Source organism: Mustela nivalis (genome assembly GCF_964662115.1).
Source record: "Mustela nivalis genome assembly, chromosome: 5".
NCBI classification, from domain to species: domain Eukaryota; kingdom Metazoa; phylum Chordata; class Mammalia; order Carnivora; family Mustelidae; genus Mustela; species Mustela nivalis.
This window is the reverse complement of record NC_139024.1, coordinates 127,794,800-127,866,322: the sequence shown is the minus strand read 5'-3', so window position 1 is coordinate 127,866,322 and position 71,523 is coordinate 127,794,800. Positions and strand designations below refer to the sequence as shown.

Here is a 71,523-nt window from a genome sequence, read left to right as displayed (position 1 = left end):
TATTGGTTTAAAGTCCACATTCGGGTCAGCGACAGGGTTATGTAGTGGTCAGTGTTAGGGTCATGGTTAGGTTTAGGCTCAGGGCCAGGGTCATGTATAGGGTCAGTGTCTGGTATTGGCAAAGTTCAGGGTTAGGGTTATCATCATAGTCAGGTATAGGGTCAGGGTTATTGTTAAAGTTAGGGTTAGTGTTAGGGTTAGCGTTTGGTTGACGTTTAGGGTTAGAGCTTGTTAGGATCAGGGTCTGTGGTAGGCTTAGTGATTAGTGTTAGGGTTGGGACCAGCGATAGGATTCGGGGGAGGGTCCGTGTTAGTGTCAGGGTCAGGGTTACATTTAGGGTTAGTGTTAGGGTCAGGCTCACAGTCAGGGTCAGGTTTAGTGTTCAGGTCAGGGTCGGCATCACTGTTAGCGTCAGGGTTAGATTTATGGTCATGGTCTGGGTGAGGGTCATGGTGAAGTTTAGTGCCAGTGTCAGGTTTAGGGTCAGGTATAGGTATTGGTTTAAAGTCCACATTCGGGTCAGGGACAGGATTGTGTAGTGGTCAGTGTTAGTGTCATGGTTAGGATAAGGGTCAGGGTCAGGGTCAGGTGAAGGTCAGGGCCAGCGTCAGGTTTAGGGTCAGGCTTTGGTTTAGGGTCAATGTTTGGTTCAGTGTCACAGTTAGGTTTGTCGGTAGCGTTTGGGATTGGGGTTAGAGTTAGAGTTAGAAGTAGGGTTATGGTTAGGGTTAGGGTTAGACAGCGTAAGGTCAGGGTTAGGGTTTGGTTTAGGGTCGGGGTGAGTGTTAGGGTAAGGGTCAGCGTTAGGTTTAGGTTCAGGGTCCGTATCAGGGTCATGGTTAGAGATACCTTTAGGTTTAGGGTTAGGGTCAGGCTCACAGTCACGGTCATGTGTAGGGTTAGGGTCAGGGTTATGTCAGCGTCAGGGTTAGGAATAGGGTCATGGTCAGGGTCATGGTTAGTTATGAGTCTTGGTTACAGTAATATCAATGTTAGGTTTAGGTTCAGGGTCCACATCAGGGTCAGTGTCAGGCTTAGGTTTAGGTTTAGGGTTCCGGTCAGGATCACAGATAGGGTCAGGGTCAGGGTCAAGGTTTGGGTTAGGGTTTGGGGCAGGCTCACAGTCAGTGTCAGGGTCAGGATTAGTGGTTACTGTTAGGGTTAGCCCCGCTCCTGGGTCATGGACCCATCCGTTCAGGGTCTCAGGATAAACCCTGGGCAGAAGGGTGTAGACCCTCCACCCGATCCCCCTTAACCAGCCTTAAACCGGGGTGTGAACATAACTTGCCCACCAGACATCTAACCCCTCATCAGCCTGATCCTGCTTGGGGCATCTCCACCCACGATGGCATGGCATGGCCAGGTCCTCTTTACACACAGACACACGGACACCCAGAGGCACACACACACACACACACACACACACACAGACGGGGAGGAGACCTAGGGCTACACTGGTTGATCAGAAGGTGTGGGACTCTCTGTCTCTGAGCCCCCTGGTGTCACCTTTTGAGTTTATTATCCAAAGGGCCTTGGGCGTTGGCGAAACCTGATATGACCTGCCATGGAGGGGATGTGTCTGGCAGGCGAGCTCTCTTCTCCCTGTATCCTCTCGGCTTCAGTACAGCAGAAGAACATGTCGCTTCCTTTAGGATTTGCTTTGAAATGAGCTTGGATGGGGGGTTTTCTCTGTAATGGGGTGCCTGGATACAAAGGTTCCAATTCCGTTGGGTTCTGTCATCAGGGAAATGAGGTCGCCACTGCCTGGGGGCTCCTTACCAAAATTCCTGCTGCACCAGAGCTCCCTGAGCCACCGGTCCCCAAGCTGCTCAAGGCTCACCCTCCACTTAATGCAGTGCCAATCCAATGACCCCATACAGCCTCCCATAAGCTCCTGGGAGACCTGGGTGCAGCTGTTGTCCTCGCTGGAGAGAACAGAGCTGGGTATAGACTAGGTTAGTGTTAGGGTTAGGGTTAAGAAAGACTTAGGGTCAGGGTTAGGGTTAGACGTCATTGGGGTCAGGGTTAGCGTAAGGCTTAGGGTAGGGGTCAGGGTTAGGGTTAGGTTCATGGTTAGGTTTAGGGTCAGGCTCACAGTAGGGTCAGGGTTAGCGTTAACGGTCACAGTCAGGGTCAGGCTCAGTGTTAGGGTGACGGTTAGGTTTAGGGTCAGGTTCAGGGTCATGGTCAGATTTAGGGTCAGGTTCCAGTTTAGGTTTGGGGGCAAGGTTCATGTCAGGGTCAGGGTTAGGTTTGAGACAGGTTTAGTGTCAGGGTTAGGTTCAGGTTCAGGGTTAGGTTTATGGTTATGGTAAGGTCAGCTTTATGTTTAGGTTCTGCTTTACGTGTAGGTTCAGGATCAGGGTTAGCTTTAGTGTTATGATTCTGTCAGGATCACGGATTGGGTGAGAGTTAGGTTTACAGTCAGGGTTAGGGTCAGTGTTAAGGTCAAAGCCAGGGTCAGGTTTAAGGTTAAGGTCTGACATAGGCAAAGTTCAGAGTTAGGGTTATGATCAGGTTCAGGGAGATGGTCAGGATTATTGTTAAAGTGGGGTTAGGGTTAGGGTTAGAGGTAGGTTGAGGGTTAGGGTTAGACCGGGTTAGGGTCAGGGCCAGTGAAAATTTTAGGGGTTAGTTTTAGGGTTAGGTTCAGCGTTAGGTTTTGGGTCAGGGCCCGTGTTAGTGTCAGGGCCAGGGTTATGTTTAGGGTTAGAGTTAGGGTCAGGCTCACAGTCAGGGTCAGGTTCAGTGTTCAGGTCAGGGTCGGGTCACTGTTAGGGTCAGGGTAAGATTTATGGTCATGGTCTGGGTCAGGGTCAGGGTGAAGTCTTGGGCCAGTGTCAGGGTTACAGTCAGGATCAGGTATTGGTTTAAAGTCCACATTCGGGTCAGCGACAGGGTTATGTAGTGGTCAGTGTTAGGGTCATGGTTAGGTTTAGGCTCAGGGCCAGGGTCACGTATAGGGTCAGGGTCTGGTATAGGCAAAGTTCAGGGTTAGGGTTATGATCATAGTCAGGTATAGGGTCAGGGTTATTGTTAAAGTTAGGGTTAGTGTTAGGGTTAGCGTTTGGTTGACGTTTAGGGTTAGAGCTTGTTAGGATCAGGGTCTGTGGTAGGGTTAGTGGTTAGTGTTAGGGTTGGGTTCAGTGATAGGATTCGGGGGAGGGCCCGTGTTAGTGTCAGGGTCAGGGTCACATTTAGGGTTAGTGTTAGGGTCAGGCTCACAGTCAGGGTCAGGTTTGTTGTTCAGGTCAGGGTCGGGGACACTGTAAGAGTCAGGGTTAGGTTTATGATCATGGTCTGTGTCAGGGTCAGAGTGAAGTTTAGTGCCAGTGTCAGGTTTAGGGTCAGGTTCAGGTATTGGTTTAAAGTCTACATTCGGGTCAGGGACAGGATTATGTAGTGGTCAGTGTTAGTGTCATGGTTAGGATTAGGGTCAGGGTCTGCGTCAGGTGAAGGTCAGGGACAGGGTCTGGTTTAGGTTCAGTCTTTCGTTTAGGGTCAATGTTCGGTTCAGTGTCACAGTTAGGTTTGTTGGTAGGGTTTGGGATTGGGGTTAGGGTTAGAGTTAGAAGTAGGGTTATGGTTAGGGTTAGGGTTAGACAGCGTAAGGTCAGGGTTAGGGTTTGGTTTAGGGTCCGGGTTAGTGTTAGGGTCAGGGTCAGTGTTAGGTTTAGGTTCAGGGTCCGTATTAGGGTCATGGTTAGAGTTACCTTTAGGTTTGGGGTAAGGTTCAGGCTCACAGTCACGGTCATGAGTCGGCTTAGGGTCAGAGTTAGGTCAGCATCAGGGTTAGTATTAGGGTCAGGGTCAGGGTCATGGTTACATATGAGTCTTAGTTACAGTAATATAGCGTTAGGTTTAAGTTCAGGGACCAATTCAGGGTCAGTGTCAGGCTTAGGTTTAGGTTTAGGGTTCAGGTCAGGATCACAGACAGGGTCAGGGTCAGGGTTATTGGTTACTTTTGGGGTTAGACCCGCTCCTGTGTATGGACCCTACCCTTCAGGGTCTCAGGATAAACCCTGGGCAGAAGGATGTAGATCCTCCACCCAACCCACTTAACCAGCCTTAAACTAGGGTAAGATCATGACTTGCCCACCAGACATCTAACCCCTCATCAGCCTGATCATGCCTGGGGCATCTCCACCCACGATGGCATGGCCAGCTCTTCTTTACACACACCCTCACAAACACCCAGAGGCACACACGCGCACACACACACACACACACACATACACACAGAGACGGGGAGGAGAACTAGGGCTACACCCGTGGATCAGAAGGTGTGGGACTCTCTGACTCTGAGCTCCCTGGTGTCACCTTTTGATTTTATTAGCTAAAGGGCCTGAGGCACTGGGGAAACCTGACATGACCTGCCAGGGAGGGGACGTGTCTAGCTGGTGAGCTCTCTTCTCCCTGCATCCTCTCGGTTTCAGTACAGGAGAAGAACATGTCGCTTCCTTTAGGATGTGCCTAGAAATGAGCTGGGCAGGGGGATTTTCTCTGTAAAGGGGTGCCTGGATACATGGGTTCCTATTCCATTGGGCTCTGTCGTCAGGGAAGCCAAATCACCATGTCCGGTGCGCTCCTTACCGACCTTCCTGCTCCACCAGAGCTCCCTGAGTCCCCGGGCCCTGAGCTGCTCAAGGCTCACACTCCACTCAATGCAGTGCCCATACAGTGACCCCCATACAGCCTCCCCCCAACCCTGGGAGGCCTGGGTGCAGCTGTTGTCCCCGCTGGAGGGAACAGAGCTGGGTTTAGATCAGGTTAGTGTTAGGATTAGGCTTAGAAAGCCTTAGTGTCAGGGTTAGGGTTAGATGTCATTGGGGTCAGGGTTAGCATAAGGCTTAGGGTAGGGGTCAGGGTTAAGGTTAGGTTCATGGTTAAGTTTAGGGTCAGGCTCACAGTAGGGTCAGGGTTAGCGTTACGGTCACAGTCAGGGTCAGGCTCAGTGTTAGGGTGACGGTTAGGTTTAGGGTCAGGTTCAGGGTCATGGTCAGATTTAGTAGGGTCAGGTTCAAGTTTTTGTTTGGGGGCAAGATTCATGTAAGGGTCAGGGATAGATTTGGGACAGTTTTAGTGTCAGGGTTAGGGTCAGGGTCAGGGTTCGTTTCATGGTCAGCTTTATGTTTAGGTTCTGTTTTATGAGTAGGTTCTGGATCAGGCTTAGTTTTAGGTTTACGATTCTGTTCAGGATCACGGATTGGGTCAGAGTTAGGGTTATGATATGGGTCAGGGAGAGGGTCAGGATTATTGTTAAAGTGGGGTTAGGGTTAGGGTTAGAGGTAAGTTGAGGGTTAGGGTTAGACCGGGTTAGGATCAGTGTCAGGGACAAGGTTAGGTTGTTAGTTTTAGGGTTAGGTTCAGCGTTAGGTTTAGGTTCAGGGTCCGTATTAGGGTCATGGTTAGAGTTACCTTTAGTTTTAGGGTTAGAGTCAGGCTCACAGTCACGGTCTAAGTTAGGGTTAGGGTCAGGGTTAGGTCAGCGTCAGGGTTAGGATTAGAGTCAGGGTCTGTGTCATGATTAGGTTTGAGTCATGGTTACGGTAAGGTCAGTTTTAAGTTTAAGTTAAAGGTCCACATCAGGGTGAGTGTCAGGCTTAGGTTTAGGTTTAGGGTTCAGGTCAGGATCACAGTCAGGGTCAGATCAAGGCTTGGGTTAGGGTTTGGTGTAGGCTCACAGTCAGTGTCAGGGTCAGGGTTAGTGGTTACTGTTTGGGTTAGCCCCGCTCCTGGGTATGGACCCATCTCTTCAAGGTCTCAGGATAAACCCTGGGCAGAAGGGTGTAGACCCTCCACCCGATCCCACTTAACCAGCCTTAAACTGGGGTGTGAACATGACTTGCCCACCAGACATCTAACACCTCATCAGCCTGATCCTGCTTGGGGCATCTCCACCCATGATGCCATGGCCAGGTCCTCTATACAACACAAAGACACAGACACTCAGAGGCGCGCGCACACACACACACACACACACACACACACACACACAGTGAGAGAGACTGCGAAGAGACCTAGGGCTACACCAGTGGATCAGAAGGTGTGGGACTCTCGGACTCTGAGCCCCCTTGTGTCACCTTTTGATTTTATTAGCCAAAGGGCCTGAGGTGCTGGGGAAACCTGATATGACCTGCCAGGGAGGGGACGTGTCAGGCAGCGAGCTCTCTTCTCCCTGCATCCTCTCAGCTTCAGTACAGCAGAAGAACATGTCGCTTCCTTTAGGATGTGCCTAGAAATGAGCTGGGCAGGAGTGTTTTCTCTGTAAAGGGTTGCCTGGATACGTGGGTTCCAATTCCGTTGGGCTCTGTCGTCAGGGAATTGAGGTCTCCACTGCCTGGGGGCCTCTTACGAACTCCAGGGAGGGTTAGGTTTAGGGTTAGAGTTAGGGTCAGGCTCACATTCAGTGTCAGGGTTAGTGTTAGGGTCAGGGTCAGGGTCACTTTTAGGTTCAGGGTTAGGTTTCTGGTGTTTGCCTGAGTCAGGGTCAGGGTGAAGTCTAGGGCCAGTGTCAGGTTTACAGTCAGGATCAGGTATTGTTTTAAAGTCCACATTAGTGTCAACGACAGGGTTATGTAGTAGTCAGTGTTAGAGTAATGGATTGGATTAGGGTCAGGGTCCGGGTCAGGTGAAGCTCAGGGCCAAGCTCAAGTTTAGGGCCAGGCTTTGGTTTAGGGTCAATGTTCGGTTCAGTGTCACAGTTAGGTTTGAGCGGTAGGGTTTGGGATTGGGGTTAGGGTTAGAGTTAGAAGTAGGGTATGGTTAGGGTTAGGGTTAGACAGTGTAAGGTCAGGGTTAGGATTTGGTTTAGGGTAGGGTCTAGTGTTAGGGTCAGGGTCAGCATGAGGTGTACGTTCAGGGTTCGTATTAGGGTCAGGGTTAGAGTTACCATTACTTTTAAGGTTATGGTAGGCTCACAGTCATGATCAAGGTAATGGTTAGGGTCAGTGTTAGGTCAGCATCAGGGTTAGGATTAGGGTCAGGGTCAGGTCAATGTTAGGTATGAGTCATGTTTACGGTAATGTCAGAGTTAGGTTTAGGTTCAAGGTCCACATCAGGGTCAGTTTCAGGCTTAGATTTAGGTTTAGGGTTCAGGTCAGGATAAAATCAAGGTCAGGGTCAGGGTCATGTTCATGACTTGGTTTAGGGTTTAGGGCAGTTTCACAGTCAATGTCAGGGTCACGGTTAGTGGTTACTCTTAGGGTTAGCCCCGCTCCTTGGTCATGGACCCATTCCTTCAGGGTCTCAGGATAAACCCTGTGCAGAAGGGTGTAGACCCTACACCCGATCCCTCTTAACCAGACTAAACTGGGGTGTGAACATGACTTGCCCACCAGACACCTAAACCCTCATCAGCCTGATCCTTCTTGGGGCATCTCCACTCATGATGGCATGGTCGGGTCCTCTTTTACACACAAACACACACAGACACCCAGAGGCACACACGCACACACACACACACACACACACACATACACACACAGACGGGGAGGAGACCTAGGGCTACACCCGTGTTGATCAGAAGGTGTGGGACTCTATGACTCTGAGCCCCCTGGTGTCACCTTTTGAGTTTATTAGCCAAAGGGCCTGAGGCGTTGGGGAAACCTGATATTACCTGCCAGGGAGGGGACGTGTCAGGCAGCGAGCTCTCTTCTCCCTGCATCCTCTCGGCTTCAGTACAGCAGAAGAACATGTCGCTTCCTTTAGGATGTGCCTAGAAATGAGCTGGGCAGGAGTGTTTTCTCTGTAAAGGGTTGCCTGGATACGTGGGTTCCAATTCCGTTGGGCTCTGTCGTCAGGGAATTGAGGTCTCCACTGCCTGGGGGCCTCTTACGAACTTCCTGCTGCACCAGAGCTCCCTGAGCCGCCGATCCCCAAGCTGCTCAAGACTCACAGTCCACTCAATGCAGTGCCCATCCAGTGACCCCCATACAGCCTCCCCCAAGCCCTGGGAGGCCTGGCTGCAGCTGTTGTCCCAGCTGGAGGGAACAGAGCTGGGTTTAGACTAGGTTAGTGTTAGGGTTAGGGTTAAGAAAGACTTAGGGTCAGGGTTAGGGTTAGACGTCATTGGGGCCAGGGTTGGTGTAAGGCTTAGGGAAGGTTTCAGGGTTAGGTTTAGGTTCATGGTTAGGTTTAGGGTCAGGCTCACAGTAGGGTCAGGGTTAGCGTTATGGTCTGAGTCAGGGTCAGGGTCAGTGTTAGGGTGACGTTAAGGTTTAGGGTCAGGTTCAGGGTCATGGTCAGATTTAGATTCAGGTTCAAGTTTAGGTTTGGGGGCAAGGTTCATGTCAGGGTCAGGGTTAGGTTTGGGACAGGTTTAGTGTCAGGGTTAGGGTCCGGGTCTGGGTTAGGTTCATGGTTATGGTAAGGTCAGCTTTATGTTTAGGTTCTGTTTTATGCGTAGGTTAAGGATCAGGGTTAGCTTTTGGTTTACGATTCTGTTCAGGATCATGGATTGGGTCAGAGTTAGGTTTACAGTCAGGGTTAGGGTCAGTGTTAAGGTCAAAGCCAGGGTCAGGTTTAAGGTTAAGGTCTGACATAGGCAAAGTTCAGAGTTAGGGTTTGATCAGGGTCAGGGAGAGGGTCAGGATTATTGTTAACGTGGGGTTAGGGTTAGGGTTAGAGGTAGGTGTATGGTTAGTGTTAGACCGGGTTAGGATCAGTGTCAGGGATAATGTTATGGGTTAGTTTTAGGGTTAGGTTCAGCGTTAGGTTTCCGGTCAGGGCCCGTGTTAGTGTCAGGGTCAGGGTTACGTTTAGGGTTAGAGTTAGGGTCAGGCTTACATTCAGTGTCAGGGTTAGTGTTAGGGTCAGGGTTAGGTTTCTGGTCTTGCCTGGGTCAGGGTCAGGGTGAAGATTAGGGCCAGTGTCAGGTTTATTGTCAGGATCAGGTATTGGTCTAAAGTCCACATTCGGTTCAGCGACAGGGTTATGTAGTGGTCATTGTTAGGGTCATGGTTAGGCTTAGGGTCTGGGCCAGGGTCAGGTTTAGGGTCACGGTCTGGTATAGGCAAAGTTCAGGGTTATGTTAGGGTTATGAGCATAATCAGCTAGAGGTTCAGGGTTATTGTTAAAATTTAGGGTTAGTGTTAGGGTTAGAGTTAGGTTGAGGATTAGGGTTAGACCTGGTTAGGGTCAGGGTCCGTGGTAGGTTTAGGGTATAGTATTAGGGTTAGGTTCAGCAATAGGATTCGGCGGAGGGCCTGTGTTTTTGTCAGGGTCAGGGTTACATTTAGGGGTAGAGTTAGGGTCAGGCTCACATTCAGTATCAGGTTTAGTGTTAGGTTCTGGGTCAGGGTCACTGTTAGGGTCTAGGTTAGGTTTATGGTCATGGCCTGGGTCAGGGTCAGGGTGAAGATTAGGGCCAGTGTCAGGTTTATTGTCAGGATCAGGTATTGGTCTAAAGTCCACATTCGGGTCAGGGACATGGTTATGTAGTGGTCAGTGTTAGGGTCATGGTTAGGTTTAGGGTCAGGGCCAGGGTCAGGTTTAGGGTCAGGGTCTGGTATAGGCAAAGTTCAGGGTTATGGTTATGTTCATAGTCAGGTATAGGGTCATGGTTATTGTTAAAGTTTAGGGTTAGTGTTAGGGTTAGAGTTAGTTTGAGGGTTAGGGTTAGAACTGGTTAGGGTCAGGGTCTGAGGTAGGGTTAGGGGTTAGTGCTAGGGTTAGGTTCAGCGATAGGAATCGGGAGAGGGCCCGTGTTATAGTTAGGGTCAGGGTTACGTTTAGGGTTACAGTAAGGGTCAGGCTCACAGTCAGGTTCTGGTTTAGTGTTCAGGTTTGGGTCGGGGTCACTGTTAGGGTCAGGGTTAGGTTGATGGTCTTTGCCTGGGTCAGGTCAGGGTGAAGGCTTGGGCCAGTGTCAGGTTTACGGTCAGGATCAGGTATTGGTTTAAAGTCCACATTCGGGTCAGCGACAGGGTTATTTAGTGGTCAGTGTTAGGGTCATGGTTAGGTTTGGGCTCAGGGCCAGGGTCAGGTATATATGCTCAGGTTCTGGTATAGGCAAAGTTCAGGGTTAGGGTTATGATCATAGTGAGGTATAGGGTAGGGTTATTGTTAAAGTTTAGGTTTAATGTTAAAGTTAGCGTTTGGTTGATGGTTAGGGTTAGAACTTGTTAGGATCAGGGTCCGTGGTAGGGTTAGGGGTTAGTGTTAGGGTTAGGTTCAGTGATAGGATTCGGGGTAGGGTCCGTGTTAGTGTCAGGGTCAGGTCTACATTTAGGGTTAGAGTTAGGGTCAGGTTTAGTGTCAGGTCAGGGTCGGGGTCACTGTTAGGGTCAGGGTTAGGTTTATGGTCATGGTCTGGGTCAGGGTCAGGGTGAAGTTTAGCGCCAGTGTCCGGTTTAGGGTCAGGTTCAGGTATTGGTTTAAAGTTCACATTCGGGTCTGGGACAGGATTATGTAGTGGTCAGTATAGTGTCATGGTTAGGATTAGGGCAGGGTCAGGGTCAGGTGAAGGTCATGGACAGGGTCAGGTTCAGCGTCAGGCTTTGGTTTAGGGTCAATGTTCTGTTCAGTGTCACAGTTAGGTTTTGGTGGTAGGGATGGGATTTGGGTTAGGGTTAGAGTTAGAAGTAGGGTTATTTTTAGGGTTAGGGTTAGACAGCGTAAGGTCAGGGTTAGGGTTTGGTTTAGGGTCGGGGTTAGTGTTAGGGTCAGGGTCAGCATTAGGTTTATGTTCAGGGTTCGTATTAGGGTCATGGTTAGAGTTACCTTTAGGTTTAGGGTTAGGGTTAGGCTCACAGTTACGGTCAGGGTTAGGGTTAGGTCAGTGTTAGGTCAGCGTCAGGTTTAGGATTAGGGTCAGGGTCAGGGTCATGGGTAGGTATGAGTCATGGTTACAGTAATGTCAGAGTTAGGTTTAGGTTCAGGGTCCACATCAGGGTCAGTGTCAGGCTTAGGTTTAGGTTTAGGTTTCAGGTCAGGATCACAGTCAGGGTCAGGGTCGGGTCAGGGCTTGAGTTAGCTTTTGGGGCAGGCTCACAGTCAGTGTCAGGGTCAGGGTAGTTCTTACTGTTATTGTTAGCCCCACTCTGGGTATGTACCCATCCATTTCGGGTCTCAGGATAAACCCTGGGCAGAAGGGTGTAGATCCTCCACCCGATCCCACGTAACCAGCCTTAAACTGGGTTGTGAACATGACTTGCCCACCAGACATCTAACCCCCATCAGCCTGATCCTGCTTGTGGCATCTCCACCCACGATGGCATGGCCAGGTCCTCTTTACACAGAGAAACACAGACACACAGAGGTGCACACACACACACACACACACACACACACACACACACACACACAGGAATACTATGCAGCCATCAAAAATGAAATCTTGCCTTTTGCAATGACTTGGATTTAACTAGAGGGTATTATGCTAAGTAAAGTAAGTCAATCAGAGAAAGGCAATTATCATATGATCTGTCTGATATGAGGAATTTGAAAGGTGGGGTAGGTGGTCATGGTAGGTAGGGAGGGAAAAAATGAAACAAGATGGGATTGGGAGAGAGACAAACCATAACAGACTTAATCTCACAAAACAAACTGAGGTTTGCGGGGATGGAGGGTGTATGGAGAGGGTGGCTGGGTTATGAACATTGGGGAGGTTATGTGATACGGTGAGTTCTGTGAAATGTGTAACACAGATGAATCACAGACCTGCACCCTTGGGGCAAATAATACATTATATGTTAATTTAAGAAAATTTACCTGTGCTTTATGCTGTCTGGAGGAGGATGGGCACACATATAAACCCATATAGTGACTAGTCCACCTGACACCAATAGGACCAATCAGAGTCTCCCTGGGATTGATATGTAAATGACAGGAAGACGAGGCTCTCTCTTTAGGCGAGTGACTGGCCTTGCTGGATGGGATTCAGGAGCTGGCCATGGCTATCTTCCTGGACACTTGAAGAGTCTGACCAGAGAAGAAAGCAGCCATATGGAGACGAGTAAACATGAGACATGGAGAAATAGAAAACTGTTTTGCTGGTTTCCAGTCCCTGTTCTTGATTCTGAAATTTTTGTTCTGCAGCTCTTCTTTTGATTTTTTAAAAAGATTTTTTTTAATTTATCTGACAGAGATCACAAGTAGGCAGAGAGGCAAGCAGAGAGAGAGGAGGAAGCAGGCTCCCTGCAGAGCAGAGAGCCCGATGTGGGGCTCGATCCCAGGACCCTGGGATCATGACCTGAGCCAAAGGCAGAGGCTTAACCCACTGAGCCACCCAGGTGCCCCATCTTCTTTTGGATTTTTATGAACTTCTGTGGTATCCATCCGTACAGGAACCTGGACATTCCTTTGTTTTTTGTTTGTTTGCTTGCTTTTCCCTTTTGGTTCCTCCAGTTTTCTTTGGATTGCTGCCACTTTCAAGCAAAGGGTCTTGTAAAAATACCACACCAAGGAAATTCACACGTCCTTAGGAGCTATTGAGTAAGTTCCTGTAGGGGAAGGACACAGTGAGATGCACATTTTAGAGTGATCATCTTAGAATAAGTTTAGAGGATGAATTGGTGTGAGGAGGGGAGGGAAAGGGGCATATTCCTGAAAATGAGATGACAGGTTGGAAGGCCGTTATGGTCATTCTGGCAAAGTATGGTGAGTGCCTGAAACAGAAGAGAAAAGGGGGCCGAGGAAAGATTAAACTTACACAAGGTGAGAAGACTAATGAGACTTTATGAAATCTGAGTTTGTGAAATCGGATATTGTTAGGCTTTTAGCACACTAACTTTGGGATCTAATCTTCAAAAATATTTAAATATCTCTGGTGGTGACAACACCATCGTCTCTCCAGTGATTAAGAACTCTGAAATCTTAATCTGGCCTGGGCTGTAGAATGTCAGCTGTGGCTTGAGCACAATGACAAGCCGTTGAAGGGTTTTACACTGGTGGGTGGAGGGTGGTCATGGGATTCCTTTTGCATTTTTAAAATGTCATTTTTGGCTGCTGTGTAAAGAATGGATAGAGAAAAGGCAAAAATAGTAACAAATTATTCTCTAATATTTACGGAACATCTACTATGTGTCAGGTACTGTTCTAAACCCTAAAGACAGAATAGTTAACAAGAGACAAAATAAATTTGATGTCCTCTTGGAGTTTTCATTTTAGTTGTTGAGTGAGAAATGAAGCAAATAAATATACATACATATCAGGGGTTGATGTGTGGTAGGAAGGAAACTAAGCTGAGTGAGTGGACATGGCGTGTGGGGTTTAGGGGAGCAGGTTGGTATTTTCTATGGGACTGTGTCAGGGAAGTCTCCCTCATTTGAGGAATGACTTGGAGGAAATTAAGGAACAAGCAGTTGTGCTGTTTGGAGAAGAGCATCCCATACAAAGCAAACAGTAAGCCCAAGGTGGGAGCACATCTGGTGTGTTTAAAGAACGACACGGCGACCAATAATGCTGGGCAAAAAATGAGCAAGACGGCAAGTGGTAGTGAAAGACCCTGGAGCCGCACCCAAGAATCAAACAGCACGCCTCCACTGGATGCAAATTGCAAGAGGTTTATTGGTTACACAGGCGCCTGCGGATGCATCAGCCTTTGTGGGCTGAGCGTGCCGGGCTAAGTTGGGGAGCAGATTATATAGGGCAGGGTTGGGGTGGCGGGAAGCAAGCTTACAGAAGCAGATGCATGGTTACAGGGATCTGATTGGTTAATTAGTCAGGCGTTGGGTTTAAGGCAAGGACACAGCTGTTTGTTCTGGCGGGCCTTGCCTCAGCACTCTGGAAAGTCCCAGGTACACTCTATTCCTCATTTGTCTTTTCTTTTGACAGACCGGGTGATCACAGACAATAGACATCCTGGTATGTGTTGCCATCCGGCTATGGGGACAATCAAGCCTTCAGCAAGGGGAGAGGGGGTGCTGTGGGGACATCAGGTTACTTAAACAAGCCTTTAGCAAGGGGAGAGGGGCCTTTCAGTAGGAGGTAGGTAAGGAAGGTAGTGGGGTCAGATCACATAAAGTATTCAAGGCCATTGTAAAGATTTGCCTTTAACTTTGTGCCAGATGAGAAGAGCTTGGATGGTTTTGAAGAGGCTTGACTTGATTTAGATTAGAAAAGGATTGGGGCGCCTGGGTGGCTCAGTGGGTTAAGCCTCTGCCTTCAGCTCAGGTCATGGTCTCGGGGTCCTGGCATCGAGCCCCGCATTGGGCTCTTTGCTCATCAGGGAGCCTTATTCTCCCTTTCCCACTGCCTGCCTCTCTGCCTACATGGATCTCTCACTCTGTCAAATCAATAAATAAAATCTTAAAGAGAAAAGAAAAGAATCACTCAGGCTGCTGTGTGCAGAACGGACTTGTGGGGTTGTGGGGTGGGGATGCTACTTGCATTAATGTAGACTGAGATTTCTATACTGCTGACATTTGGGGCCACATTAATTTTTGTTATGGGGAGCTGTCCTGTGCACTGACCACTAGATCGCAGGAGCGCCCTTTCCCACTCTCAAGTTGTGACAACGAAAAGTGTGTCCAGACCCTGTCAAAATCCCCTGGGGGGGAGCAGGTACACAAAACTCTCCTGGTTGAGGACCACTGATTTGGGTGAGAAGGGGTATTGGCCCAGACCAGAGCAGTAGATGCAGGGGTGGGGAGAAGGGGGGAGATTCTGGGTGTATATTGAAGACAAAACATGCAGGATTTGTAAACATATTAAGTGTGGAGTGTGCAGAAAAGACAAGAGTTGGGATGATTTTACAATTTTGGGGGCCCGAGGCCCTGGAACAGTGACGTTACCACTTGCTAAGATGGGAAAGACGACGGGAGAAGCAAGTTTGATGGGCAACAGGTGTTTGGTTCTGGAGATGGTGGCTGAATCCACATGGGGATGCCCAACCAGCAGCTGAACACACGAGTCTGGCATTCATGGGTGAGGTCCAGGCTGGAGGCACAAATATGAGCACCGTTAGGACATAGGGTTCAAGCTCTGAGAAGAAGTGGGCTTACCTACGCAGTCAGTATGGACAGAGGTGTGTTTGGCAACATGATAAGGCAGCTTCATGATATCTGTCCCCTGGTATTTGTCCTGTGAGTATGGATGGGAGTGTGTATGGGACTTAGGACTTGCTTTTAACCAGTAGAATTTGGCAAGGTAAGAAGATGTCACTATTATGATCTCATTATATTAAATCAGACTGTTTTACGGATTGGAGTGAGAGGCTGTCCTGGACTTGAAGAAGCAAAGAGCCAAGTTCAGAATCACCTGTGGAGAGAGTTATATGGCAGGAAACCGCAAGCAGACTCTGGGGGCTGAGGATGGTTTCCAGTTAACAGCCTGGAGAATCTCCCTGGCCCGCCCCAGCATGGGCTGCCCCCCAAATCACACAGCTACAAGGAAATGAGTTCTTCCAACAACCCGAGTGAGTTTGGAAGCAGAGCCTTCCCTAGTGGAACCTGCAGGTGAGAACACAGCTTGGTGGGTGCCTTTTCTCCTCCTTTGAGTGAGACCCAGAGCCGAGGACCCTGGTTAAGCTGTGTCTGGCCTCCTGACAGCTAGAGATGGTAGGATAGTAAACTGAGCTGTTTAAAGTTACTAAACTTGTTATTATTTGTTATGAAGTAACTATTAAAAACAAAACAAGAGGCCCAAAATTGAGTTGCTTATGCTAAGCCCCATGTCCCTGAAACCAGACTTAATTATGATTTCAGCTGTCCCAGAAATTGAATCTGAGCCCAGGCAAGCAGACACCACCTGATCCCCACTCCCTCGGACCCCTGCCATCCCCATAAGCCAAGTCACCTGGCCATAACCAACCTGCCTTGTTTGCCTGACGTGACTTCCTTGCTCCTCCTCTCTTCTGCCTATAAAAGTCTTTCATTTTGTACTGCTCCTCCGAGCTCCTTTCAGTCTGCAAGCAGGATGCTGCCCATTTCGTGAATCATTGAATAAAGCCAATAGGTTCTTTAAAATCTACTCAGCTGAATTTTTTTTTTTTAACACAACAGAAAACTCAAGCAGAAGGTCCGAGTCCCAGAGCACAGGACTGATGTCTAAAGGTCAGGAAGCTCAACAAAACCCAGCCAGGAAAGGAGCCATCATCACTGACCAGTGTGGAAGAGGAAGGGAGAGCCAACATCACGATGAAAAAGATAGAATATTTCCAGAGAAGTGGAGGGAGTTCTATGTCTATAGGACTGACAGGTTGAGTCATTTGGATCTGAAAGTTAATCATTGGATTTGGCAACTTGGCGGTGATTAGCGATCTTGTAAAATATCTGTGTAGGTGTAGTCGTGGCTGTTAACAGTGTCTGAAGTGCAAAAAAAATTCAGGGTTTGGATTCAAATGGGAGCAGTGGATATAAAGAGCAGTGAGCAAGTCTGACTTCTGTTTTGGAGGTCAAATCAGTTGGTTTTGCTGATGGATTAGATACGAGAAAAGGGAAAGGGGGAATTTATCCTAGGGGCTGAGGCTTTAGCCAGTAGGAGGTGGGGATGCTGTTTACTAAGATGGGGAGACTGGGACAGGAGCAGGTTGAGGAGGGAGCAGGATAGAAATCATGGTGAAAATAAGACTCCTGTTACATATTCATGGAGAAATATGCTGCATGTGAATCTCAGCTCCAAGGGCGGGTTAGGATTAAAGACGTTAACTTCAGAGCCTTCAGCTTCTACAGAGAACTTAAATCAATGATGCTGAATGGAATCGGCCAATGCAGTGGTTTTAAAACTGGGGCTGGGAGGCAAGGAGTTTTGCTCCCAGGGCCGATTGAACAATATCTGGCGACATTTTTGATGCTCACCACTTGGGGGGGGTGCTGCTGGCATCTAGTGGCTAGAGACCAGAGATGCTGCTAACTGTCCTGCATGGCACAGGACAGCCCCACAGCAGAGAATCACCCACCAGGTATCAATAGTGCTAGGTTGCGAAAGCCTGATGGAGGGAGAGAGAGAGAGAGAGAACGCATAGCTACAGAAGACCCAGAATCAAGCTCTTCAAAGGGGCAGAGATGAAATAGAGAAGCAAATTGAGAATACAGGTCCAGGATGGTAGGAAGAGGAACCATGTGATTAAGAGGGCACTAAGGAAGCGGGAACCTAGAGACACCGAGTACATCCACGTTTGCTAGTGATAGGCGTGTTCGGTGCATGGACCACCTATGAGAATTCACACACCTTGCACATTTTTAAGTTGACATCTGAAACTTTTTAATCATAAACTTTTCATCACAATATATGTATATTTTATTAACTAGGTGTTGAAAATATTAAACATTTAAAAAATGAGATAGAGGGCACCTGGGTGGCTCAGTCACTAAGCAGCTGCCTTTGGCTCAGGTCATGATCCCAGGGGCCTGGGATGAAGGCCCACATTCCTGATCAGTAGGAAGCCTGCTTCTCCCTCCCCCGCTCTCCCTACTTGTGTTCTCTGTGTGTGTGTGTCTCCCAAATAAATAAATAAATCTTTAAAAAGAAAATGAGATAGGAAAGGATCGACTTCATTGGAATAACATTTGCCTGCTACAAGTTGTATTTTTTTTTTTAAAGCAGAACAGTCTCATTTTCTGTTATTTTATTTCCCAAACCACACTGGAATGGAATGAAACCATTAAAATCCTTACTTGTGCTTTTCCCTATTATGTCCCTAAAAATATGTAGTTTAATTTAAATATGAAGGAATGAGTGTCACTAACCAAAACTGATTGTTATTCTGATGTCAGAGCACTTCCAACTTCTGCCCTAATCCCCTTTCCGATGTTAACCTTTACCCTTAATAAGGAGAGGAAGCTCTAAAGGTGGAGCCCCAGGACTGCCCACAGAAGGGCATTATTTGAAACAAAACTGGTATTTCAACTTTGGTATCAGCCCAAGTCCTACACTCTAATAAGATCTGAGAGGAGTGTCTTGATCTTCCAGGAAGTAGAGGAGTATCCTGATATCAGACCCAAGAATGGGCATATCACCTATCCTACAGAGCACACATGGAGTTTGGATCTGGAAATGGACTCCCTTAAAATGATCTGCACATAAGGATTCTTTATAGAGATTTTTCAGCTACCCTTGGGGACACGGTACCTTACACCCACAGGTGTAGACAAATATTTTACAAGCTATGCTGGGAATGAGGTGGGGAGAGAAATATGGAGGTTGTTATAGGAAGGTAGAAGGTTAAAGGAAGTCTTTGTTTTGGGCTTTTTCCTTTTGTTTTTAAGAAAAAGGTCATTTGTCTTCTGACTGGAAGGATCCATTGGGACAAGAACTTGATATTGACCCTGGGAGTGGAGTCCTGGAGAGGGTTGGAGGGAACAAATCCCAGGCACAAGGAAGAACAAACCCCAGCTGGGGATGTCTGCTCTTCTCAATAAACCTGCTCTGTCTTCAACTCTTTCTGTGTTTCTTGTACATTTCTCCAATTACCATGTAAATTCCATGATGCCAGGGACTTTTCTGTGTCTTTCGCCACAGATTTACAAACACTCAGGGCAGTGTATAGCACACAGTAGGTACCGACTAAATATTTGTTGAGTAAATGTCTAAAAACAAATTAAAAATGGATACAAATGTAGGTATAGATTTGATTGGGTGGTGGTAAGATAAGAGAATTCCTGCACAAGGGGCTTTTATTTTCTTGAAGTGTGACACTAGTGATGAAGTTTTGGAACACAGGTGAGGTTTGGTGGGGTGAGGTCCAGAGCCGATGACCAAGAAAGGATTCTTGAGACGTCTTAGGTGCAAATGGTGGTTTTATTAAAACACAGGGACAGGACCCAGGGTCAGAAAGAGCTGCTCAGACAGAGGCATGGTTGACTGGGAGCTGAGGAAGGTGAGTACAAAGGGGGTGTCCAGAAGGACTGTCATATGCTAAAGAAGAATTTCAGGATAAGGGAGACCTGGTTATTGTCAAGTCAAGGCTGTTTTTGCCTCTAATGAGGGAAAGCATGAAGACAGCTGGGAGTTTCCTGGAGATATGTTACATTCCTCTTATCACACATCCTTGTCAGTGGGCTTTGGGCTTAGAAGAAATTCAGTTTTATTACACTTCCCTCCCCCTTAGCCTCCCTCAATTTTATGGAGGGGAGGGTGATGTTAGGGCTTCCAGAAACTGAGGTATGGGTGTCTGGATGTCAGGCTATTGATGAGAAAGCGTCTTCCTTCCTTGTAAGTTGCTAGGACATTTGTAGATGGAGGGAAACTCCTGTCCTGCAAGACTGGGATCTCTATCAGTTAAGAATCGTTTTTCCTTTAGGGCAGCCGGGAGTGCATGAGGAATGTTACACATATGGCATGGGGAGAGGGTGTAGGGCGCCAGCTTCTGCTTTGTCCTCAGCTTGCCTTCTGCTCCCTCATCCTTAGGACAGGAGCTGGGAGTGAGGTGACATAGTTCAGAAAAGGTAGGGGTAGGGATTGTTGAGGCAAGTCTTGAAGGTGTGAAACGGTCATCCATTAGAGGGAAAGCAAACTCACCAAAGAGACAAGGGAGTTTGAAGCCAGAGTTGAGTATCCACTGGAGAATTGTGGTCAAGTGTTTTAAAGTACAGCAGGTTGGCTCAGCTATATGATTCCTTCCTGGTTCTGGTGCATGCCGCTGGCATTGGTAGAATCATTTCTAAAGAAACAAAACAAAAGAGGATAAGCCGTTCTTTCAGAAATGACGATGAATCAAGTTTTGAACATGCTGGGTTTTGAGGCACAGGTGGGATATCAGTGAAATAGCATGAGTAGGTAGTCAGTTACACGGGCCTGGTGGGTAGGAAAGAAACAGATGGTCATGTATCAGTGGGAGAGATGTTGGCTAGGGAATGGGAGCTGAAACCAAGGGCACAGTTGATATCACTACAAGAGAGGGTAGCTTGGAAGAGAAAGGTTAACTGAACCCCCGGGGAAACCCTGATGGGAAAGTCACATGCATTTCTCAGGCATGCCAATGTTGACACATATTATTGTAACTTCTGGAGGCCAGAAGCCATGGCTTTGAGACTCATTCATTCTCTGCCTCTGGCATAGCATGGGCCACATTAAAGGTAATTCTAAAATTCATTCCGATTTGATTTCATTGCACTTCTCATTTACTAGAATCTTGTCATGGTTTGCTAGTGTATCATTTTCTCGAAAAGATTAAATAAGGACCATTTTACAAATATGAGATAAATGCCTGAAGGGATTTTGTTTAATTCATTCATTAGCTCGGGAACCACTAAGATGTTACCACCATTTCAAGCAAAAATCTCCAGGCAGACACATATACAATCAGTAATACTTAAACGAATTTGCTTTGATAGATGCAAATAGATATGCAAATAGAATGCAAATGGATGCAAAACTGCCTTCTACCAAAGGAAAAGGGGTCAACTGTACTTCCAGTGGACAAAATTCATTTACATATAGCTAGACAAGATCATCTGCATCCACATCAATTATGTACAATCTATAGAGTTGCAAAATAGCTCAAAGACAAGAAAGGCACAGAATATCCCATAGAATTGGTCATCCCAGAAGGTTACATGAGACAACACGTGTTTTCCCTTGGAAGACACTATAATCTTTTAGGTTCATTTCAATGTCTTTCGTGATTTTGCCTATGCTTTAAAAAAAAAAAGTTACCCTTATTCTTATTAGTTTGAAAAAAACCTAATAAAATACTAGTCTGTTATAAAATACACATGGAAGAATGTTCTGGCACTATCATACCCAATTTGGGGTACTAACTGATTAGGAAGATGAGGCAGAATTTGGGAGCCCCTAGAATGAGTCTGTTTCCGGTTGGAATGGGAAATATTTAAGAATCAAATTAAATGATCTCAAATCCACTCTGGAATGAAACAGGTTATAAGGAAAATACAGAAGATGTTGAAATGGACCTGTTGGCTCATTGTGAGCTTTCCTGGTCGAATGGAGACCTCTACCATGATGCTTGTCCTCCATGTCCCACCTGTCCCATACCTGCTATCCTGGCACCAAAGGGCCATCAGACTTTAGGCTCAGTCTGCAGTTCCAAATGGAAACCCTCTGTTCCCACAGTAGTGGACAGGATGACTCTGGTTGCTGGTGGAAGCGTCAGCTGCTTTAGTCCAACAGTTCAAGAGAGGATCAGAAGAGCATAAGGACGATATTGGAAAAAAATACTCGGACGAATTTCCAGAACACAATATTTCTCTTTGCAATTTTTGAGTGTTCTGTAGCCAACCTGCCAAAAAAATGTGAAAACTATAAATAGAGAGGAGTGGGAAGGAGAAATGAGGACCTGTCACAGTGCCAGCGAAAATAGGGAACTGAGAATCTTCCAGAGATTCAGAGTCAAAGGGGGTTAATATTTACTTAGAAAAGAAGTCGTGGGCACAAGTTCTAGGATGAAATGAAGGCAAGAGAGGGAAGTTAGGGAATCGAGAGAGAGAGAGACTTGAAGATAAAAAAAAGTCAACTTAAAGTCTCATTCCTCGTTAAGGAAAGTACGTATCAGAGAAGAGGGGAGAGACTGGGATATAGTTGATCGCCGATTGTGTCTGGCTCTGATTAGAAGCTTTGTATCCACTTTTAAATTTAATCTTCCAGCCTATTTCCTGGATTCCAGCTTCTATTTCCTATGAAATAGGTACCATCACCAAAGACGAGAGTCAAACAAGTAACAGTAGTCAAATCTTTAACAGCGCGGACAACTAACCAACCAAAAGCTGGCCCGGGGAACCCTGCAGAGTCAAGTGTTACACGCCCAGTGCCTGGATCACGAGGCCAAGGTAGGGATCTTGGGAAGGGTTTAGGGTAGGGAGACACACAGCAGGTTCTGGCCAGAGGCTAGTCACCAAACTTTGTGTGGCTGAAGGGGTGTGTACCAGCTGAATGGCAGCTCCCAGACGAAACTGAGGGAAATGTACTTTGGGAAGATTTCCGCTGACTCTCTGCCTTTCCTTCATCCTCCCCAGGGTGTTCCATTAGCATTTGGGGTCTGGGGTCTTGCCTGTTGCTCCTGGCTTTGGTGGGCCACGCCACTGCCACAGCCAGGGCTCCAAGTGGCAGTGCACTGTATGGGCTCTTGACTGTTCCCTCCTTACTCTCGGAAGGAGAACAGGCAGCAGGGATTTTCATTCTTTGTTGGCACCTACTCTCTTCAGCAACCCCAAGATCAGTACCCCAGGCTGCACAAGCTCAGGTTCATGTCTTTACCAAAGGCCGGCAATAATTTCAGAAAGGAATGACAATGAAGGTAAAAAACAGTTCAACTACTCGCTCATCTGGACTTCTAGGGCAGGTGGGTTTCCCAGACAACTTTATTCCATCGGTCTGGCACCCTTGCCCCCCTTCTCGGTGCCTTGGTGATGAGTGTGGGCCTTGCTGTTTGCGCTGCCTGAATTTGCCCTTGTCGCTTATTAGTACTGTGGCCCTGGGCTAAAAGTCATGCCTCTCAGAGCCAATCGGAATAGCTTATTACACCTATTGATTCTGGCATAGTGGGCCTGTGCGGAAATCTCTCTTCTTCATCCCTCCTCCTTCTCAGTCTTCCCCTCCTCCACCTCTTCCTCCTCCTTCTTTGATGTGTAAACCAAGGTATTTGGGGAGCAGGGAATGATGTGATGTTTGGGATTTACTTTAAAATATATTCCAGACCTCCCCCCTCCCCAAAAACAAAAATACAGGCACTTCGGGGGCAGTAGAAGGAGGGCCTATGAAACAGTTTGGGAAGCAGAGTGATAAGTACTCGGAAGGGGCGGGATCCTTCTGCTCTACACATTTTGGTGTATGCTTGAGAATGTTCATAATAAGAGTAAACAAACAAAGACCAAATAATGAGGCTTTCATTCCCTATATCCAAATGACCACAACAGGGCATAGAATGCAATTTCATAGTTGTTCCCCTGGCAATTTATTCTGATTCTCCAAATAAGATTCCAGCTCTCATCCTACCTGTCATAGTCTCTGGATATTGACTGGGAACGTTTTCCTCAACAAGGCCTTGCCAGGCCCACTGCTAGGGAATGTATTGTTTCAGATTCTGTACTCAGGTTTTAAAGATTTTTTTTTATTTATTTATCAGAGGAGGGGGAGAGCGAGCACAGGCAGATAGAATGGCAGGCAGAGGCAGAGGGAGAAGCAGGCTCCCTGCCAAGCAAGGAGCCCTTGTGGGACTCCATCCGAGGACGCTGGGATCATGACCTGAGCCGAAGGCAGCTGCTTAACCAACTGAGCCACCCAGGCGTCCCTGTACTCACGTTTTAAAAAAAGTGACCAGTTTCCCGTTTGGAGTGACTCGAATGCAAGACTCACTGTAAGCCGTTGTCTTGCTGTGTCCCATCCCTTTCTAAGGACTGCTTGTGCTATCTCTGGGAGATCACAGCATTGGGAGGGGCAGCCCAGGCCTGGGCTATTACAGCAAAGCTGCAGCCTGAAGGGCACGCGTGAGATCTGTGGTTTGAGCTGTCAGAGTCTCACGGAGAAAAAAAAGAGAAATGAATCATCATTTGACCATGACATTCCCACTAACGGGGAGGACAGTGGGAGAAAGAGCAAGGGAAGAGGAAAGAAAAGTCTCAAAATAAATGTGGGGTGGACGGCAGGAGGAGGGGGGGCAGGTGTGGCGATTGAACCAATGCTAGCCAAACACACGATTCCGCCCATTCTAGAGCGGACTGGACATAAACATGCTCCCACATCTACTTGTCGGCTGCGTTTTGTCGGCCAGTAGCGAGGTGATTCTTTAAGAGCTCTGAGAACCCAAACTTGTGGCCTCCCAGCAGCTGAGCCGAAGTGGAGCTGGGAGCTGCCCAGAGGACCCGAGGCTGCCAGCTGACCACCTTCCTCCCTACTGATCGCTGGAGCCAAGCTCGGCGGGGGAGAAGCCACGCTCGCGGGTGGGTGCGGGGGCTAAGGGCGGAAGCCGGGTTCCCACAGAGGACTCCGCGCCCAGTCGGCTGCAGCGACGGCGCAAGGGGACCAGAGGCCTGACACCGGGACGCGCCCCCCACTCTGGACAACCGGCCGCAGAAGTAAAGGGCCAGCATCCCGCCACAGCTATGCTTCCCGCGGGACAATCTCGGGAGAAGGTCCTGGAAGAGGCTCGCAGGCCGATTTTCCGAGGGAAAGGGCGAGGTGGGGAGGGAGCGCCCCTGACCCTACCCGCCCTCCCCTCTCCCGCTCACCCCGCATCACCAGCGGCGGGGCTGCTCCGCAGAAACTTACTCGAGGTTGTAGTGTCGCCCGCCACCGCATGGGGGCCGCATCACCTGCTGGCTCGGCGTTAGCGGTCCGCACCCCACTCTTGGCGGAGGCAGGCGGAGGCGGGCCTGCGGAGTCCTCTTTCATTGGCCGGGGCGCAGACGCTGCCATGTTGGAGGAAGCAGTGCCTTCTGTTCGGTGGAAAAGCCGTGGCTTCACCGGTAGTGTCGGGGAGTGCAGCCTCCTACCTTTCCTCCTCGCTCGAGTGTCGGTGCTGAGAGGCGGCGGCCGGCGGGATGGAGAGAAGTAGGATGAACCTGCCCAAGGGGCCGGACAGGCTCTGCTTCGACAAGGACGTGTTCATGAAGGTGCGCGCCTGGGCTCTGCTCCCCGGAGCTGGGACGTGGGTGGCCTGCCCTCCTTGGCCCTCCGGGGCCTCTCCTCGGGCTTCTCCTGCGGGCTTCCTGGGCCGTCCCCGCCCCGGACGGGTCCTCGGCAGGGACCTCACTGCACTTCGCAGTGAGTCTCTTGGCCTCGGGTGGGCTAGGTGCAACCTGGAGAAAGCACTCCTGTGAAATCGTGCACATTGAAGGAAAAGGCCTGAAAGTTCAGGGCAAGTGGTTTTGAGCTAAACATAAAAGCCCCGGACCCGTAGGACCCGCCTCTGGTACCGTGCGGCACAGTCAGACCGCCGCTCCCCCAGCCTGACAGAAGCCTCCCAGTGCCTTGTGCCCAGAAGCTCAGCGACTGTGCGTTGAACACATCTCTGAACACACGTACTTACCAGGAATTGGGTCAAAAAGGCACTTAAGCTAACGTTTATGCCTGACTTTCGTCTTAAGCTCAGAATGAGAAATCTGAAAGACTGTACTGTCCTTACTGGTTCTGGTCCGGTACTACAAAGCATACCAAGCTCCTTTTCTAATGTTTCCCTACTTCTCTTGGTGAAGTCAGCCTGAAGCTGGCAGCAGATAACTGTAGGACATAAACTTACAGAATAGAAATTTAAACTGAAAAGACTTTACTGACAGGAAAGGTTCATCAGACATAGCCTTGAAAATGTCCCAAGGTTTGAATCAGAGCCAGGAGGAGCTTTATCTGTTTTCTGTATCCCTCTGGGTCTGTACTTAAACTATCAAAACGTATATGTTTAATTTCTAAGGATTGGGATTTAGTAGCTGGTTTCAGTGTTAAAAAGTTTTGGCTCTGTAGGTACCTAAAATTCTGAAGAGTTTGAATTTCTTACTTTTTTATGGCTTCAAGTCATAATATGTTTTTTTCTTTTTTGGGTTAACCAGCTAGTTCCTTTTTGATACTTGCATTCAGATCACATCTCTCAAACTCTGGCTTTAAAAGTCCTTATGTCTGGATCCTCTGCGGTGTGGCCATATCATTTTTAATATGTAGGGATGTCTAGACGAAGGTATATTGTACTCTTGTTCTTGTATGGTGATGTTAAGCCACTGTAATAAAAGGTGTAAAGTGAATGGAGTGTCTGAAGGAGAGCACAGAGTGAATTCTCTGATCCAGAAACCTTTTGTTAATGAAGGACACGTGATGAGGAGAGAGGTCATTGGAAGAAGAAAAGGCACACACATAGACTTAAAGAATCTCAAAGCACGGAAGTCTCTTTAGCTTGTCTGTCTTTGGACTTCGTCGGGCTTTCTTTGGGCCTAACACTAGCATTTTCTAACACTTCCTAGCCCTGCCATCTTTTTCACTCTGAGCGGACAGAATGCCTTTGGTCAAAGCAGCTTCGGAAAATAGAAATCTCAAAATAGCAGTTCTAAAGTAGGACTTAGAGGTAGGAAGAGAGAAAACTGGGAAAGTGGCTAGAATGCCAGCAATTCCATATTCTTTCAAAGCTCTGAAATTTCTGAATATAATGTACAATTTGTAGTGTTAATGAACATGACCCCTTCATACATAGAAGGAAAATACATGGAACAGCTGTTCTGTGTAAAGTGGTATTGATCTTCTATGTGGGAGCTGGAGATAAAGGTTATTTGCAATTTCTGTTTCCATCAGAGAGATGTTTTGTTAAGTTACAGTTCCGAGGCAGAAATGAGCGGAGAGCTTGCTGTCGGGGTTGTATTTCTACATAGGTGTCTTGTTTGGCACATTTTGGAATGAGACTGGGATGGTAGAAAGGGAGATGGGGTGGGGCTGCGGGTTGCACCTTGGACACTGCATACATTGAGGGGTCCACGTTGATGCAGTCTTCATGGTAGAGCTGCAGTCAGGTTTACAGCAGGAAGTTGCATGGTCATATCTGTTGAGTTCGAGCTGACTGGTGGCAGGAGACTACTTAAAAAGTCATGTTTATGAGATCTAATAAGAAATAGAAGGGGAAAGGTATGCAAAAGAGGTAGGTGATCAAAGTGCAGGAATGGCAGATGGGGAAGGGTCACCTGGGGCAGAGGCACTGGCAACATCATACTTTGTCGGCTTAGAAATCCGAAAATCCTTTGGGTTGACAGCCAACTAATAGATGAGCAGGACATAAGGTATTGGTAGTAGGGGGAGAAAGTGGCATAACAGATAAATTAGACCATTTACATGGGTGTGCTATTGACATCACAAGTAGCCTTCCTCTTTCATCTCCAGTCGTACAGAAAAATTAGCAGCCATCCCACGGGACCTCTTCCATCCTGCTGACCATGATCCCATTCTTGTATTTGTCCCCTTCTCCTCCTCGCCTGGTACGGGGAGGGGCTCTCCTTCCTCCTCGGGTTCAATCTCCACTCCGGCTCGGAGTCCATGCCCTCCCGCCCTTCCAGGAGCCTGCAAGGATCCTCTCCCCTGCACTCCTTCCCATCACGCGCTCCTGTTTGATCCTCTCCCACTTGACTGCCCCACCTCTAGGTATTGGCCTGTCACTGTCGCGCATCACAGCCAGTGCTCAGGGGTTGACTTGACTTTCCCACCTTCCACCCTTCAGGCCCTGTCGTTCCACTAAAGAGTTCTTACCAAAACTGTTTCTAAGTCAGCGCACCTGACCTTTCTCTGTCTCCTTACTCGACATCGCAGTAGACCAAATGCTCTGCATTGCTTCCTGTCTTTCTTCTACCTCTCTGATGTGTCTCCTGTGCAAAGTCATGCTCCTGGTAGCCACTGAATGCTGATTATGGGCTCAGCCCCGTGTTCCTTTCTTTCCCTAGATGACCTTTTGTGCAGCTTCATGACCACCTATCAGCAGGTAAGGCAGATTCCTGTCTCTGGTCCACACGCTTCCTGAGCACCAGTTCTGTGTATCGGACTTGCTGATCTTTCTTCTCGGATGTGTCTGTGGCCCCTCAGACTCATCAGGTTCAAGACGGAATTCATGAGCACCTCCTCCACGGAAAACCACCTTTCTTATTCTATTGCCTCTCTCGGTAAACACTTCATCCGTTTAGCCTGGAGTCGGGAAACCAGAAGTCAACTCCTACTCTGTCACCTTTCCAAAATCTAGTCTGTTACACCAAGTCCTGTGGATTTCGCTTACTAAACCTCTTGAGTCCATATACTTCTTTCCATCTCTTCTCGTACCTTTGCAGTGCGCCCTTGCCATCACACCGTAGAAGCTTCTCACCCAGTCTCCATGTGCCTTCCTTGTCTTTCTGGCCCCTGGTCTACACTGCAGGCGAGCCACTCTTGTCAGAATGCGGATGTGATCTTGTATGTACCAGGTGACTGGTCAGTCCACCAGCTCTTGAAAAACCATTTTCCCACGCACTCGAACGTATTTCAAAGAGAATCAGTCCCCCATGGGGTAGTTTTCCTTGGTAGACAGTTTGTTTCTGCAATGAGCCATCTGCCTCCTTTGAACTTCTCTGTGTCAGTTCCTCTCTGGAACCTGTGGCTTCGTTGGCACCCCGGGTAGGCACATGATGACCTTTTCCATGAGAAGTGAAGGCAGGAGCCCTCTGGACGGTGAATGTATGTACCCTCATGTTCCATAGGTAAAAGAACCGTGTGTGGGAGTCGGGGGGTAAGTCCTTGAGGCTCCTCCCTGTTCTAATTGGGTGAACTGGGAATTTTGAGGCAGGAAGCAGGTCCTGTGTGTCCTTGTTTGCAGGGAGCATGCATTCTGATGGACAAAACGGAAAAGGGGAAGAATGAGCAGCTGCTCAGATCTGTTTGTACTGTGCTGGCTGATTAGCTGTGACCTGCAGATGTGGGTCCCATCCTCGGCTCTGCTCTCTGCCTGCTTATGTCTGTCTTGGGGCAAATCACTCGCCTCCGGCCTTCTGTTTGCTTGTTAGTATAATGAGGTGGTGCTTATCTATGTGATCTTTGCCGGCTCCTCTGAAAAGACTCTAGTCCATCCTGGCTTGCAGATAAGGAAACTGAGGCCTGAGGGGTGATGACTTCCTTTAAAGCCACACAGCTAGTTGGGGCCAATCACAGGCCAGATCTCCTGACCCCCACGCATCAGTCCTTGGAAATCCTACTGTAATATGTTCCTTTCCAGAGGCCACAGGTGGGAACTGAGGGAAGTGGGACGATCAGAACATTAAGAATAGCGCAGAAGATGGCACAATGTCCGCATGCCTTGGCACCTGCATTTCACCAATAGGGCCACCTCTTACCTTAGAAGAAGTTCCCACAGGGCTGGTGATCTGGATGCCTGGCCTGGAGCTTAGCTATGGTAAATGGGACCAGAGGGAAGTGATGGCTGTTTGAGGTGGACTTTGTTGACAGCAGCTGGAGATAGCAGCTGACAGAGGAGGAAGAGGGAAGAGTGACAGACGGCAGATAGCCGCAGGCCCACAGGTCAGCCACTGTTGCCCAGGGTCGCCCATCCCCAGGAGCCGACTTCATATCACAGGATCTGAGTGCTTACCCTGTGGGTTCTTAGTTCGATGTCACGTCTTGATGACAAGATTCCATTCTCTTCCGCATCAGTGTGAGACAGACATCGTAATGAAATTCTAATTAGCCAAATATGGAATGTAAGCCTGGAACTCATTTTATAGAGAAATTTTCTTATGTGAACTACTTTCCCTGATGATAGAGGAGTTGTGACGATGTAACATCAGATAAAGTTTATCTGATTGGCACTTGTAAGAAGGGTTCCCGGCAAAAAAGAACTGTTTTTTTGTTGTTGTTGTTGTCCTTTTTTTTGATCTTTCCTTTCCATTCCTTTTTTTTTTTTTTTTTTTTTTTGTCTTGTGAGCGGTCATCTGATTTATAAAAAGATGCAACAAAAAGTAAAATGGTACAAGATAATCAGTTTCAAAACATAAAAAAGTGAGTGTCTTTAGCCATAGCTCAGAACAGAGGAACTGGGTAAGGAGAATTGCTTGTATGAACTGGCAACAGGAAAAGTTGGTAAAGGAGAGCTGAGGAACTCTATTAAGACATAGGAGTGAGGGGCTCCATCATCATCTGGCATTTGCTCAGTGTCGTCTATATGGTTAGAGATGTCCATGATGGGAACTCCAGCAATCTTCTGGGTCTGGGTCAGCTGATGCCACAGTGTAACACTCTGAAGTACTTCCATACTGAGCAGTCATCTGCATAGTTTGTCTTGTGTGTACGTGGTAATCATTTGAATCTTGGCTCTTTTGCAATCCTTAGAGCCTCTTGATACTTTCACCCCGGTTTCTCAGTTTCAGCCATTACACAGTCAGTTGTACAACTGGTAAACTTGGCACACAGCCCATCCATCATTGACCGGTCAAGTTTGGCTTAAATAGAAAAGTTGATAAAGTCGGTACCAACCAGGATGTGGTAAGTCGGCCCAGCTGTGTGTTTATATTGGAAAAAGCAGGAGGGATGTTGGGGGACTTCTCTTTCCTTGAGTGCATGGGATCCTTCTTTTCTTTCTTGTTAGGTTTTAATCTGTCCTTCTCTCAGAGAAGGATCTCAGAGCTAAGCATTCGCTTCCTGGTCACATAGTTTCTTGCTTTCTCTTGCTTCCCCATGTTCACATCATGCCCATTTCTCCTTGCTTTTGATTTTCTAATTCACTCTTTGTAGTACCATAAAACTTATTTAAATAAAATGTTGGCCTACTAAGTTATTGATTATTAGTAAGTTCTTTGTTCAAAATTTGAGAGCAAGAAGTATTATGTAAATATATCTTTTTGTTATTTAACTAGTCTTACAACATTTAGCATCACATTTCTTGAAACATTTAAACAAATTAATCACAAACTGGGGCTTGGGCTCTTTCTTTCTTTTTTTTTTTTTTTTAAGTAATCTCTATACCCAACATGGGACTTGAACTCACAACCCTGAGATCAAGACCTGCACGCTCCAGTGACTGAACAAGCCAGGTGCCCTTTGGGCTTTTTGTTTTTAAGTTCCTCAGGTGAGGGGGTGCCTTAGTGGCTCAGAGGTTTAAGCTTCTGCCTTCAGCTCAGGTCATGGTCTCAGGGTCCTGGGGTCGAGCCCTGCATGGGACACTCTGCTCAGCATGGAGCATGATTCCCTCCCTCTCTGCCTACTTGTGACCTCTCTCTCTATGTCAAATAAATAAATAAAATCTTAAAAAAAAAAAGTTCCTTAAGTGATTCTAATGTGTGACCAGTGTTGAGAACTCTAGCACTGGATAATCCTTTTAAATAGCTCAAGAAATTAATTTTGAAAAGCGAACTAAAAGCCTGCATAGATTATGATTGGTGTTAAATTGAGGGGAAAAAAGAGATAAAGAGAAGAAATCAGCTGGAACAGAGTGTAATTAGGTACTCAAATATTTGTTAGATGGATAAATACATTTACGGAATGTAGGGTTTGTTGTTTTTTTTTTTTTGTCTCTTCATAAATATGTCAAATGGGTATATAAATTCAAGAAAGGAGTTTGATATAAAATTGATTAAAATGTTAGAACAGAAGTTTTTTAGAATTTTAGTGTTACTATTTCATGATGCTTTTAAGATGATCTCTCTGTAGATGGTGGGAAGATCTTGTTAGCATATGTTTTTAATTTTCAAGCTTGAATAATTTAGTCACCGAACAAAGATTTAGAATGAGTTTTGGGAGACACAAGTCCTAGATTATGTCCCCACCTAGCTGGGTCAGAGATTTGAGAGCAGGGGCTGGAGGGAAGAGCTCCAAGGACATTTTTGTATACATGCTGATACCTTGGGCGGGAACACTCTTCCCACACTTCCGGTGGCTAGCTCTTTTGTGTCACTTGGATCTCAACTCATTGTTCTATATTTCCTGGTTCATCCAAGTTAAAATACATCCCATTTGTCACTCAACCTTTACTGTGTCCTGTTTTCTTTTTAGCTGTGATCACTATTCATTAATCACTATTTGATCACTGTTCATTAATATAATGTTTGTCTACATATTTATTTTCTCATTTCTGCATTAGAATATCTGCTCCTTAAAAGCAGAGACCTTGTCTTTTCTTTTCATGACTGTGTCCCCAGGTCTTAGAGCAGAGCTGGAGTTGCATGATAAATATTTGAGGAATATTTATGGGATATACAGGGACATTTATTCATCTCTGTTGTCCATTGTTTTCAAGAATGGTTGGAAACACACACATACGTGAGCTCACACAAACTTTCTATGTCTTTCAACCCCTATGTAGTGTGCAGATTAGTGCTTAACTATTTTGGTTTTTTGTCTCGATGAAATGGGACATGTTTCATAAATTTCATATGCCCTCTTAGTACTTCTCATCATTACAGAGTGATGGTTCTGGGGGATTCTGCTTCTCGTGGAGATAGTATATAGTGATTTTATAAGTCCATGTATCTGGGAAGGAGTGTTTTACTTCTTGGCAGCTTAGAGAACTTCAATCTTTCCAAATTCCATGTAATTTTCATAGCATTAAAGCTACTAATTTCAGATTATTGGTAAGTTTTAAATGATTAATTCCCAGGTTACTTTGAATTAGTCTTTGTTTGCCATCCCTGATTGCAGCTAGTTAGTAAAGTAGCTAAACTTTTAAACTCTACTTGGTTTTAATTTTGAGTGAAGTCACTGCTTCTCTCATGGTTAATGGTTCTTAATTACCTGCAGCTTGTCTGGTTTGCTCATTTATTTTCCTGTGTTCCAACACCTCTTGTGATCTCCCAACTTCTGGCCTTTTGGGGGATTTGTACTTTAACTGGGTTCAGATAGGAAATGCCCCTGAGTACAAAGAGAAGATATTTTTCTTCTAACTTCACTATCTCCTATTATTAATGGATTACATTGTTGTGGTACATGTGTTACAACTGATGAACCAGCATTGATACAGTATTAATTAAAATCCATGGTTTACATTAGGGTTCACTCCTCTTTCTATAGTTCTGTGGGTCTTGACAAATGTATAATGTTATTTACCTACTGTTGGTATCTTACAGCCTAGTTTCATTGCCTTGAAAAACCCTGTACCTCATCTATTTGTTTCTTCTCCTCTCTCTGCACCCTCCTTGCTCACCCTTCAGCCCGGGATCTTTTTACTGTCTAGAGTTTTACCTTTTTAGAGGCACCTGGCTGGCTTAGTTGCTAGGGCATCTGACTCTTGATCTCAGGGTTGTGAGTTCTAGCCACCACATTGGGTATAGAGATGACCTAAACAATAAATAAAAATAAAAATGTTGGTTAATTTTTACCTTTTCCAGAATGCCATAGAGTTGGAATCATATAGTATTTAGCCTTTGAGACTGGTCCTTCACTTAGCAATATGCATTTAAGGTTCTTCGAAGTCTTGTGGCTTAATAATTCATCTTTTAATTGTCGAATAATCCATTGTGTGGGTGTGGCACAGTGTACCTGTTCACCTACTGAAGGAGATTGGATTGCTTCCAAGTTTTGGCACTTCAGAGAATAAAGCTGCTGTAAATATCCGTGTGCAGGTTTTTGTGTGGACACTAGTTTTAAGCTCTTTTGGGTAAATACAAAGGAGCACAATTACTGATCTTATAGTGAGAATGTGTTTAGTTATGTGAGAAACTGCCAAGCTGTCTCACACAGTGCCTCCCATTTTGCATTCTGACCAAACAGTGAATGAGAGTTTGGTTGTCCCACATCCTTGCTAGCATTTGGTATTACTAGTGCTTTGGATTTTATTTGCAATTTCTTAATGACATACAAAGTTGAGCATCTTTTCAGATCCTTTTTTTTTGTTTGTTTTTAAAGATTCTATTTATTTATTAACAGCACAAGCATACGGAGAGGTAGCAGCAGGCAGCAGGAGAGGGAAAAAAGCAGGCTCCTCGCTGAGCCGGGGGCCCAGTGTGGATTTCAGTCCCAGGACCTGAGCTAAAGGCAGATGCTTAACTGACTGGGGTTCCCAGCCACCGCTCTTTTCACATTTTTAAATTAGGTTTGATTTCTTGTTGGTACTAAGACATCTTTATATTATATTTCTTATTTTAAGTCCTTTACCATGGCTGTGTTTTGCAGATATTTTCTCTACTCTGTGACTGGTCTTTTCATCTCTCTCTTTTTTTTTTTTTTTAAAGATTTTATTTATTTATTTGTCAGAGAAAGAGCGAGCGAGAGTGAGCACAGGCAGACAGAGTGGAAGGCAGAGTCAGAGGGTGAAGCAGGATCCCTGCGGAGCAAGGATCCCAATGTGGGACTCGATCCCAGGACGCTGGGATCATGACCTGAGCCAAAGGCAGCTGCTTAACCAACTGAGCCACCCAGTTGTCCCGTCTTTTCATTCTCTTAACAGTGTCTTTTACAGAGAAGTTTAATTTTAACAAAGTCCCTCTCATCAATTTTTTTCTTTCATAGATCATGCTTTTGGTTTTATATCTGAAAAGTCATTGCCAAATCCAAGGATCCCTACATTTTTTCTTATGTCATCTTTAAGAAGTTTTGCATTTTACGTTTAGGTTTTGTGAAAGGTGTGAAAAGTTTGTTTTTATTATTTTCATTTGTTTGTTTTTTCTTATCAATGTCCCATTGTTCGGTTCCATTTGTTGAAGACTGTCCTTGCCATTGAGTTGCCTTTGCCTGTGTGTGTGGATGTTGTTCTGGGCTCTCCACTCTGTTCCAAGCACCTGTCTCTTTTGCCAGGCACCTTCTGTCTTAATCACTATAGCTTTAATAGTAAGTCTTGAGATTGGGTGGTGGCAATCCTCAATTTCCTTTTTTTCCCCGCTCTTTAATATTTTGTTGACTACTCTGGGACTCTTGGTTTTCCAGTTTTCCATCCAAATTTTAGAGTCAACATGTTGGTATCCACAGAATAACTTCCTGGCATTTTGATTGGGATTGCATTGAGTCTGTCGATCAGTTTGGGAAGAACTGACCTCTTAACAGTATTGAGTGTTCTTACCCAAGATTGTGGACTTTCTTTCCACTTCACATCTTACCTTGCTTGTTATCTTTCATCAGAATTTTATACTTTTTCTCATATAGATCTTGTGCATATTTTGTTAGATTTGCACCTAAGTATTAATTTTTTTGGTATGCTAATGTAAATGGTCTTGTGTTTTTAACTTCAAATTCCACTTGTACATTGCTGGTATATACGAAAGCAATTGACTTTTTTAAATTTTTTAATTAAAATTCAATCTCGTTAACATACAGTGTACTTTTAGTTTCATGGTTAGAATTTCGTGATTCATTGGTTGCATACAACACCCAGAGCTCATCCCAACAAGTGCCCTCCTTAATACCCCTCACGCAGTTACCCCAACTTTTCCCTCTCCAGTAACCCTCAGTTTGTTTCCTGTAGTTAAGTCTCTTGTGATTTGCCTCCCTGTCTGTTTCTATTTTTCCTTCCCTTCTCCTATATTCATCTGTTGTTTCTTAAGTTCCACATGTGACTGAAACTCTATGGTATTTGTCTTCCTCTAGTTCCATCCATGTCCTTGCAAATGGCAAGATTTTGTTCTTTTTGATGGCTGAGTAATGTGTGTGTGTGTGTGTGTGTGTGTGTGTGTGTGTGTGTGTATGTATACCACATCTTCTTTATCCATTCATCTGTTGATGGACATTTGGGCTCTTTCAATAGTTTGACTATAAACATCGGGGTGCTTTTGCCCCTTCAAATCACTTTGTGTACTTTGGATAAACATCTAATAGGGCAATTGCTAAGTCGTTGGGTTGTTACATTTTTCACTTTTTGAGGAGCCTCCATACTGTTTTCCAGAGTTGCATTCCCACCAACAGTGTAGGAGGATTCCCCTTTCTCCACATCTTCGCCAACATCTGTTGTTTCCTGACTTGTTAATTTTAGCCATTTTGACTGATGTAAGGTGGTGTCTCATTGTGGTTTTGATTTGTATTTCCCTGATGCTGAGTGATGTGGAGCCCTTTTTCATGTGTCTGTTGGCCATTTGGATGTCTTCTTTGGTCTGTTCATGTCTTCTGTCCATTTCTTGACTGGATTTTTTTGTTTTTTGGATGTTGAGTTTGATAAATTCTTTATAAATTTTGAATACTGGCCCTTTGTCTGATACATCATTGGAAAGCAATTGACTTCTGTATTTTAACTGTGTATTGTGCAGACTTGCTATAATCACTTGACTAGTTTCAGGAGGGTGTGGGGTGTGAAGTCTTTGTATTTTCTGTAGACAGTCATGTCATCTGTGAACAAAGTTTTATTCTTTCCCAGGTTGTATACCTTTTGTTTCCTTTTCTTACCTTATTTCATTAGTTTGGCCTTCCAGTATAGTATTGAATAGTAGTAGTAGGAGGGACATCCTTGCCTTGATTCCCTGTCTTCTATTTTCTCAGTATTAATATCATGTTAGCTGTGGATTTTTGGAAACATTCTTTATCAAGTTGAGGAAGTCCTCCTATTCTTAGTTTCCTGAGGGTTAATAATGAAGAGGTGTGGATTTTGTTAAATGTTTTTTTTCCTCCCTTCATTGATATGATCATGTGATTTTCTTTCTGTTGATATGATGGATCACATTGATTTTCTAATGTTGAACATTTTCTAATGTTGCATACCTGGAATAAATCCTACATGACCCTGGTGTATAATTTTTTAATATAGTGTTTGCTTTTATTTGCTAATTTTTGTTGAAGATTTTTGTGTCTGTGTTCATGAGAGATACTAGTTTATAGTTTCTTTTCTTGTAGTATTGGTGTTGGTGTCAAGGTAATAATGATCTCCTAGAATGATTTAGGAAGTACTCCTTCTAGTTTTACTTTCTGGAAGAGATTTTAGAGAATTGTGTAGTATTCCATAAATGTTTGGTTGAATTTACAGTGATTGGGATTGTTAGCAGTAGCCCTCCCTTCTTTCATCTGATATCAGTAATTTATGTCTTCTACCTTTTTTTCTTTGTTTGACTGGCTAAGGGTCTATCTGTTTTATTGATGTTTTCAAAGAAACAGACTTGGGGTTTATTGATTTAAAAAAAAAATCCTGGTTTTAATTACATTGATTTCTGCTCTAATTTTTATTTTTTTTCTACTTCCTTTAGGGTTTTTTTTAATGATTTTATTCGACACAGAGAGAGTCAGTGAGAGAGGGAATACAGGCAGGAGGAATGGGAGATGGAGAAGCAGCCTCCCTGAGCAGGAAGCTCTGATGCAGGGCTCTGTCCCAGGACCCTAGGACCATGTCCTGAGCCAAAGGCAGATGATTAACCAACTGAACCACCCAGGAGCCCCTCCTTACTTTAGATTTGATTTTGTTGTTGTTGCCTAAAATGGAAGCTTAGATTATTGACTTTAATCTTTTTTTTTCCTAATATTTGCATTCAGTACTGTATTTTCCCTTTAAGCAGCATTCCACACATTTTGCTACATTGTATTTTGTTGAGACTGGTCTCCTGTCATTTAGAAGTGTGTCATTTAATCTCCATGTATTTTGGACTTCTTCAACTATCTTCTGTTACTGATTTTTAATTCCATTGCGGTCTGAGAACATACTTGGTATAATTTTTATTTTTAAAAATTTGTTGTGTTTTGTGGCCCAGAATTATTCTGTCTTGATGAGTGTTCCATATGAGCTTAAGAAGAATGTGTGTTGCACTATTACTGGGCGAAATAGTCTGTGTACATCTGTTGTACGGTAATTGATGGTGGTGTTAAGTGTGCCATGTCTGGACTGAATGTCCACATCTGTCAAATCCTTGTTGCCCTGCTGCTGGATCGGCCCATTAATGATGAAGAGGTGTTGAAGTCATCAGCTGTGATAATGGAATTGTTTATTTCTCCCTGCAGTTCTGTTAGGTTGTGTCTTACCTGTGTTGATCAGGCACACATACCTTAAGGATAATTGTGTCTTCTTGGTCAGTCGATTTCTTTATCATTATGTAATGCTGCTCTTTATGCCTGATAATTTTCCTTCTCTGAAATCTGCTTTGTCTGAAATTCATGTAGCTACGCCATTGTTCCTGTGATTAGTGTTACTTTGGATTTTTTTTAATGTATCCTAGCATTTAGCTTGTTGATATTTAAGTTGTTTCATTTTTCATCAAAATATAATTCACAAAGCATAATAGTTGCCATTTTAAAGCGTACTCTTCTCTGGTTTTTAGTATATTTACTGTGTATATGGTACATACGTCACTTCTGTCTAATTCCAGAATGCTTCCATCACCCGAAAAATAAACCTCTTACTTCTAATTCTCCCCCCCCCCTTATTCCCTGGCAATCATGAATCTACTTTCTGTTTTTATGGATTTGCCTTTTCTGGAACATCTCATATCAGTGGAATTGTATAACACGTGACCTTTTGTGTCTGGCTTCCTTTAACCTGAGAGTAGAATGTTTTCAGACTTCACTCGTGTTGTAGCATGTAACAGTTTATTCCTTTTTATGGTTGTGTAAGAGGCTCTTCCACATTTTATGTATCCATTCATCAGTTGATGGACGTTGGGTATATACTCTTTTGGCTGTTACGAGCAGCGCTGCTGTGCACATTCATGTACAGGTTGTGGCAGGAACATCTGTTGTCAGTTCTGTCGGTGTCATACCCCTAGACGTAGAACTGCTGGGTAATTGTACGTGTGTAACTTCTTGAGGAGCTACCGAGCTGTTTGCTGCCTTAGCCACACTGTTTTACATTCTCACCGACAATACAGGAGGGTTCCAGCTTCTCCGCCTTCTTGCCAGCACTTTTCTTCTTCTTTTTTTTTCTTTTTCTTTTTCTTATTTTACCATAGTTGTCCTAGTGGGTGTGACGTGGCATCTGCATGTGCTTTTGATTCGCATTTCCCCAATGACTAAGGATGTCGAACATCCCGACATGTGCTCTTGACCGTCTGTGTATCATCTTTGGAGAAATGTCTATTCAAAAGTCTTTGGCTTGTTTTTAAATTAGGTTATTTGTCTTTTTGTTGTTGAGTTCTAAGAGTATATTTGCATATTCTGGTTATTAGATCCTTGTCAGACAAATGATTTGCAGATACTCTCTCCCATTCTGTGGGTTGTCTTTTCACGTTCTCCGTAGTGTCCTTTGACACACGAAAGTTTTTATTTTGATCAAGTTCAGCTTATCTAATATTTCTTATTGCTTTGTGTATCATGTCTAAGAAAGCTTTTCCCGATCCAAAGTCATACAGATTTTCACCTGTTTTCTCTGAGTGTTACAGTTTTGACTCTTACATTTAAATCTTTGATCCATTTTGAGTTATATTTTTGTGTATGTGTGACGTTGCTGTTCCAAGTTCATTCTTTTGCATGTAGATATTCACTTGTCCCAGTAGTAGGCACTCGAAAAGACTGTCCCCCCCCCCCCATTAAATGGTCTTGGCATCCTAGTGAAAAATCAGTTGACAATAAATGTATGGGTTGTAAATACTTTCTTTTTGAATACTTGGGGAATCTACACTATAAAGTAAAACCATTCCTAAAGTAGTAAAACCATTCTTGGTTAAGTGAAATGGGTCTCTATTATGGCACTGTGAGTTTGGGTTTGCTTTTCACAACAAACGCTGCCTAATCCAGTATTCACAGATGTTCCGAGTTATTTAGTCATGTGTTATGCAACTTTTGTTTATCTGAGAACAAATGCATAAATGGTAAGTTGAGTACTAATATTACCTAATAGCATTTGTTCACTGAGGCTAAGTTATATGATTTATTTATTTATTTATTTATTTAAGATTTTATTTGAGAGTGAGAGAGTGCAGGAGCAGGAGGAAGGGACAGAGGGAGAAGCAGGCTCCTTGCTCAGCAGAGCGCCTGATGTGGAACTCAAACCCAAGAGACTGGGATCATGACCTGAGCCAAAGGCAGATGCTTAACCACATAGGCACCCCAGTTATAATTTAGAATGCCATCATGAAGTTCAAGAACTTCAACAATGTGTAACTGAGGCAGGGAAAGTGATCGACCTAAAGGTATACAGTTGATGAGTAGGATGGCCAGGATTATGAACCAAGACCCCCTCCCGTGATGTACTACATAACTATGATGTAAGGTCTGAAATTGTCTCAGGAGAGAAAGGTCCAGGCTAATTTGGTCACCAGTGTAAGGAGCAGGTGGCTTTCTGTAGATGACTGTGAAATTACGGTTTGGTATGAAGTCCTTCTCTCCGACACTAGCAGGGTCAGTCTTTGGTTGATTAACTAAAAAAGTCAGTTTAAACAAGTATTCTTAGGGAATGGTACATACAGTTTTTAGTATTTTATTTGGAAAAAATATATGTACATTTATTCTCCATTGAAACAGTGCCAGGTCTTTTCTCTGGAAACTGGCCTGCAGATTAGATTTCTGAGTTATCACAGCACTTGGGTTGCTCAATAGGTTAGGCATCTACCTTCGGTTCAGGTCATGACCTCGGGGTCCTGGGATGGAGTCCCACATTGGGCCCCCTGTTCAGCAGGGAATCTCCTCCCATTGCCCCTTTCCCTGCTCATACTGTCTGTCTGTGTCTCAAATAAATAAAAAGAATCTTTAAAAAAAGTTTTCTATGTTGTCTTTTTTTGCATTCAGTTTCAGTTTCTTTAACTGAATTGAGTGAGAATCCTGTGATCACTCCCTCCCTGCCTGGTACTTGGTCATCTCACCCATACCTAACTTAGCAAAAATTTTCTTATTGATTTCTTTGTATCAAATCTTTCCAAAGTAGCTGTGTTAGTTTTCAAAAGAACAGTGATTTTTTTTGCAGTCATATTTTGTTGGTTTACATAGTGTTTAATGAAAAGTAAGTGTAGGTGTCCTTAACTAGTTTGGGAATCATCACATTTGATTCTTTTTTTTTTTTTAAGATTTATTTATTTGACAGAGAGAAATCACAAGTAGACAGAGAGGCAGCCAGAGAGAGAGAGAGAGAGAGAGGGAAGCAAGCTCCCTGCCGAGCAGAGAGCTCGATGTGTGACCCGATCCCAGGACCCTGAGATCATGACCTGAGCCAAAGGCAGCGGCTTAATCCACTGAGCCACCCAGGCGCCCCATCACATTTGATTCTTGCTGACTAAACAGGTCATGGAGTAGCAGAGTCACAGGGGAATTAGATAGTAATTTATTGCCTCTAAGCATATAAGCCTACCAGGGTATCACAGTATTGTAGAGGGGAAACACAGGATAGCTAATCCTGTGAGACCAATACTTGGAAATAGGTTATGAAAGATTTGGAACATCTGTTCAATGGGACACTCAGCATGCACATAAAATATTAATAGAAATGTATGTGTTTTATGTAAAGACATTCAAGTTATATTTTTAGATGGGAAATTTTTTTTAATAGAATGGGTTTTTATTTTTTATTTTTTTATTCTTTTTTTAAGATTTTATTTATTTATTTGACAGAGAGAGAGAGAGGTCACAAGGAGGCAGAGAGACAGGCAGAGAGAGGGGGGAAAATAAGCTCCGGCTGAGCAGAGAGCCTGATGTGAGGCTTGATCTCAGGACCCTGAGATATGACCTGAGCCGAAGGCAGAGGCTTAACCCACTGAGCCACCCAGGTGCCCCTAGATGGGAATTAGTTTAGAAGAGCATGAATATTTGTGTGTGTGTGTGTGTGTGTGTGTGTGTTTACACATATGTGTGTGTACACACATACATAGATAAGGTCTGGGGTTTCCATTCAAGATGGTGGCATGGGAGGATCTTGATCTCATCACTTCTATGAAATACACACTGAATCTATAGCTCCATATGGAAAAATTTCCTGTGGAAAAAACCCTACAACGAGCTGAGTGACTCCTACACATTAGGTGAGTAAGGAAAAAAACCTATGTTGAAGTAAGAATCAGTCTTGCCATAAACCCCACCCCTGGTACAGTGACCTGGGATTGGGAGGGTACTCAAAACCCCAGGCTTCTCCCTGAGGAGCAAAGGGTTTGAGCCCCACTTCTGGCACCCCAACTTCCAAGACGTACATCTAAGAGACAAGACCCCAAAACATCCAGCTTTGGAAGCCATCAGAGCTTGCACCCATGAGACCCACAAGGCTATAGCAAACTGAGAAACAGTTCTTAAAGCAGTCCCGCGAGTAGACTGACCCACCCTGGAACTCAGCACAGAAGCAGCAGACTGAAATGGGATCAGATTTCTGTGAAAGAGGCTCATTTGCTTATCTTAAAGCCCTGAGGGGCAGGCATCTAATTTAACGTGGATCTGGGAGCCTAGTAAGGTATTCTCCAAAGATGGAGCTGATGGGTACCATCTTTGCGCTGTCCCTCTGCCTCGCTTCTGCTTTCTGGTATCTCCTGGAAAGGAGCTTGAATGCTCGTATGATGCCCCGAGGTTTGCAGTTGCTACCCAGGTATACCTCTAGATCACCTGGCTCAAGCAGCCAGCAAGACTCACACTCACGGTAGTGAGTATCACAGTATTTACAACAACCAAGACTTGGAAATAACTAAAGTGTCCACCAATGGGGTGAATGGATAAAGACAATGTGTGTGTATATGATGGAATATTAACCATAAAAAGAAGGAAGTCTTGCCATTTGCAACAACATGGATGGACCTTGAGGATATTGTGCTGAGTGAAATAAGTCAGACAGAGAAAGAGAAATACTGTATGATCTCCCTCACATGTGGAATCTAAAAAACAAAACAAAATGAAGTCATAGAGAACAGATTGGTGGTTGCCAGAGGCGAGGTTGTGGAGGAAATAGATGAAGGGGTCCAGTGGTATAAACTTCCAGTTAATAAGATAAGCCTTGGGGATGTAATGTACATCATAGTGACTGTAGTAAATAATACTGTGTATTATTGTATATTAATTTTATTATTTTTTATTAGAAATATGTATTATTAGCCCCAGGGTTACAGGTCTGAATTGTCAGGCTTACACACTTCCCAGCACTCACCGTAGTACATACCTTCCCCAATGTCCACAACCCCACGACCCTCTCCATACACCCCTCCCCCCAGCAACCCTCAGTTTGTTTTGTGAGATTAAGAGTCTCTTATGGTTTTTCTCCCTCCCAATCCAATATTTTTTTTAAGATTTAATTTATTTATTGGACAGACAGAAATCACAAGTAGGCAGAGAGGCAGGCAGAGAGAGAGGAGGAAGCAGGATCCCCGTTGAGCAGAGAGCCCGATGTGGCCTCGATTCAAGGACCCTGTGATCATGACCTGAGCCGAAGGCAGAGGCTTTAACCCACTGAGCCACCCAGGTGACCCCCTCCGAATCCAATCTTGTTTCATTTTTCCTTCCCTACCCCCACACCCCCCACTTTGCCTCTCAAATTCCTCATATCAGGGAGATTGTATGATAATTGTCTTTCTCTGATTATTTCACTCAGCATACCTTCTAGTTCCATCCACGTCATTGCACATGGCAAGATTTCATTTCTTTTGATGGCTGCATAGTATAATATATATATATATATATATATATATATATATATATATATATATATATAAAGATTTTATTTATTTATTTGACAGAGATCACAAGTAGGAAGAGAGGCAGGCAGAGAGAGAGGAGGAAACAGGCTCCCTGCTGAGGAGAGAACCTGATGTGGGGCTCGATCCAAGGTCCCTGGAATCATGACCTGAGCCGAAGGCAGAGGCCTTAACTCACTGAGCTACCCAGGTGCCGTATATTATTATATATTTAAAGTTGCTAAAGCTTAATAGTTCTTAGCACAAGAAAAAAATGTGTATGTTTGGTGATGCATGTTAACTAGTCTTAGGGTGATCATTTCACAACAGATAAAAATATGGAATTTTTATGTTGTACGCCTGAAACTAACATGTGTCCATTATATGTCAGTTTCTTTAAAAAGTAATTGATATTTTATTTTTTTAAAAATTATTTATTTATTAGACAGAGATCACAAGTAGGCAGAGAGGCAGGCAGAGAGAGAGACAGGGAAGCAGGCTCCCTGCTGAGCAGAAAGCCCAATGTGGGCTTGAACCCATAACCACTGAACCAGCCAGGCACCCCAAAAGTAATTTATATTTTAAAGAGAAAGCCTATGGCACCTGGGTGGCTCAGTCAGTTAAGCGTCTGCCTTCGGTTGAGATCTTGATTTCAGGGTCTTGGAATGAACCCTGGCATCAGGCTCCCAGCTCAGCAGAGAGCCGGCTTCTCCCTCTGCCCCTCCTCCCACTTGTTCTCTCTGTCTCTCTCTCTCAAATAAATAAAATCTTAAAAAAAAAAAAAGTAAAGAGACCAAAACAAAGTCTGGAAGGATGTGAATCGCTGTGTTAAAATTAAGAAGAAAAAGCTGTTTCTATTTTGAGAAGAGCCTCTTTGAAATGTATAATTAAAAGAAATAAAATGCCTGTAGCGTTAGGCAACAGGAGAGAATGGTCTTGGTGAGGGGCCCCCTTTCCCATAATCTTAGGAAGTGAGCAGACCCCCTGATGTCCTGTGTGTGTTCCCCTGCAGTAATACGGCCTCTTATTCTTTCTCTGATCTTATTTTTCTATGTAAAATGTGGTATCAGTGCAATCATTTTTTCTTTCTGGTTTGATTTTCAGGAAGATTTCAACGTCGATCACTTTGTGTCTGACTGTAGGAAGCGTGTCCAGCTGGAGGAACTAAGAGGAGATCTGGAACTCTACAATAAACTTCTTAAAATAGCCATGGTCGAGCTCATCAACAAGGATTATGCAGATTTTGTCAACCTTTCCACAAACTTGGTAAACCTGAAATTCACAAGTCCTACACACACACACACACACACATACACACTTTCTCTCTCCTTCATATTTATTAAAAGGGCAGAGTTTTTAGAAACCTTTCAGTTGATTACCCCACCAACCCCACTAGAAACTTGAAGAAATTACCAATTTCATTAATAAAAGAACTAAACTTTTTGGAATACATTTTTTTGTTTTAGTTTTTATTCATTTAAGGTTGCTCTAGTTTGATTATGTTTCAAATTCATTAGTCAACAGTGAAAAGTAAAGGATAATAATACCCAAGGGGTTGTTTTATTAGTTGCTAAGTGATTACCCTGAAGTCTTCCTTGATTTAACTAATTTGTAGGAGCAAATGTCCACCACTCTTACAATGTTTAATTTACTCCCAGGTAAATGTTTAATTTACTCTGTTAGCCAGAGCTAGGTTGAGGGAACATTGGCCAATATTGATATTTAAAAAGTTTGGTTTTATAAAAATATAAGAATGATTTGCAGTGAGCTTATCAATTGTTTGTAAAAGCCGTTTAGAAATGTTGAATTTTGTTACTTGGCAGAAAAGTCTCCTTGTTGATGCTTCATTTTGTTTTAAATCTGTTTGTCCAGAGAAGCACAGAAAGTTGCAGCTCCGTGGGAATTTCAAGAAGCATTAAAATTAATGATGCACATTTGCTTTTGGGAAATATACCACTAAGATAAATATCCCAATAGGATTAAAAACCTAGAAAATTTTACTTCTGTTTAATTTCTATTTTTCTCAAGGCTTATAATAATGTTTAAGAGAGACGTAGCCCGTCAGACTTTCACATCAGCTGGCTGAGTATCATCAATTACAGACAGAGAACTGTTCACCTTCTGTGAAAATTTTTCACATTCATTTAAAATGTCATCTAAAGGCAAATTGTTCTTAAGGAAACTTTCGTTTCTCCTGACTTCCCTTATTTTTATAGTTTCATGTATTTCAACAGATTTTTTTCATATTCTATGAACAACATTAATGGCCAAATAACACTTCTGTTGCTTAGCTAGTTATGTAGCAAAATACGGTTGTGCCAAAAAAAAAACAAGTTAAATCTGGTACTGCTTTGATCGTTAAATAGATACGTCACTATTACTCCTTATCGTGATGTGTTTGTGCCAACCTGGTTTTGCCTTTAGGTTGGCATGGACAAAGCCCTCAATCAACTTTCTGTGCCTTTGGGACAGTTACGAGAAGTTCTGGTAAGTCCCCAATTAATGAAAACAGTCTGCTGTGACGCCTGTTGTCCTCGTCGGCTTTTCTCTAAGAATTCTTTTCATCTGTTAGTTTGGTGGTACTGGTGGTTGTATTTTAACGGTTCATGATTATAATATTCACCTTCAGAAGAGTTGTAAATGATTTTGTTTTTGCATATGCTAAAAACCTAAAAAAACATGTTCGATTTGAAGAAGACATATTCTCAGAGTAGACAACCTTAAAATGTCAGGGGAGAGGAAGCATATTTCCAAATTCAACTTATTAATGCCACTTTGGTCATATGTAAGTGGTTTCTAACTTACGAATGACTTGTATTTTAACAGTTTGTAATCTTGTAAATATCCCCCCCCCACCCCACGTAATCTACGTGTGGTTAGGTTCCTGGGCTGATCTACAAAAACTGTGTAATCCCTAATGGAACTGAATTATAATATAAATAAAATGTAATACTTAATAAATGTTACATTTGCATGTTCTCTCAGAAAAATCTCTGTTGTGGGAATGGGACTCCCCACCTCTAAGCCATTGGGAATAGGAACTCCACCTGGGTGAACAGTGGAGGGGCAGTTGTGGCATCACTTCTTACAGAAAACTGTGCTGCCCTGTCTCCCTTCCCGCCCCCCCCCCATCTGTGTCTGGTGCCCTGACTTACAGCCTCTGTCCATTCTGATGCCCTGTCGTAAACTTGTCATAAACGACACCATCCTTCCTTGTGTGTCTCCTCTAGCTTGAGTGGCCTCTTGCGTCCCTCCCCTAAGACAGTGCCTGCATCCTAGAGAGAATATAAGGAGAACATAATTTAAGTGAAGACACAGTACATGGTTAGAACCAAGAAAAATGCGGAGTAATGGAAATATCAGTGCTGAGAAGCCTAGGGGAGGGGCAGGCAGGAAAGAGTTCGTGAAACAGGTAAAAATCTTGAGTTGTGCCTTGAGTTGTAGCCAATACTTTCCATGGTTTATGTCTCATTTGAATTTTACAAAATCTTGTTAAAGATACTTTTCCTTGGAATGGAAGGGATTTTCATGGTCCGCTGTTGGATTCCACACCAGCCGCTGTGGGGCTCTCCCACTGCCTCCTTGGTGTGCCTCTTCCTCCCGGGGCCTCATAGTGGTGTTGTTTCCCAAGCCTAGCCTTCCTTTGGCCTCCCACTCTTCTCTCGAACCCCCTTCCTGGAGGCAGATTTGCTCTACTCACACAGGCTCCCGTCCCGCCTCACCCCCTGCCATCACCGTATCCCCTCCCTTTTCCATGGCCTGTTTTTATGGCCACTTTGGTCCTGCTCAGCCACAGGCCTGACCTGCCTTTCTGGTCCCAACTCTGAAGCTGTTCTGTGAGATTCTCAGACCACTGAGGGATACGACTATATCTGTCTTCATTGCATCCCTGTAGGCTGCCACAATACTGACGTCCAGGAGGAGTTTCATAATGTTGATGGAGTGAATTAATTCACCTTCCTGTGGAATTTTTGTGATATGCCTACTTCATTCTAGTTGTTTCTGTTAACCTTTGTTTTGGCCCTAATTCCTAATTATCTCTTTATTCATTAGCTTCTGGACATGTTTCTCTACCTCTGTGCTCTGCCTTTTTCTGGTCTTCTGTTCTTCATTCTTGATTCCTGGTATTTCCATACCCACATTTCATCATCATGCATCAGTGCTTTGACATTCTTTCGTTCTCCAAAATATGCAGAATCTAAAGACTTCATCTCAGTGAAGTTGGCCCTCCATTCCTATTTCTGCTTCTCTCCAGAAGGAAGCCTGCAGTGCACATGGCTGTGTGCCTGTCTGACCCTGCCCCTGAGTGTGTGTGCACTTACATCTGCTCCCCATCCCCTCCCCACCTCAGCAGCTGTGTACACATGGCTTTCAGAGTCCGATTCAAGCCCCGTCGCATTTCCAGACTCTCCTGTACTTTGCTTCATATTATCTGTTCTCCATTCTAAGCCCCCTCATCCCCATAACTTTCACTGTATATGTCATTCTTCTTCTGGCCATGCGACCCTGCCTTCGTGTCATTATGCCCCCAGGTCATGAGTCCCCTCAACAGTAACTGTGTCTGGTATATCATGTTTGTTTTTTTTTTCTTGTCAATATCTGCATAGTACTGGTGCACAGGTATTAATTTCTGTGGAATTGAATGAGATGTAGGAAATTGATAATGTGACAAAACAATGTCTGTAATACATTTTCTTTATTATTCTTTTAAAGAGTCTCAGGTCATCAGTCAGTGAAGGAATTCAGGCAGTAGATAAACGAATGTGTAAACAAGAGGACATAAGGAAGAAAAAGGTACCCTCCAGTAGATTTCTTATGCTGCATGCCAGTTGAAGCCCTCTCCTCTTGTCTCCGCGAACTTGTCAGCACTATTCAGCTTTTTTCTTTTTTTTTTTTTAATTTAGCTTTTTTTCAAAGCTCTCACGCATGTGCATTTTATGCATTATGTCACGTTATCTACCTGAAACAAGAAGACAGAATTTCAGAGGTACCCACACGATCTCAAGATCACCCACTTTTTCCAGAACAAGAAACAGTGATAACTGTTGTCGGTGCAGCGCTTGACAGTTAACGACTGTATAAATTGTCAGCGGCCCTGTAACGAAAATAGGCCTATATTAGAGACTAGGGGAGAAGTGGGCTTTCCAAAGCAAACTCAGGATTCTGCCGTAGGTTTGCTGTTATTTTCTGATCCTGTGTTCTTTATGTTCTGGTGTTCACTTTAATTTTTTCAATTCCCAGTAGTTAGCATGCAGTGTTGGCTTAGTTTCAGGTGTGTGAGACAGGCAATGGCTCTGTACATCTGAGGGCTCACCCCGGGAGTGTGCCCCTTAGTGCTATCTCCAGTTCCAAGTGTCCCCGATATCATTCATGATCATAACAATGTAGGGGCACAGCGGGCATTGGGAGTCTGGGCTTCTGACTCTCGCCTGCTGCTCTGTACAATGTTTTCTATGTGTATTATTAGCATATTTGTTAAAATCTCAGTGGGGAGAAGCCTGTTTGAGGGACCTTCTGTTTAATTCGCCTCTGGATCTCCTCACAGCTTTTGTCCAAAGAATGCTTGTCGTGCGCTTCCAGACAAAACAGTAAGCTTTGTGAGAGCAGGGTGTATTTCTTGCTTTATTTTCTCGTGCCCCCCCCCACCCCCCGTTGGAATGAATATCGAGCTCCCAGGGGTGTTCCTTATTATTATTATTTATTGAATGGATGACTTTGTATATTTTTGTTCTTTAAGGATGAGAGTTTTCATAATGTCCCTCAACCTCTTTGATAATATTTGTAGTGTAAAAGGTCTTTAATGATTTGGTGCTTGGGCATATAGGTATATGCACCTGTAAACTGAGAGGGCCAGTACAATCGGAAGCCAAAGTTAAAACATGAATAAAGGGCCATAAGAAAACAAATGGAGGGGCGCCTGGTGGCTCAGTTGGTTAAACGTCCGACTCTTGATTTTGGCTCAAGTCATGATCTCAGGATCATGAGATTGAGCCCCGCATTGAGCTCTGTGCTCAGCAGGATGTCTGCTCGAGATTCTCTCTCTCCCTCTGCCCCTCCCATGCACGTGCACATGCAGTCTCTCTCTCTCTCAAATAAACAAATCTTTTTTAAAAAAATAGGAAAGAAATGCCCATAGAAAGATTCAGGATGGGGAATAAAAGAAATAAGAGTATAGAATATGAGAAAGCAAAGTCTAGGGTTTTTTTTTTCCTCTATAAACTTGCAATAGAATATGGAAGTATGCTTATTCTAGAACTAAGATTTGCATTCTTGAGAATTCTGTGTTTCATAGAAATATTCAAAATATAGCATGCCCTATATATTTGAAGTTAACTTTTGGTCTTATATTTTCCTGCATTTAGCATGGGAAATAAAGATGATTAAGAGTAAAGATGGTGACGTTTTTTGTTTGCTTAATTTTTATTTTTATAGATGTGTGTGTTGAGGCTTATACAAGTTATTTGATCAGTTGAAAAGATTGAAAAAATCTTAAATTCACAAAGTTCGAAAGAAACCTCTGCACTAGAAGCAAGCAGGTAAGCATTTTTTTTTTAACTAAGTAGCACATAAATTAATACTTCACATCCAATCTAATTAGGCGGGGACGGCTTAGTTAGAATTCATTTCTGAACAAGAAGGAAATCCAGGTTTGTGGCTAGAATGTAGCTCCAGGAGAGTGGAGAGCATGAAATGGTGAAATCTATAACACGTTCCTATAAACCCTTTGGTTATAGACCACAGTTCCAACACGTCATTATGCTTGCAGTGTAAAAGTATATTTGGAATCACCTTCCCTGAGGACTAGCAAAGTCATGTTGATCTTTAAGGCATACCTACCATTCATCTTGGTTTTTCTCCATCTCATTTTTTCCCCTAGACATGCCCAGAGTATGACCATTGATGTATTTTGCACCAGCATTATATTATTATGAAACAGTATAGGACATATCCAGTTGAAATTTACAAACAGGAAAGAAAAAACTTATGAAATAGGAAAAAGATGATGGCTCTCTTTGTTATACTGTGATTGTCTTGTTCCCTTCCTGGTGTGAATTTTCAATCAGCCAGGGTAGATGAGTGACTCAGAAAATGAGTAGTTAGGTCCTGTCAGCACTGTGAGATGCACAGTGGTGCAGTGGGAGTAGCCGGGGCTGGTCCTACACATACCAGCTGGGCTGCCTGCGTCAAGGTCGCCTGGTGCCCGGAGTGCTCTGTTGTGTGACGCTAACAGTCCCTCCCCTTGCAGGCGGAGTTAGGTTTCTAAATTTTAGGAATTAAGGTTTTAGATTTGGAAGGAACTTGAGAGACCATATGCTCCACATGTCTCATGATGGAGATTAAGAACGGACACATCCCAAAGGAAGCGATTCTCTGGTCCTAGGTCTCTGTCCCCTTTCACATCAAGGCATTCAACTAAGTGGTCAGCCTCCACTGTGCTTGTGTCTCTAGCCCGTTGCACTCGTGCTTCTGCCCCGTTCGTCCACACTTAGCTGACAGTCTGCACACGGCCCTTCTGCAGCCCGTGTGTCTCCAGCGGCTCTGCTTCACTGCGGCCCTTGGCAGTGCCTGCAGCCCCTCCAGCCCCTCCAGCCATGTCCACGTTCGGCCCCTGGAGAGCTGGCCCTCCAGTGTTCTTCCCGTCTTTGCTGTTGCTGCTGTGCTCCTCGGATAGAAACACCTCAGTGATCTCTGTGTCTACAATCCTGTCCCTTTGCAACACTGTCCTTGATAAACAGACATTGTGCGCTTTCTTGCTGAGAATTACCTTGGAGGACTTTTTTCTCCAGAAGAGCAGCTCTGAGCTCTAGAGTCAGGAAAGCCAGAGCAGCGTCAGCGCACAGTAAATCCATCATGCTCTGCCAGGCCCAGAAATGCCGAGAAAAGGATAAATAGGAAATGCGCATGGGATCAGTCAGTAGAGGTTGGGATTAGGCTTCGGCACTGTTCGTGCCAAGCGCTTGCCTTCCCTCCACACCAGTTCTGATGCTCTGGGACGGGGCACACCATGGCAGGTCTCCAGAGATTTTGGGTTTTCTTACAGTGTGTTTCCTCACTACCTGACTGCCCATCCTCAGATGTGGGATGCCTCATAGAGCCCAGCAGGGGCTTTGGGGCCTTTGTTGTAGTTTTTTTTTTTTTTCTTTCACTGTTCGACTTCCTTTTGAATGGGGTTGATGCTTTCTAATGTGGGGGGCAAGAGGAAGTGTATCCAGTCCACTTGATGGCAGATGCACTGTGAGTGATTTCTCACCAGCTCCCGGAGCACCGAGCTTGCTCTTTCTGCCGTTGGGTAAATTTAAACTTGGAGTCCACTGCTCTGAGCGATTTCCCAGGTTGCTGCTAGGCGGTCAGTTTTAGCTGATTGAGGAGACAGCAGTAGTTGGTACTGGGGAGGTACTTGGGAGGGAGAATGAGGCAGGCAGAGAAGATGAGGGGACTTCAGGTATGAACGGTAGGACAGGGAAAGAGAGAGGAGGGGGTTAGAGAATGGGAGAAGAAGGGAGAAGAAGGGCACGAATGGGAGAGCCCGAGGAACGTGGAGGAATCATGCAGTTGTACCCACACTGACCTAAAATAGCTCCATCCCCTTGCCTGGGCCCTGTGGCCCGGGCCAGGCTGCGTCGGTGGCTTCTATGACCTCCCCGCTCCTCACCCCTTGCACTGGGGCCTGCTGCACAGACAGTTTGTCATGAAAATTGATGGCGTTCAGGTGCAGGTGCCTGAGCGCTCTAAGGCATGGGGGGCGGTGGGGGTGGCAGGTTTTAACTTTGGGAATTACATTTCTCTAATTGTCTCTACTAGCCCTCTCTGGACTAGACAGATTTTGGAGAGAATTGCCACAGAATTTAACCAGTTACACTTTCATGCTGTTCAGAGCAAAGGCATGCCTCTTCTGGACAAAGTAAGACCAGCAAGTGTTGGTTTTGATTTTCAATTTGCTGTTTGCGAATTTCCTGGATGATTTTGGTTTGACCTAGCATTGCCCCTGATAATTGCTACTCTATAGGATTTTGAAGCTAGCTTTGAATTTTTTTTTTTTTCAGTGTCTCCTGCTTGGGACCCTGCTTCCATTATGTCACACTAGATAGATTTTGTGTAAAGACACAAACGTAGTCTCCAAACTATGCAAGTAAAATTAATTCTGAATTTCATGTAACTTGACACATCATATGATGTAGTCAGAGTTCATTTATCCAAAGCCCTTGACTGGGTTTAAATGCACGTTTGTCAGATTTACTCCGTAGCTTAAGAGGCAAATAACTTTTTGTCATTCCGTAATTGTCTAAACTTCTCTTTGATGAAGCCGACTTACTTTCAAAGAAATCATAGGGAGGAGACGCCTCAGTGGCTCAGTCAGTTAAGCCACTGCCTCTGGCTTAGGTCATGATCCCAGGGTCCTGGGATCGAGACCCACCTTGGGCTCCTTGCTTGGCAGGAAGCCTGCTTCTCTTTCTGCCTGTGTCTCCTTGTGTGCTTGTGCTCTCTCTTGACAAATAAATAAATAAAAACCTTTAAAAAAAAAAAGAAAGAAAGCAATCATGGGGAGAAGAGATTCATTGTTATTCTCTAGGAAATGTTGGGATTTTAATCTTACATATATTCTGGTAGAATTAGAGGCTCGCTTTATATATATAACACATATGTATATAAATTATACACATATATTTGAGCTTTTAAAAACTGTGGTGCCTGGACCTTCTTTCCTGGTCTCTCTGTTCTTGCAGCGTATAGCCCACATTACGGCCATGCTGCAGCAGTCCCTGGGAGGCCTGCTGCTAGAAGAGCTTCAGACTTCCAATGTGGACATCATACGGCACTGCCTCCAGACTTACGCTACAATTGACAAGACACGGGATGCAGAGGCGTTAGTCGGTCAAGTACTGGTGAAACCGTACATGGATGAGGTTTGTGCCCCCATGCACCTCATTCCACAAATACAGAGCATCTAATCTGGCTTCGTTTCTTGACTGGGTGCGAGAGAGCTCAGGGCTCTTCCTTGAAGATGCTCTTAGTTCCTGTTCTTCTGGTTGTAAGAAAAGGTTGGTCCCGCTTGGTGCCCATCAGCATGGCAGGAATCAGGCATGCACTCTGGTCTCTTACAGTGATGCCATAACTCAGGGATCATCTTAATTTAGTAGGGGTGAGGGACTTGCCTAGGAAGAAGGTACAGATCAGAACATTTTCAGGTCAATTTCCATTTCCTTAAGTTATACGTTAATGAAGTTGCCGAAAAGCATGACCCCACCAAGGTGCCCATGCCCACTGGAGGAGCTGGAAGACAGCTCTGTGCGCAGGGAAAGTCTGTGAGGGGAAGCGTCTTCGCAGAATTGATGTGGCCTAAGTCTTGAAGACCATGGGGGAGTTTGCCAGGCTAGGAAGGTGGGAGGGAGGGAATATTCAAAGATAAAGGGCTTTGAAGGGCGAGTTAGCGGGGTAGTACCTTAAGTCCAGAACTTGGTTACCCAGTGTTCTTGACCTTTAAGGATACAGTTAAATACAGGGAGTCAGTGTATCCTGCCTCTGAGCGGCCGGAGTATGGGCTGCACCATGTGAGGCCGCCAGCAATCAGCAGCTTCCAACTTAGAGAGCGTCGGTTTCATCTAGTTCAAGCTGACAGAAGTCATGAAGCCAGTCTCAGCGTTTGAGGGCTTTCTTCCAGTCACCTGCCAGTGCGAGTGTTCTTTCTGTCTGGTAAGTATAAAGCTACCCACCATGACTTCAGGATGAAAGGCTTCCAGTTTTAAAACGAGACAGTATCCCAGTGATAGAAGTGAAATTGAAGGATTAATTTCAGTAATCTTCTCAGCTTCATTAAGACTACTAAAAGTAAATGATCTGTCAGTTCTTTGTATGTATCCTATTATAGTTCATAGCTCTCTCTGTGGGGGTGAAAAAGATCACATTATTCTTTGTCACTAAATGAAAATATTTTAGTTATTTAATTTATGCCCTTTTCATTGAACTGAATCTAATATGCTAAATTAGGGAAGTACTTTACGTTTCCGTGTCATTAAATGAACTGTGGCCACGTTTGTATTTTAAGTTTGTATGCTTGTCATTCACCTCCTGCAACTCAGCCTCACCAAAAAAAATTAAATACTAAAGCAAAATAAGATGTGTTTTCTTCCATCACTTTCCATCTCAGCCCTTTCCCTGTTCTGGAGACGGTAGAGGATAAGGCCAGGGTGAAGATGGTACAGAGCTGTTGTCTGCAGATACAGTATTTCGCTTTTAAGCTCAGAAGGGAAGCAGATGAGTGTGTGTGATGTTTTAGCTTCAGGCCAGTCTCTGTCCCTCAGCCTCTGTGTCCCCCAGGGTTGGAGCAGTATTCCCAAATCCCGGGACCTAGATTTTCATGCCATTGTTACTTACCTCCTGTTTAGAAAGCATACTGAGTGGGGAGGAGGAAGGACGAAGTGCATTTTTAAGGTTTACACGATTCTTTTCTCTGTAGTGTATAGTTCATACTTCTCTTTTAGGTGCTTTAAAAACAAACAAAAACACAAACAAACAAACAAACAAATAAATAAAAATAAAACGCTCTTCCTTCTGCTAGGTGATTGTAGAGCAGATCGTTGAGTCTCATCCAGACGGCCTGAAGATCATGTATGCTAATAAGCTCCTGGAGTTCGTTCCTCACCACTGCCACCTTCTTCGAGAGGTCACAAGAGGAGCCATCTCAAGGTGACATAAAATGCTGTGTATGCACCTGAGCTCAGTTTAGTGACCACCTGTCACCTCCTCATGTGCCGATGATCCCTGGCTGTCCTGTCTGACCCGGGAACGTGGGAACGTGTGCTCTTCCCTATTTGTTACCAGTGCTGTGAAGCAGGTGTCACTTGCCTGGGTTTACAGGGAAGGGAATTAAGAGTGGGGACGAATCTCAACGGTGACATTTGTGTGACTCCAGAGCTTCTGCTTTTCTCTTGTCTATACTGTCTCCTTAACCAGGCTCAAAATCAAAATTGGTTTCCTTCCATTATTGTGATGTCATCATCGGTCTAGAAATACCAATTCATTTTAATTCAACACGTTTTATACTGATGGCAATTAAAGTCATGAACGGTTTTCCCTCCCTCTCTTATTTCATTTCCATGGCTTTCCAGTTCTGTTTCATGAATATCCCATTACCTTCCACCATCTCTGTCATCCCAGTCCAGACCTTTGTTGCCTTTTGTTCGAGGGTAGCGGGCTCTCCCCACCTGGTCTCCCAGCTCCACCTGTCCCTCTTCATTGCAGCCCTCAGCTGTCCCACCTGCCCAGAGCTCTTCAGCCTTCCTGAGTCGCTCGTGGCTTCTCATCGCCCACAGAAGAGCATCCAGTCTTCCTGGCGTAACCTGTGACCGTTGGTGCTTGAGTCCTAGTGGTTCTCCGCTGTAGAACTTTCTACTGTGGAACTTTCCCCCATACCACTATGGTTCCTGGCCAGACAGGAGCACTTGACCTTCCCTAACACACCTGGTACAGAAGATCCCTGACTTCACCTTGGTTCAGTTTTTTTTTTTTGACTTTTTATAATAGTGCAGAAGTGATATGCATTTAGTTTGGATCTTTTCCCAGGCTGGCGATCTACAGTAGGGTCCTCTTTTGTAATGCTGGGCAGGGGCAGCGAGCACAGCCCCCAGGCAAACCACATGATCACGAGGGTCAGCAACCAACACACTTGAACCGTCCTGTTCTGGCTTTCAGTGCAGTGTTCAGTAAGTTACATGAGATACCAGACACTTTATTGTGAAATAGGCTTTGTGTTAGAGGATTTTGCCCAACTGTGCAATACTGTAAGTGTTCTCAAGACATTTAAGTTTGGCGGGGCTAAGCTCTGATGTTCAGTCGCTTAGGTGTTTTCCATGCATTTTCAACTAAAGAGATTTCCAGCTGAACAATGGGTTTATTAGAATCCGAGGCCGTCATAAGCCGAGGAACATCTGTCTATACTGTGCACCTCTGTGTTTTCCTTCATTGCTTCTTGTCTCTTATTCCTTTGTCTTTCTGTTGATCTGTCACTCCACATGAAGCTCCAGTCAAATACAACTTCTTTTTTTTTTTAGGGTATTTATTAATTTACTTATTAGAGAAAGCATAAGCAGAGGGGGAGGCAAAGAGTGAAGCAGGCTCCCCACTGAGCAGGGAGCCCGATGTGGGACTCAATCCCAGGACCCTGAGATCATGACCTGAGCCACCCAGGCGCCCCCAGGCTATGGTTATTTCAAGAAAAAGTCCTATTTGTGAATTCTTCATCTAGTGAAGATGAATTAAAATCAGAAAGTCAACTCTGCCACCTTTAAAAACCCAGGAACAGAAAAAAATTCCACGAGCAGGTATAACCCTATCCACAATAAATCACTTTCAATCCAGTCCTGAAAACTAATACAGAGTAGGAAGAAAGCATTACAGAAAAATTTTGTTTTCATTAATCAAGCTGTAAAATAACGGGACTTACATGAATGCCCTTTAGGAAGACAGTTCTTATAGTTTTATGTTGATGGAAACTCACATTACATTCGAAATGCATGTTAAAACCATGACTGTAGATTAACTACCACTTTCAGTCGTCAGAAGATGAAAAATGGTCAAGAGTCACCCAAACTGAATCCTGGTTCCTCCTGGAAAATGTGTTCCTAAATATTTTCCCCCTGAACTACTGTGCTCTTTCTGTATCTTACACAGCAGACACTGCGTTGCACAAACACATCCAGAAGGCCTTTGAGGGCTGACAGCCTGCTGGAACAATGAGGAATTCACCTGGGTTTCTGCCTTTCTGCCGGGCCCAGAAAGTTCTGGGTATCCCAGGTGACGTGTCATGAGAATACATGTGTAGCTCACACCATATGTATTATCTCCTCAGGGTAGACACCAAAATCCATGTTCGTTTATGAAAATCCGAGATGCGTACAGAAATCAAGAGTGATTCTGTCATCTTGAAAGAAAAACACACTGTTGCGCTGCCACATGCCTCGTTTCTTCTTGAGTGACTGCAGGAAGTAGCGATTGCAGTCAGAAATCTCAGAAAGAAAAATTAGAGTAAGGGCAACACCTGCAGTTTATTCCTGAAAATACTTGGAGAACGACTGTGACCAATAAACCAGGGCTTAGTTCATGAGACTATGTCAATGAGTTTATACCATCCCATGTCCTGGTCAAACCCTCATGTCTGGGAGATGGAGGGACGTCTTCATCTTCCAGAGCTACTCTTAGGGAAAAATGTGGAGACCATACTGACTGAGTCCCTACTTCAGCAGGAGAGCCAAAAACACCTTGCCCCTCCATAATCCCAAATGAAAATAAACATCTTGGGGCGCCTGGGTGGTTTAAGCTTCTGCCTTTGGCTGGGATCGAGCCCCACGTCGGGCTCTTTGCTCAGCAGGGAGCCCACTTCCCTCCTTCTCTCTCTGCCTGCCTCTCTGCCTACTTGTGATCTCTGTCTGTCAAATAAATAAAATAAATAAAATCTTTAAAAAAGAAAAGAAAAGAAACATCTTATTTTACTAGTGTGCAGCAGTGACTATGCAGGAGAAATTATTATTATTTTATTATTAGATGATATATTATTATTATTATTATTATTGTACTATATTGTTAACCTTTTGAATTCGGACACCTAAAATTTTTAATAAAATATGAAGGCCTTTTTTTTTTTTAAGATTTTATTTATTTGAAAGACAGAGATCACAAGTAGGCAGAGAGGCAGGCAGAGAGGGGGAAGCAGGCTCCCCACTGAACAGAGAATCCGATGCAGGACTTGATCCCAGGACCCTGGGATCATGACCTGGGCTGAAGGCAAGAGGCTTTAGCCCACTGAGCCACCCAGGCGCCCCATGAAGGCTTTTTTTGTTTTTTTGTTTTTTTTTTTTTAAAGATTTTACCTATTTATTTGACAGAGAGATCACAAGTAGGCAGAGAGGCAGGCAGAGAGAGAGAGAGGAGGAAGCAGGCTCCCCACTGAGCAGAGAGCCCGACATGGGACTTGATCCCAGGACCCTGAGATCATGACCTGAGCCGAAGGCAGCGGCTTAACCCACTGAGCCACCCAGGCGCCCCATGAAGGCTTTTTTTAAAGAACAAAAACTTCAGACTATATCTTTATCCTATCAGTTCCCACTACAACTGGCTTCTGTCTTGGCCAACATTTAGCCATTCAGATAAAGTCCGTATTTAGTGCTTCGTGTGTATGCATGTGTAAAATAAGCGGACAGTCATAAATCTTTAAGATTGTGTATAATAACTGTGAAATAAGGATTCTTGATACACAAGGTCTCGTCTGGGGAAAACAGCTGGAGAACAGTATGCAGTTTTCAAATGACGAAGGGGAAATACGCATTCGGTTATGAAAAAGGGAAGGAGAACAAGACCAAATATTAATAAAAGGGAAAAAAGCTTTTTCTGCCATCTTTCCGTGCCGCAGTAACAGTGTGAACAAATGTCCCACAGATGCCCTCAAGAACATTAACACTGCTGAAAGGGGGGGCGAAGGCCAGGTTCTTAGGAGGCCCTGCACCAAAGTCATCGTCCCGTTTCCTCACTGTGATGACGAAGCATGAGTACATTGGCAAATTTGAAATTATTGATGACCACAGAGCTGGGAAAACTGCTGTGTACCTCACGGGCAAGTTAAACAAGTGTGGCATGACCAGCCCTAGACTTGTATAACTGAAAGATCTAGAAAAGTGGCAGAATATTTCCATCCCCTCAGTTTGGTTTCACTGCATGGAAAAATTCTTCTGGCATCATGCACCATGAAGAAGGAAGAATCCAGGCAGGAGGGAAAATCCTGGGATTCCTTTTTCCTAGAAATATAATATACATGGCACGTGAAATGCCTCAATGGGAAAAAAAAAAGGAAAATAAATTACAGTCAACTAATGTTTGACAAGGGTGCCAAACAATTCAATGGGGGTAAGAACAGTATTTTACTCCCAAGCAGCCACATGCAAATAATGAAACAGGAGTCCTGCCTCACACCATACAGAGAAAATAACCCAAAATGCATCAAAGACATAAATGTAAGCATTAAAATGATAAAGTTCGGGATGCCTGGGTAGCTCAGTTGGTTGGACGGCTGCCTTCTGCTCAGGTCATGATCCCGGAGTTTCCGGATTGAGTCCTGCATCAGGCTCCAAGCTCCACAGGGAGTCTGCTTCTCCCTCTGACCTTCTCCTCGCTCATGCTCTCTCTCATTGTCTCTTTCTCAAATAAATAAAATCTTTTAAAAAATAAAAATAAAGTAAAATGATAAAGTTTTCAGAAGAAAACACAAAGGTAAATGTTAGTGGTCTTGAATCTAACAACGGCTCCTCGGCCAAACACCAAAGTACAAGCAACTTAAAAAAAATAATAAACAAATAAATGGGACTCAACCAAAATATCCCAGTTTTGTGCTTCCAAGGACCCCATTGACAAAGTCAAAAGACAAGCCACTAAATGGGAGAAAATATTTGCAGGTCATATATAAGGAACATGCATTCAGACTGTGTGAAGAATTCTTACAACTCAAATAAAAAGACAACCAAGTTAAGAAATGAGTAAAGAGGGGCGCCTGGGTGGCTCAGCAGGTTAAGCTGCTGCCTTCCGCTCAGGTCTTGAACTCGGAGTCCTGGGATTGAGTCCCGTTCTTTCTGCTCAGCAGGGAGCCTGCTTCTTCCTCTCTCTCTGCCTGCCTCTCTGCCTGCTTGTGATCTCTTTCAATAAATCTCTCTCAAATAAATAAATAAAATCTCTTAAAAAGTGAGCAAAGAACTTGAATATACATTTCTCTAATATTCAAATGTATACATTAATATATAAATGTATATATATTTTACATGATCATATATTTATATAAACATATTTATGTAAATATATTTACATTCTTAAATATGTATTTAAATATAAATAAAATATGAAATATATAATATATATTTAAAGATACATATAAGGTATATATAAAATATATGGGACAATAAGCACGTGAAAATATGCTCAACATCACTAATCATTCGGGAAATGCAAATCAAAACCATGGTGAGATACCACCTCCCACCCACGTGGATGGCTACTATCAAAAACCCCAAAAGCAGGTGTTGGAAGGATGTGAAGAGCTGGAACCTGGAAATTGCTGGTGGGCTTGGAAAATGGCGCAGCCACATTAGAAATGGTTTAGTAGCTCCTCAAAATGCAGAACACAGAGTTGCCATATGACACACCAATATCACTCCTGTGTATAGAGCCAAGAAAAAAACTATGCCCACACAAAAACTTGTGCATGAAGGTTTAGGGTTTATTCGTAATAGCGAAAAGGTGAGAACAACCCTGATGTTCATCAACTGATGAAGAGATAAATAAAATATGATCCATCCAGCCTGTGGAATATTATTCAGCCTTGAAAAGGAATAGAATTTTGATATGTGCCACGACACAGAGGAGCCTTGAAAACATTCTGCTGATTGAGAGAAGTCAGTCACAGAATACCACGTATTGCATAATTTGATTTATATAGAATTTCCAGAGTAGCTAAATCTACAGAGACCGAAAGTAGATTAGCGGTTGCCTAAGACTGGTGGTGATGGCTAAAGTTGTCTTTTGAGGATTATGAAAATGTGTAGGTAGTTCAGTATAGTATAGTTAAATATAGTGAAAGCCATTAAATTGTCCACATTAGATGGTGAGTGGTATGGCCTGTGAATTATATCTCAATTAAGCTGTCATCGAAAAATGCAAAGAACTTCTATATTTATCAAGTACAAAAAGAATGAACTTGATTAAAAACATCAAAAATGGGGAAAATAAAAACAAAATAAGATGGGAGTAATAAAATTATGACTGTTTATCATTAATTTAAATGTGTACAGACTGACTTTTTCTATTAAAGCGCCTATCAGGAGGTTACAGATCCACGCTGTTCAAGAAACATACTTAAAATGCAAAAGGGATTGAGAATGTATCAGATGAGGAGATACCATGCAAAAGAGAAAGCCGGAATGGCAAAATTCATCGCAGACAAGTTGGGTCTAAAGTTATAGGTACTAAGATGAAGAGGGACATTTTTAAAGGCAGAGTTTGGAAAGAAGATGTAAAAGGTATAAGCAGGTATACATCTAACAACATAATACCTGAAGACTCTAAAAATGCAATAACAAGGTAAAATTTTAGCTTTTCAAATGGGAGTATCTACTAGAAGGAGGGAAAAACAAGGACACACAGAAAATAGACATCCTGGGGCGCCTGGGTGGCTCAGTGGGTTAAAGCCTCTGCCTTCGGCTCAGGTCATGACCCCAGGGTCCTAGGATCGAGCCCCACATCGGTCTCTCTGCTCCGCGGGGAGCCTGCTTCCTCCTCTCTCTCACTCTCTGCCTGCCTCTCTGCCTACTTGTGATCTCTGTCTGTCAAATATATAAATAAAATCTTAAAAAAAAAAAGAAAATAGACATCCTTATTTCCCTCGGAAAACATTTCTTTCTTACACCTAAGGAAAGCCATATTTGTAAAGATTAATTGCATACTAGGCAACAAAGGAAACCTTTACAAGCCTTCCAAATTAAAGATTTAAAGAACAGTTCTTTGATCACAATCCAGTAGAATCAGAATTAGATAACCTGGTAACAAAAAATTGAAACTACATACAAGTTAAGAAATACAGTCTTCAGTCAAAGAAGAAATCATAAGACGACTGAAGAAAATCTTGAAAGCAATGGAAAGGAGACTATTTCATACCAAAACTTACAGAAGACACCAGAAGTTATACTCTAAGGAGAATTTAGTGTCAAATGTCTTCAATTTCAAACATTTTTTTAAATAAAAGAAAGTACTCATTTAAACCCATCAGAAAAGGGCAGCTCAATCCAAAGAAAGGAAGTAGTTATAATAAAGATAAATTTTTAAACTAATAAAAAATATCAGGGGCAAATAAACTCAAAGTTGTTTCTATGAAAGACTAATGAAATAATAATAATAAAATAAACTTCACATTCCCTATTAAGGATAAGAGAGGGGGAAGATGGGGTGTGGGAGGAGGTGGGGAGAGGGAAGGGGAATTGGGATAGGGGGGTTTCAGGGAGGAGGGGACAGAGAGAGGGAGAGAGTTGCAAAACAGATAAGGATTGGGAACAGAGATATAAAAGCAAATGCATAATATAAAAGAATCACTAAACTGCAAGGCACTTTATACTAATCAATTTGATAACCTAGAAGAAACGATGATTTCCTAGGAAAACAAAATCATCCAAATGATTCAAGAATGGAAAATTAAGAAGATGAGTTACAAGATCAGACAGGTTTGCAGCTGGATAACTGTCATTCTACTGTTAAATGGCAACAGGCAATTAAACAATAATAAGTCAATTCACTTGATGAAGCTGTGCACAATTTTAATACCCAAACCTGAGAGGGAGGAACGGGGAAGCTATTAACAAATCTGGCTTAGGACAGATTAGTTAACAGAAACTGAACTAATGTTAGCAAATAACAGAAGTCAGGCATCTATCAAAGGACTATATCCTGAGACCAACTTGGATTCATTCCAGGAAAATAAAGGGAGCTCAAGACCAGAAAATCAATAAGATTTACCTCATCACTAAATTAACTGAAAAACTCTTAAGACCATAGCAATAAATGCATTTGATAAAAAAATAAAGGCACCTGATAAAAGGTGAGCAGCCATTCTTTATAAAAATGAAGATAAAAACAGAAGGACGTTATGCAGGAGGGATTATTAACTGGGAAGCACTAGATCAAGAGGTAGATAAAATGAGCCCATATTTGTTAAACAGTAACAGAGCCCCATGCGTGCATGGATAGAGGCGAATGAGCTCATGGATGAGCACCAGGCTGTCAACAGGTATTATAGGGACAAAGGCAGCGGTGAGGAGAGGAGAGTCTTAACAACAGGGAAGAAGGTAAAGGGAGGATTGCAGTTAAAAATTGTGCATGATACAAACACATGCAAATAAGACCAGATATTGTCCGGTATATAGTTTTTTAAAACCCTGCACACATTACTGGAACCACCAACTCTTGCTTTCAGCTCCGCAGCCCTCGCGTGCTTTCCCAATACCAGGATGCAGGGGTAGATCCTCCGTTGGTGACATCCTATGTCATTGTACTCCTAAAGGGACAGGTGAAACAGTGCAGGGGCTTGAGGTCAGAACTTAGGCATCGCTGCGCCCACCCCAGCTCCCTGCTCGCCCAGCCCCCACTCTGAAGCGGCGGGCACTTGGAGCTGTTAAGAAGCAGGGATCTGAGCAGTTCTCTGGTTTCCCCTGGAGCCATCTGCATCCATCATATTTCCCACAGCTCTCCCCGAGTGTTGGTGCTGGCTCCCCCCGAGTGTTCCCTTAACTCCAGGCATACCCTTCTTATGACAGCACCTAGTACTCCCCGTCACAGTGCTCTGTCTGTCACATGCATCCATTGATCAACTTTGTGCTAGTTGAGGGCTGGAGCCCCCTCCTGTTAACTTCTCAAGTCTGTTTCTAATGCAGCAGCACCTGGCACTTAAGCACCCTGTCAGTACCTGCCAAATGAATGAAATGTACTCAAAACATAGTATGAAGTCTGCGTTCTGAAACTCCTTTTTGGAGCTGTTTGCTATCATTTTCCCAGGCAATTAAAAAAATTTCCAGCCTTGCTGCCAATAACCTGAAGGGGTAAAGGAATGCCGGCGTGCCCCATGGGACATGTCACTCTGGATGGTCCTTCGGCAGCAGGGACTTTGATAGCGCTCTTCCAAACCCAGCAGGATGGTGGAATGGGTACGTGGCTGAGTGCCTCCCGGGTCTGACCCTGTGTGATGCCACCCGGTGCCTGCAGCTGCCCTCTGGAAGGTGTTGCTTTTGCGGCAGAGCCGGAGGGCACCAAGCATGTGTCTGTCTCCAAAGTCCTGGGCACCACATCACAATGCCTTCCTGAGAAGCAGAATCAAGGACAGTTGCTGATCTTCATTCCTTCCCACCAAAGGTATCTCATACACCATCTTTGGAAGTTGGAGCCAGGGGGTGCCTGGGTGGCTCAGTCAGTTAAGTGTCTGCCTTCAGCTCAGGTCATGATCCCAGGGTCCTGGGATCAAGTCCCACACATTTGCCTCCCTGCTCAGCGGGGAGCCTGCTTCTCCTTCTCCCTCTGCCATTCCCCCCACTTGTGCTTTCTGGCTCTCTGTGTGTCAAATAAGTGAATAAAATTTTTTTAAAAAGTTTGGGCCATACTCTTTAGCCATTCTACTTTCCCTGGGGTAATTTGCCACCTCCCTGAATTTACCTGAATCTTTCCCAGAATCTACTTATCTTCCAGCCTTCTTGACCATAATGAGTCTATAAATTTTCAATAGACAGTGTGAACTTACACTTGCTAATATTTGCATAACATGCACCTCTTTCGATCTCAAAGAAAAGCTTTGCACTGCAATGGTCTCTAATCTCCAAATAGGTTCTGTTCCGGGATCCCACTGGAATTCTATGCGCCTGTCCCCTAAGATCCCATAAATTGTGGTCCAGTTTCGCAGCCAGCCAAGGAAAGCACATGGGAAATCTTGCTGAAGTATGAGTAAGAGCCAACGAAAGGGATATTTATCTGCCTCGAATGCTGGGACCTGAGGAAAGCAAGTTTCATTACAGACAAATCAGGAAGGAGGTGCAGATTGCTTTTTATGTCACTCTGGAGTGGAGGTCTGCCATTGATCATTAAGGCCATTTCCTGCAATGCACTCACCAAAGTGATAGTCACTTCGGAGTGGACAAAACTTAGGAAATGGCCAAGGGGAGCTCTGCTTACACTTTACACTCTCAGCATTTATTTGTATTATTTTCTTTATAGGGCAGTATAGAGACTTGAGACCACATTGAAAAAGCAAAGCTTGTCATCCTGTGGCCTTGGGTCAAGAATAGAGATAGTGCTGCTCATGTCAGTTTCAACCTCCAGTGGCCAAGGGTTTGATCTGATGCTCTTTCAAGTTTTCACCATAGCCTTTCTCAAGCTCAATGGCCAATAATCCCACAGGAGGAGATTTTAGGGCCCTCTCAAACTTCTGTTTTGCTATCTCTCCCCAGCCTGCTTCCTCTGCAAAAGTCACCACTTTGCCTGTGCATCTACCACCTCTTAGAGCCTTTGGAATCAGCCACGAATTGCAGTGCTGATTCCTTCCATGACCACATATTGTTTACAGGAAAACTCTTCTTCGTTATGCCTTGCCAGTCAGAGTGACGGTTTCATCCGCAACCTGGACCAGGTTCGGGAATGTTCTACACATAAATGTGAGCAAATGTCTTCTGTATTGAGAGACATGTACAATCTGTAAATGGAATCTATTGAAAAACCAATACATAGGGTACACTTATGTCCTGACCCAGCTGGAAGGAGGCAATTCATTTCTATCTTTCAGAAAATTGGTGTAACACATTGATTTTCATAACAAAGAAAGCAGTTTTGTGTCCTCTACCAAAAGACTGTCATAGTAAGCAATAAATTGCCTCTTTGGGGTGAACAAATTAATAAGATATTTTCTAAATTTCAAAATAACAAAGACAGAACGATGTCTGTAATGCTAAGTGCATCCACTTAGTTGCAGGGCACTGTGTCATGGACCATCTGAGCAATGGCACATGGCGGCCGGTAGTCTGATTTGTACATCAATTCACCTGGCAACCTGTTAAAAGAAAGTCTTGCACATGAAAAGCTTTCAATAAGACACTGACAAGATGGCCAGGAAGCCCCCTTAGCTGGCTTTTTCAGGTGTCCAGACATCTAGTCAACCTACCTCACCAACTCATTACCATGCTTACTGGAGTAAACCCAATCTCTTCCTTCCCCCCTGGAGATGGGAGAAGAGCCACTCACACGTTTGTATGGAATTCTCATTCCCCCTTGCTCTGTCCTCACATGGCGCTGTCCGTGTAATAAATAAACAAATCTTTATGTCACCCGGAAGTTCCTGGGTCAAATTACACAACTCGGACAATTTTGGGTCACTACAGCCTTTTGTTTTTCTCTCCACCTTAAGCCTTCTGGGTGACCAACAACTATCTAAAACTCATGTTGCTGCCATATGCTGTTGTTCTGCTTCATCTTCCCAGTAAATTCAGTATTTTCCCCTAAAGTTTGGTTTATCAGTATCTCCAGCGTCTATCTCCAGCTAGGGTCATGATCCCAGGTCCTGGGATCAAGTCCCACTCTGGACTTCCTGCTCTGCGGGAAGCCTGCTTCTGCCTCTGCCTCCCATCTCTTATGAATAAATAAAGAAAATCTTTAAAAAAATTTTAAAAAACCATTTCTATCTTCCCACTTTTAAAGATTAATTCTAGGAATTATTGCTATAAATCCAGTGTCCTATCTCTTTCTTAAAAAGTCTTCTCCAGAGCATCTGGGTGTCTCAGTTGATTAAATGTCTGACTCAAAATTTTGGCTCAAGTCATGATCTCAGGGTCAAGGGATTGAGCCCTTAGTGAGGCCTCCTCCTCTTAGGGAGTCTGCTTCTCTCCTTTTCCCTTTGCCCCACCCCCCTACTCACATGTGCACATACGTGTTGTCTCTCTCTCAATAAATAAATAAACAAATCTTTAAAAAGTCTTCTCCAAAGGGAGTTTGACAAATAGTCCAGTAAGGGGCTGGAAGAAAATATTATAAGTTTTATTCATATTTCATGTCATCCATTTAACTGTTTAGCTTTTGCATGTCATTTATAATGTGCATAATAATTTAGTAGAGTAGTAGAGTTTATAATTTAACAAAAATTTGCTTAAATTTGTGGTATATCCGCAAATATTTTTTGTATGTATGTATGTATGTATGTATGTATGTATGTATGTATTTATGTATTTATTTATTTTTGTGAAAGAGAGGTGCACAGTAATAAAAGGAGATCACTGCTCCAGGGACCCAGATATTTCCCCAAGTCCTGTTTCCTTCCATTCCCTCTGGGATTCATTAGACCCCCTTAACACCAATCTTGTCCCTAAAACACGCCCTCTGCAGCACCAAGTTCAAATGCTTAACTCGGGCCATCACTGCAGGCTGTACCGGGATGACCTTAGGGAAAAGGGTGGTGGGTCTCACGGGTTAGCTGTGTCACCTCCATGAACAGTCCTTTGTTCTGAACAGCTAGTGCAGCCCACGTTTGCAATCACAGGCTCTGGCACCAGAGTGGGCATAGATCCCAGCTGGCCCCTCAGTAGCAATATGGCTTTGGGAAAGAGGTGTCATTTCTGGCCCAGACTTAAGGCTCATCCATAACGTGGAGGAGAAGACAGTGTGACCCTCAGTGGGCTGTTGAAAGGATCACGAGATGGTTCGACTCAGGTGCTCCGAGGTACCCAGCACACAGTAGGCCCACAGTAGAACAAAAAGTTGTTCTATTGATCTTATAGTTACTATTACTCATACTAACAAAACTAACTGATCATTTGAGATGATTTTCAAGCGAAGTGTCTTCGCCTGGATTTCTAAGATTAACCTACTTCAAAATGAATTCTGCTCTACTGTGAAAAACGATCTAACCAGCAGGTTTCTTCTGCATCTTTTCTGAACTTTTTAGGATCCTCTCTAGAGAAAGGTTCTAAAGGAAGGCAAAGTGCAGAAATACTCTTGCTTCAAAGGATGTGTAGGAAATGATTAATTTTGCCAAAAAACAGTGCCTTGAACATAAAAGATGTTTGACGAAGCTCACTGTAGACAGTGTATCCCTCCAGGATTCATAAGTTGAAAACTCAATGTCCAAAGGGACATAACTAGGAGATGGGGTACTTGGGAGATGTTTAGGTCATGAGGGTGGAGTCCTCATGGGCGAGATTAGTGTCTCCATAAGAGAGACCCCACAGAGATCCCTCGCCTCCTCCACCTTGGAGGTTATAGGGAGAAGATGGTCATCTGTGACCCAGGAAGTGGGCACTTGAACAGACACGGAATCTTCCAGGGTCTTGATCGTAGACTTCCCAGCTTCCAGAACTGAGAGAAATAAGTATGTCTTTAAAGCACCTAGTTTATGGTGCTCTTGTTACATCAGCCCAAACTAAGATAAAGCTTGTCTCTTATACTGAAAAATAACACAAATGTTAACAACAATTTAAAAAAGGAACATTGTGGCCAATGACATGTAATGAACATCATCTCTCCTCTACAGAGACAAGAGCTTAATTAGTTTCGGGCAACTCAGTAGAGTATGATTAAACCAAAGAGCAGAAAGATGTCTAAATGCTCAAGTCCTCTGCCTCCTACTTTTCTGCCAAAACAAAAGAAAAGCCCTAGGCTGGTTTTGGTTACCACCAAGCACAAAACAGCCAAATTCCAAATTAAAAAGCTCTGGGGTTTAATTGTGGATGTATGGAATTACATAGAAGCTCTCTTTGATCATTCCAAAGGATGTTTCCCTCAAAGGTTACAAATACATCTCAGCCTACCAACCATCTCAGGCCTACCACAAAAATTATATATATACACTTTTAGCATTTTAAAATGTGTCTAAATTTCAGTTTCGGATCCAGTTTTGACTATTGTTATGGGCTTAGTTGGATGCCCCCAGATTCCTACGTTGACGTCCTAACACCCAGCATCTCAGAATGTGGCAGTATTCAGAGACAGGATTTTTAAAGAGGTGATAAAGGGAAAACGAGCTCACTGGGGGTGGGCACCAAGCCAACAGGACTGGTGTGCTTACAGGAAGAAGAGATTAGGACACAGACAGTACAGACTGAAGGACAATCGTTTGAAGACAGAGTGGAGAACACAGCTATCTGCAAGCCAAGGAGAGACGTTTGAAGAATCGAACCCTACTGCCACCTTGATCTTGGACTTCCAGCGCCCAGAACCATGAGAAAATAAATTGTATGTTGCCTAAGCCACCCGGCTGTTATTTTGTTTATGACAGCCCATGACTCAGAAATTTGAGGACCTCCCCCCCAGACTTTATCCTGAAGTTCTGTTTCAGCTTCAGGGGCTTGTGTAATACTACTGTATCAAGGAGGGAGGCTCCTGCCATTCCCTGCACTGGGTCATTGAGACACTGCACAGCTGTCCCCAGGGCTGGCTACATAATTTACAAGCCCCATGCAAAATGAAGATATAGGGCCCTTTGGGCAAAAACAGGGAGGAAGTGTTTGTTAAAGGTACTAAAATAGAAAGCTCATTTCCTCCATCATCTGTCTTCTGAAGGGGCATAGCTGCTGTTTTCTATTTGCATTTAATGTCATTCCAAGCAAATAAAAATTTTATAATGTGATTATGGGCATGATTTATGCCATTCATCTTCGCAGGGTGCAATGTCAGTGTTAAATAATTCACGCAGGGATTCCACAGCTGGGGCACACCCACGTGCCCTCTTCTTATCAGAACCGTAGAAATCCTGCACAAGACCAGCTCTGCCATCTTTACCTCACCTGGGGACTCACACCTGTTCCACCAACCCTGCTGCCCTCGGCTTCCTGATGAGTACGGAACTTGACAGGATCAGGAGCCAGGGGCTGCCTTTCTTTCCCTTCCCTCCTAAGTCACCACTTCCAAGGCTTGGCTAACACAGGGAGGTGACATGAGTGAGAAAGGACAAGACAGGGTTCTGGGCTGCTCACAAGAGGCCACCGCCTCCTGCCGGTGCTCAGAGCAAGCTCTGGTCTGTAGGGAAGGCGAGCTCCGGTTGACTCGGTCATAGACATCACGTGGTCAGCGAGTCTCGTTGACCACCACTCACGAGGTGTCCATTTACATGCTGTGCTCACCGGGCAGGGCGAGCAGTACATGCAAATGAGCAGTACAGGCAAGGAATGGTGGATACCCACAGTGGGCTGTCCCCTCCACTATGTACGTGCTCCACTATCCCACCTGTTATGCCCCAATAATGGGTCCATGATTAAAAGAGCGAGACTGATACAAAGCGAAGGTCAAACAAAGCTTTATTTTGCACCAAGCATCAAGAATCAAACTGACCAGCCAGGGCCGCTTTTCTTACAGAGAAGTCAACCCCTCTCTCCTTTACAGACTAGCTTTTAAGGACATAGGCCATGCGGTTGGGCCTGGTCATGCACAGGTGGCCAATGAAATTGTAACACACAGAGAAAGCTGCACAGTGATGCTAGGTGACCAATTGAATTACAACTTACCTTTTAGTAGATATTTGACCTAGCCTATCACCTTGGTTAGGATTTTCGCCCAAAAGACTCACAAAGGGCGGGACCCATACTCCTTGGTAGCTAGGGAGACAGTATGCAGCCCTCCACTGATCAGATGTCTTACCTGGCCTGACCCACCCTTGTATTTGGGCTTTGTTACCTGAGGTTGATTTCCAGGACTTGTTTTTAAGTAAGTCCCCTGGGAAAAGGGGAGCAGGGACAGCTTAAGGGTTAAACAACAAGGTTATTGTGTAACCTCAATGGAAGCCTCTGGCTAAAATATAAAAATATAAAGTAGGTCCTTACACCACCCACTTCGCTCAAAAAACACAAAGTCAAAAATAAAACTGAGTAATTCCTAGACATTGAGAGAGAAGCACACTGACTTCACCTTAGAACCCTTCTGAGGGCGGTGCTTGGCAGGGTAGGGGGGTGTGAGGGGGTTGGGGGTGGATAATGGGACCTCTGAGGGTGTGGCCAAAGGTCAGGGCCATTTGGGAAGGGGCTTTCTGGGGGAGGGGCCCTTCTGGGAGCAAAGCCCTGGGTGGGGGCATTCCCTCTGGGGGCAGGGCTGGGAGCAACCCCAGAAACCTGGCCCACAGAGAAGCTGGTCCTTTCTCTCCCTCTGCCCCCTTTCCCCAGGGACCCCTAGGCTTTGGAGACTAAAGTCAAAATTAAAGCCATATGTCTAAATGGTCCATACTGTGGTTGGGTAGTGTTTTTAACATATTAATTGACTGGTTTTTCTCAGTATTTGTCAAACCTTTCCCAACTCAAGGCTTTCTCTTAAGCAGCAGCGCAAGGCAGGCCGTTCAGTTTGGTCAAGCTGTTTGGTGATTCTTTGTAAAAACCCACCCTCTTGCGCTGCTCAGGAGGGCAGTGTTGCGTCCTAGGATAAACATAAATATATATCAAATGTGTTTACAAGTTATATTTATATGTATACATTCAATTCTCTGTTTACATATATATGTATAAAATAAAAATAAAAATATTGTTTAAAAGGCTGTTTTCCGGGGTGCCTGGTGGCTCAGTGGGTTAAAGCCTCTGCCTTCAGCTCAGGTCATGATCCCAGAGTCCTGGGATGGAGCCCCTCATCGGGCTCTCTGCTCAGCGGGGAGCCTGCTTCTCCCTCTCTCTCTGCCTGCTTCTCTGCCTACTTGTGATCTCTGTCGGTCAAATTAATAAATAAAATCTTTAAAAAAAATGCTGTTTTACAGGGAACCTGGGTGGCTCAGTCCTTAAAGCGTCGTTCTTCCACTCAGATCATGATCTTAGGGTCTTGGGATGGAGGCCCACATTGGGCTCCCTGCTCAGCAGGAAGACTTCTTCTCCCTCTCCCACTCCCCTGCTTGTATTCCTGCTCTGTCTCTCTGTCAAATAAACAATTTTTTAAAAAGAAATACTTTATTAAAAAATATATGTAAAATGCTATTTTGCCCTCTATTCTGGTAAGATTGAACACATTCCTAACAAGAGATCTTCCTTGACTCCGTGATAAAAATATAACATTGTCTTAATGAATCCTCACAACATCCGCCTCCCCAACCCTTCTCAGATGTTACAATTAAGGTTCAGTGAAGTCCAAACACTGGGCCTGAGGTAATATATCCAGTATGTGGCCTCTTGGCATAGTCTAGCAGCCCAAATTGGGGGCGTGGGTGTTTGAGTGTCGTTGGCCAGGATGAAAAAGCTGAAAGATGAAAAGAAGGGTAGTCTTGCTTTTTGGCCCAAAAAAAGAAGATTT

At 44.3% G+C, this 71,523-nt stretch overlaps 1 protein-coding gene across 1 annotated transcript; it reads left to right on the top strand.

The window, feature by feature from the left end:
* The first annotated feature begins 24,315 nt into the window (after positions 1-24,315).
* LOC309864914 (conserved oligomeric Golgi complex subunit 2-like) lies at positions 24,316-55,209 on the top strand. Its single transcript, XM_082730874.1, has 6 exons — positions 24,316-24,450; positions 43,825-43,986; positions 45,145-45,207; positions 47,434-47,514; positions 54,278-54,405; positions 54,961-55,209. Exons 1-6 carry the CDS (start codon positions 24,379-24,381, stop codon positions 55,001-55,003), a joined length of 549 nt encoding a protein of 182 aa, XP_082587000.1. The 5' UTR covers positions 24,316-24,378; the 3' UTR covers positions 55,004-55,209.
* The last annotated feature ends 16,314 nt before the right edge of the window (positions 55,210-71,523 follow it).

Coding starts and splice junctions, on each gene's coding strand:
- LOC309864914 (XM_082730874.1), top strand. CDS start 24,379: ATGGAGAGAAGTAGGATGAACCTGCCCAAGGGGCCGGACAGGCTCTGC. Junction 24,451..43,824: donor ACAAGGACGTGTTCATGAAG/GTGCGCGCCTGG, acceptor TTTGATTTTCAG/GAAGATTTCAACGTCGATCA. Junction 47,515..54,277: donor AGGACATAAGGAAGAAAAAG/GTACCCTCCAGT, acceptor TCCTTCTGCTAG/GTGATTGTAGAGCAGATCGT.